This window comes from Apium graveolens, chromosome 6, assembly GCF_009905375.1.
Source record: "Apium graveolens cultivar Ventura chromosome 6, ASM990537v1, whole genome shotgun sequence".
Classification (NCBI taxonomy): domain Eukaryota; kingdom Viridiplantae; phylum Streptophyta; class Magnoliopsida; order Apiales; family Apiaceae; genus Apium; species Apium graveolens.
Window position 1 is genome coordinate 32,831,349 of NC_133652.1, and position 72,089 is coordinate 32,903,437.

The 72,089-nt window shown below is 34.9% G+C and overlaps 2 protein-coding genes across 2 annotated transcripts; one reads left to right on the forward strand and one right to left on the reverse strand.

The window, feature by feature from the left end:
* Positions 1–31,910: 31,910 nt before the first annotated feature.
* LOC141663800 (uncharacterized) lies at positions 31,911–36,660 on the forward strand. The gene is made up of 5 exons (XM_074469621.1): positions 31,911–32,722; positions 33,950–33,986; positions 34,167–34,403; positions 34,909–34,956; positions 35,919–36,660. Exons 1-5 carry the CDS (start codon positions 32,400–32,402, stop codon positions 36,486–36,488), a joined length of 1,215 nt encoding a protein of 404 aa, XP_074325722.1. The 5' UTR covers positions 31,911–32,399; the 3' UTR covers positions 36,489–36,660.
* Positions 36,661–37,469: 809 nt separating this feature from the next.
* On the reverse strand, positions 37,470–43,691 carry LOC141666850 (bZIP transcription factor 16-like). Its single transcript, XM_074473063.1, has 14 exons — positions 43,504–43,691; positions 43,324–43,388; positions 42,683–42,788; positions 42,477–42,548; positions 42,322–42,399; positions 41,663–41,749; positions 41,516–41,575; positions 41,267–41,436; positions 41,125–41,182; positions 39,438–39,480; positions 39,066–39,349; positions 38,366–38,443; positions 38,151–38,276; positions 37,470–37,956 (listed from the first exon to the last, which is right to left on the reverse strand). The coding sequence occupies exons 3-14, from the start codon at positions 42,755–42,757 to the stop codon at positions 37,840–37,842; spliced, it is 1,248 nt and encodes a 415-aa protein (XP_074329164.1). The 5' UTR covers positions 42,758–42,788; positions 43,324–43,388; positions 43,504–43,691; the 3' UTR covers positions 37,470–37,839.
* Between the last annotated feature and the right edge of the window lie 28,398 nt (positions 43,692–72,089).

A 72,089-nucleotide genomic window follows, 5' to 3' on the forward strand; every position in this document is an offset into this window, starting at 1 on the left:
AGAATTTTTTATTTTGATATTGAACACATTAAGGGAGATATGAACTGTGTCCCTGATTTCCTGACCCGTGAGTTTCTACAAAACAGATAAGTATCATGCCTCGAAAAAGCAGAGGTGGGGGGAAAACCCCAGCCTTTCCCGGACACCTCCCGGCCACTCAACAAAGAAAAGCGAGTACTTCTTCAGGAAAACCGATCACATCCTGGATCGATAAGGTAATTGCAGATGAAGAAGACAATAACTTATTTCTAGCTCTTCAAACCATCAAAGCCCATGGCCTCAACATCCAAAATCCCTCAACAATCTCCCAAAGCTCTTCAGAAAAATCAACTAAAGTTACCCAACAAAACACTTCTTCCAGCCAACCTACAAATACTCCTTTTCAAACTACACAAACAGTCAGTTTTCAAAACCCAACCCTCTTAGTTCCTCAGAGATCCATGTCAAAACTAGATATAGTTACCCCAAAAATGCAAAACCAGGAGGTAGTAGTCAACCAGTCAAACTTTTTAAAATCTAATTCTGATTACTATACCAAAAGAAACCACCAAAAAATAGTGTCAGTCGAAAGAGGATTTAACAATGCCGATGCCTCCTTAGCAATTTCAAATGTTTTCCCTAAAGGATGGCTGTTCAAACCCTGGGATCTATAAAAAAATAATGACTATTATCAAGCCATTCTCTTGTCTACTGAATCAGTCACGTTCAAACATTTTTACAATGCCCAGGATAGAGAACACTCAACGCCTTCATACACAACATGTCAAATACAAAAGGTCATTCACCCAAGTCAATGGGGCCAAGAACTCCACAGTCCAAAATGTTTTCCTTCAAACTTCAAAACAACTAAACCACTGCTCCTCATATTCTTACTGGGATTACCAGCAAGCATGGCATAATTCATTCTTCATCCAAAATCAGAAAAATAGTCATTCCTGGTTATTTTATTTCAATACCAAAATTCAAGTCCAGGAACTCCCTATTTGGTTCCTTCAATGGTGGGATTTCTTCGGAGCAATTGAAGACATTCTTACTCCAAATGCATCCGAATGTCTAAAACTGTTCAAAACACACTTCAAACCCACAGAATACGAAAGACATTTTCCTCCTCTCTTAATGTTATGTTCAAAATTCTTCCTTCCATGGGTCTGTTCTTGGGAGTTTAAAATTCATTTCAACCAAATACAGTCCTGTATTGTTTGGTCCTTTAAAGTCAAATGGTGGAGCAATTTCAAAGAAGACCAAAGCATTTCAAAAGAGATCATTCAAAAATGGTTATCAAGTCAAAATTTTATTACCAACAAAGAAGTTACCACTTTCTTTGCCCAAAAGTCAAATGCCCAGGCATTATTAGCCTAAGCAAAAACCAGAAGCCAATACAAAGAATCCTTACTTCAACTCGCAAATTCAATTTATGATTCCGATGACGACAGCAATCCGGTTCATTTAGGAAATGACAACGAAGATGACTGTCACGGGATATTTTCCCCTGTAGTTTCCACTGATTAGAAAAAAAAAGATATTGTACATCATTTAAATTTTGTATCTAGTTTTTATTATATCAGCATTATTCAAAAGAAGACAAAGAAGACACAAAAGAAGATTCCCACTGAGACCAACTCAGCAATATTCTCCAAACAAAGCAACTTTCGGTGGAAGAGGAATCTTACTCAAAATCATGTGAAGAAAGCAGCCTCCCACTCAGGAAAGCAGCCCCAACACTAAGAAAAAGAGGACCTCCCACTCAAGTCAAGCTGTCCACTCAGGAAAGCAGAACTCCACTACAAGAAAAAGAATGATGCTGTTTCAAGAAATTAGACTCCTCATCCTTCTATAAATAGGAAGAAGAGAGTAATAAACACACTTGAAATTAGAGAACACATAATATACACATCTTGTACCAATGATAGCAGTTCATATTTCTGAAGTTTATTCTCAAGTTTTCTCAAATTGTAACACAAAGACTAGCAGATTGCTTTCAGTTATATAATCAAAAGCGTTTCCAAGTAATTTCAAATCCTATTCTTGTTCATATCATGTTTTAATATTTTGTGTTAATTCTTATGTTTTGCCATGATATAGTTATATATAGTTATATATAATATGCATACCATGTCTTAGTCTTACTATATTACTCTCCCTACTGTTTCTATTAATATTTGTTGGTCCTATAAAGTCCTTTTTGAATATATATATATCAATTTGAGAACTCTGTGAAGCTCAAATTGGCTCACAGCTGCTTTACAAGTGAACAAACAAATTACAGAGAAATTTTTAACAGTTACAGCTTTTTCTATTTCTCTTCTAAAAGTGTTTGCTTAGTTAAGTTTGTTCTACTAGCTACACTTGGTTTATATATCACCAAGTTTACATGGTAATAAGATTAGATAATAAAACAAAACCTATCAAGTCTAACTCCATGCTGCTTCATTACTCTATTCCAGCATCTTTGAATATCTTCATAATAGCATGGAAATGATAATGCTTCTTTGTTCTCAATTTCCTGTTAAACAGGCTGCCACATTCCTTTTGCAAACACCCAACGCATGTGACTGTGTTGTCACTCTCAACAGATATTTGAATTGATCATCCGTCGGGTACATGCTTGTCATCCGTCGGGTAGCTTTGTTGATCATCCGTCGGGTAACTTTGTTGATCATCCGTCGGGTAGCTATTTGACACTTGACTTCTTTTCACTTATGCAGAATTACAAGACATCTCATATTTATAATTAATCAACCTATTTTGCATATCTAACAGTACTCAACATGACTCATATGCTACTACAGAATCTATACAAAGTTATTTGCAGAAATGTGCTACACTACTTATTATTACATAAGCTACTCACTCGATGGATGTCAAATCATCATCCGTCGGAACTATATTGAATCATCCGTCGAGTGCTACAATTTTCACTAAGTTAAATCTACTAAGATGTTTTATTAAACTAATCATCAAGTTCACAACATATTCCAACAATATCCCCCAATTTATGTCTACTAGAATTGTAGCCATAAATTAAGAGAAACTTGATGATAACAAAACATACTAAAAATACAGATTAAAAAGTAGTAGATAAAACTGATAAGTGCTGCAATATTTACTAGTGAACAAGGTAAAGTGTACAAAGATTTGCTCACAATCATTTTCAAGGTGCTCCTCTAGTCTGAGCAGATAATTCTATTTCCTTGATTGTCTAGATTTCTTCCCCAGCTTCCTGTTGTTTTCTTCTATCTGATTTTGGAGTTGTCTGTGGAATTCAAGTTCATCAGATTCTGAGAGATCTAACATTCCTTGCATTTCCATAAGAGTTTCATTGCTAGACATGCTCAGCTGGTCCTCTAATCTAAAGAATCTCCTTACTCCCTTATCATCCATGAATTCCATCAGCCAATAGGGCCTTAGATGCACTCTACTTCCCGTGTAAGGAATAGTTAGAGTTTTTGGAAGTGTATCTTTAGCTCTGACACTCCTCAGTTCTTCAATCTTCTTAAGAACTATTCTTCCTGCAGTCACATTGTATCCAAAGTTCTTTTTGAAGGATGAGTAGACTTTAATAAGAACATATTGGCTTTCTTGGAGAATTCTGTGAAGAGGCCATGTTATCTCTTTCCCTCCCCTGTATTTAAATACCAGTCTTTCAGGAAGGTGTCTGTAAGCATCAATTCCTCTTATTTCTTTCAGTTCATCCAGATAGAGGTTTAAGTCAGAGAATTCCTTGATGTCACAGATGTACATTATATCTTCCTTGTTGAATTTGGGTTGAGCTTTGGTTAGGGGCTTGGATCTGAGAGTTGAGGGCTTCACTTTCTTGATTGCTCTTATCTTTGTTTTCTTTGGCTTCTTGAATAGAGGAATATTTAGCTCAGGAATTGGTAGACTATCTATCCTAGTCTATTGGCTTATCCTTTGGAATGATAGGCTCACCATGAAAGTTCTTGAATGGATCCACGTTGTATTCCTCATGTACCACAGAGGGCATGGATGTCTGAGTTACAGTAGTAGACTTAATAGGAAAGTAGTCTTCCATCTCCTCATCACTGAAGTCCAATTTCTTCCTAATTCTTCTTTTGTACCTTGGTTTCTTTGTCTGTTGAGGTGCATCTTGCATTTTTTGATCTTTAGATTCAGCATTTTCAGATGGTTATTCAGGAATCTCTTTTGTGGTTTTCACAGCTTGAAGCTTGGCCAAGATAGGAGCTTACTCCTTCTTTTGTTTGAACCTTTTAGCCTCTAGAGCAACTTGTTTCTTTTCTTGCTTTAATCTTCCTTTCTATTCCCTTTTTGCTTCAACAAACTGAGGGTGTCCAGCCACCACACAGAGTTATATACCATTTCTGAAAATTTTGGTAATTATTCTTTTCAATGCTGAATCAGCTGGATCTTTGTAAAATGCTATAGATCTTGACAACAGCTTCTTCTCATCTGGCTTTGGTGTCTCATACACTTTATCCAAAGGGTTCTTGTTTGAAAACTTTGAGTAGTTCACCTTTAGCTTCATGATTAGAATTGCCTTTGGAGATTTGATGCATGATGTTTGGCTTCTTTCCAGATAGTTCATGCTCATATCATTCACAGAAATCTGCCTGACTTGAGAATGATGAATGACTGTTTTGTCTGGATTTTGTGTTTGACCAAATATCTTCTGGATGTTCTCATCAATTTTCTTCTAGTTGATTGGACTTAATTGTTTCTTCTCAGCTGCTCTCAAATTGGCTGCTGCTTCTTTAATTAGATCTATGCTATCTTTAGCATGTGGCTTTGTGAAAGCAATTGTTGGCACAATTGCTTTACTTACTTGAATATTGAGCACTTTTTGCTCCCCTTCACTCCTTGAACTCTCTTGACTGACTGAGACAATGGAGCTTTCTTTCTCCCCCTTTTTGTTATCAGCAAGTTGAGTAGAGGAAGAAGTCTGTGCAACCACTAACTTCTGAAGCAAGTCTGTTTATTGTGCTTGGTGTAGATGAATTGCTGTAAGAGAAGCTTCCATAGCAATCATCCTTTTGTCCAGGGAATCCCCCTTGGTAGCAAGATCAGAGTTTTTCCTCAGATGTCTTTTAATGTCTATCAGTGTAGTTTCTGAAAGTCTAGCTTCCAATCTTTCAGAAATGTCCTTCTTGAGTTGACCAACCTCGTTTTTGATGGAAGTGACATTTTGACTTTGTTGATAGCCTTGAATTTGCTGTAGTTGGAGAGAAGCAAGATGTGCTTGTAGAAGCTTCTTAGTGCTAGCATTTTTGGATGATTGAAGAGCAGAATGTGTTTGACTGATAAGTTGGATGAGTGTGGTTTTGAAATGATGTTCATCACATTTCTTGGAGAAGGCCCATGATGGCATGCCTAATCTGGAACTAGGGCCTACTTCTCCCCCTTTGTCCAATGGCTCTTCTTCACTTTCTTCATCCTCACCACCAAAGAAATCTTTTGAACCACCAGTCTCATAGTCAATATCACCAGATGTAGAGGGAAAAGCTGTGATTGCATCCTTTGCTCTTTGCATAGACTGTGTGGTGTGCACCAAATTTAGCATTCTTTCTGTATTGTCATTGCCCTGTCCAGCTAGAAGTTGATATGCTGGAACAGGGTGAGTAAATGTCTCAGCATCCAAAGAGGTAGAATCTATAACAGCTTGACTTTGCTGAGATAGTCCCTCCCTGTCTACATCCTGGATATTCATTAACTCACTTGCAATGACATCCACCCTTATTTCTCCTGTACCTGCATTTCTCTCATTATCTCTCTTTTTTTGTATCAAGGTCTCACATTGGCTTCCCACCCTCATACCCTCACCTTCACCATCTAAGGTGGGACTCCTCTCACTCACTTTTTCCAGTCCTGAAGAAATGGACTGCATTGGATCACTCTTTTCCTCTCCTTTTTCCTGGGAGCAACCCAGACTCTCACTCAAATCACTACCTTACCTCAATCCTAAAAGTGATTGTACAATTAATAAGTCATCTGTACTTGTAACTATAGTTGAACTTTGAAGTCGTGCAGAGACTCCCAACGAATGAGAAATATCCATCGGGGTAGTAATTTGACTATCCGACGGATGACTGCTGTTACGCACATCCGTCGGGATACAATCACTACCTGACGGATGAACAATATCCATCGAGTGAGTAGAAATCAATGAGTGTGGAATGGAGACTATTGTAGACTCTAGGCAGATTAATGAAAAGTTTGGCACATATGTCTCAACAGTCTCAGAAAGAAATGACAAGTGAGCCAACAAATCATCTAGAAGATGATGCTACTTGCATGGATTTTTGGCTTCTCCAACAGAGTTAAAGATGGGGAATTTGGTTGAGATGTATGAATCATATCAACATCCAATGAGAGTGTGGGAGAATTTGGTGTTTCAGGTGCTTCAATGATGAGAGATTTTGGCTGTGACTCACATTTACTGGAGCCACATCAACCTAACTTTGAGAAGGTGCAGTAACTGTGTCTTTAGCACCAGTTTGCACAGTATGTGAGCCCTGTGCATCCCCAAGGGTTTTTGATCTTATCTTTCTAGCATAAGTTTGTGGTGAGGTAGTGTCCCTACCCCTCTTGGCCTGTGCTCCTGGTTGGGAGCTTGTTTCAATTGTAACATCCTTTTGGGAGGATGAAACCAGTGATGAGCTAATTTCCTTATTAACAACCATAGTTTATTGGGAAATTGTGGTGTGGCTAGGTTTTGGTACACTCTTCTTACCAGCCCTATCCTTAGGGCTTCTTTGATTTTCACCATGTCCCTCACCTTTCTTACCCTCCTTCACACTCCCCTCTTTGGATTTAGTAGATTTTACAATTGATTTCTTTTGAAAGAAATCAGAGGGGGCTTTCTTAGCTTTGGATTTAGGAACTTTTGTTGGTTTGGTAGCTTGGGTAGGCAACTTTTGGGTCATTGACACAGTTGCCATAGCTACACTAGAAAGCAAAGAAATTTGTGAGGTTGGAAGAGTGGAGACAGAAGAAATTACCTCACTTACCTGAGGTCCCTCCATTACTGGAAAGTAGTATAAGGGAACCTCCTTGTGATGGTTTTCTCTATTTAAATATGCGATGATCCTTCTTTCTTGAACCCAACAATTTAACTTGTTGGTTGGGTTCTCAATCACAATATCTTCAATAAGATGGTTAGCAAGCGTCATAAAGAATCTAGCATGATAGACACTCTCTTATTGATCTCTCCTAACTTAAAGCCTAACTCAAACAAAACTAAAGCACTGAAATTAAAGTACTTATCAGTAACTAGCATGTAAAGCATGTTAAGCATAGAAATGTTTATAGAGTCAAAGTTACTAATTTTACCAGAAAACACCTTAGTTACTACATCACACAGATAACTCCATTCTTTCCTAAGACCCAACCTCCTAATTTCACTTAATTTAGAGGTAGTGAGTGCATAACCAATAGAATTAAGCATATTAACAATGTCAGTGTCTGTGTGTGGAGCAGTTACAGTATTATCAGGAATCTTGAAGCATGCTTTAACAATATCACTATTTATGCAAAAATGATTACCTTTCAGAGTGAATGTGATGGTCTTGTATGTCAAGTTATACACTGCAGTTGTCCATATCTCTTCAACAACCTCACAGTAAATGGTGGGTGATCCCAGCATGGCATAGTTGAGTTTGCAGTTCTTCACAAAATCCATCATTTTGTGATAGTCACCAGACTGTTGAATCTCCTTGTTCACCAAAGCTGAGAAGTTATTTTTCTCATAGATATAACCGGTTTGAGACATGATTTTCACTACAGGTGCCATTGTTAGAGATTTGAAATTTGCAGAGAGAGAGTTTGCTTTTGAGAAGAAAGAAATTAGAGCAATTGAATCTTGAGAATGATAAAAGAAATGAATAAAAAGTGATTTTGCTTTTATACTATCTCAGAAATTAACTGACAAAATAATAAAGTAAAATAAAGTAATCAATAAAAATTGCCCAAAATAGCCATTTAAAAATAAATAAACTACAAAAATTCTGTCACTTATCCGTCGTGTCATGCTTACAAGCTGTAAGTATACTCGATGGATAATGTTCAGGGAATTAACGGCTCGGATTGAGACAATTCGACGGATGAGGATAAATCAGTTATCCGTCGAGTTAAAAAATATTCCAGAAAATAATTGATTTTTATAGACAAATTGTATTATGGCGGATGAGCAAACTCGATGGATAATGATCATCCATCGGGATGTAAGTTTTGACTTAGCCAAAATTTCATCCAAAAAAAGAAAAATCAATTAAATTTCTGGCTGCATAACAACTTGCAAAATATTTGAAATGATTCAAGAAAAATTTAGCATACCTAATTCACTTACCAACCTTGAAAAGGTGGATTCATCCAGTGGCTTGGTAAATATATCTGCAAGTTGTTTTTCACTTGGAACAAAATGAAGTTCCACAGTAACATTCATCACATGTTCCCTTATGAAGTGGTACTTGATGTCTATGTGCTTTGTTCTTGAATGCTGTACTGGATTTTCAGTGATGGCAATTGCACTTGTGTTATCACAGAAAATAGGAATCCTATCCACTTGTAGATGATAAGTGGCATTTTATACCACTTAAAACGTCTTATAATGGCTTTAATTGATGTCTTAAAATCAAGTATTTTGTGTATTTAATACGTTTTTCTAGTGTTTGATGCATTTCAGGGTATTACTTGTATTTGTGGGGAGATTCCATCAAGAATAAACCTTAGTATGTGTTTGGCAGTGCGAGTGGGAAGATAGGAGCAGAATGCAGCAAGAACGGGAGCAAAACAAAAAAATTTCCAGAAAGGTGCTGGGCGCCCGCTCAGCCTGGCTGGGCGGCCGCTCAGGAAGCTGGGCGGCCGCCCAGCAATGGACGCGAATTAAAAGTCTATTTTTTAGAGTTATCATTCTGCTGGACTTCTGACTTCTTAGATGGCTGGGTTTTGTGGGGCTTCTATATAAGTAGTTTTCAGAGACGTTTCACGTGTGTTGAATCATGGTATTGATCGAGGAGCAAGGAGATAAGGAAGAAGATCGTTTTAGCACATCGCAACGAAGAGGAAGCATAGTTTCTTGTTATTCTTTTATTCGTTGTATCAGTGGATGCTAGTTTTCTTTACTTTGAACCTTATTACTCTTGTGACGTACTCTGGTTTAATATAAGTAGTTTTATTAATTATTCTCGTGTGTTATTATCATGTTTTCATATGAACCCATGGTGACGATAAGTTCAAGCATGGGTTAATCGTGATCATGGGGTCGTAACGGATTTACTATGGAATTCTTTAGTTAGTTGTTTAATACCTTAGTGTGTGATGATTGTATGATATCTAGTATTGTTTGTGCTTATTCGTCTTATGTGCGTCGCGAACATATAAGATAGGGTGTTAATCTCTTGTGAAGCGACGGTGGATCTTGAGATTTAGAACTTGCCATGCTATCATAGGTTCATGTATGTGTATGCATGATTAGTGGGTAACTCTAACCATTTTACTTGCCCTGTGTAATCATAAGGAATAACTTGTGCTTAAACCGTTATGTTGTCAAATTCTGTAGACATATAGGGTCTCAACATAATTGATGCCTAATCAACTTCTATCTCAATTGTGGATGTTTGGTAGAATGGTATTAGTACAACGAAAGTTGACTTTTATCAGTTTAGTATTTTTCGATTAATATCATCACCGTTACATGCTAAGGGTAATAACACAAACTATTGAAGGAACTAGTAATGAAGTTATGATCTCATGTATGTTTAATATTGTTAATTCAAGTGTCTGTTGAGTGTTTAATCCTCGTAGTTAATTATAGTTAATAATTAATTAATTAATCTAAGTGTTATTGTCTAGACATTGAGAAGTAATCATACATTGGTGAGTAAGTGTTAAGTGAACATAATTAATCCGAGTCTCTGTGGGAACGAATTAGAAAGTATTCTATATTACTTTCGAACCCTATACTTGCGTGTATTATTAGTGCATGTTACCGCCCTAACAGTAGACCATAGTCCAACAATTGTTTTTTCATCCACAATATCTGTGCGCAGCAGCTACCATCATCAATATATTCAGCTTCAGCTGTAGAAGTAGAAACTGAATTTTGCTTTTTACTGAACCAGGACACAAGCTTGTTTCCTACAAATTGACAGGTTCCTGTTGTACTTTTTCTGTCTATTTTACAACCTACATAATCTGCATCTGAGTAACAAGTTAGATCAAAATCAGAATCTCTAGGGTACCAAATGCCAAGTTTTGGTGTTCCCTTGATATATCTGAAAATTCTCTTAATAGCTACTAAATGAGATTCTCTAGGATCAGCCTGAAATATAGCACAGAAACAAGTAGCAAACATTATATCTGGCCTACTAGCTGTTAAGTACTGAAGTGAACCAACCATGACCCTATAACTTAAAATATCCACAGACTTTTCAGTAGTGTTTAATTCAAGCTTAGTTGGAGTGGCCATGGGAGTTTTTGCAGATGTGCACAATCCATTAGTTCAAACTTCTTTAAAAGATCATGATTTTATTTAGTTTGACTAATGAATATTCCATCACTAACTTGCTTAACTTGTAAACCAAGAAAGTAAGTTAGTTCTCCCATCATGCTCATTTCATACTTACTTTGCATCAATTTGGCAAACTTTTTGCAAAGTTTTTCATTTGTAGAGCCAAATATAATATCATCTACATAAATTTGAACAAGTATACTAGAGCCATTAATATTTTTAAAGAATAAAGTTTTATCAACAGTACCTCTTGTGAAGTGATTTTCCAAAAGAATCTTTAATAAAGTGTCATACCAGGCTCTAGGTGCTTGCTCAGTCCATAAAGTGCTTTCAAAAGATAGTAGACATGATTTGGGAAATTTGGATCTTCAAAACCAGGAGGATGACAAACATAGACTTCCTCCTCCAAATCTCCATTCGGAAATGCACTTTTGACATCCATTTGATAGACCTTGAAATTGGCATGAGCTGCATAGGCTAAAAAAATTCTGATGGCTTCAAGTCTTGCAACAGGAGCAAAAGTTTCATCAAAATCTATTCCTTTTTGTTGACAATAGCCCTTAGCAACCAATCTATCTTTGTTCCTGATTACTATGCCATTTTCATCTATCTTGTTTCTGAATACCCATTTGGTGTCAATTGGATTCTTTCCTTTAGGCTTGGGTACCAGCTTCCATACTTTATTCCTTTCAAATTGGTTTAGCTCCTCCTGCATAGCTAAAATCCAATCAGGATCCAACAAAGCTTCTTTTACCTTCTTTGGTTCTTCCTTAGATAGGAAGCTGCTATATAGACATTCTTCTTGAGTTTCTCTATTTATCAAAACTCTAGAAGACACATCACCAATGATGAGCTCAAAGGGGTGATCTTTTGTCCATTTCCTTTGTTGAGGTATATTAGCTATGGCACCCTCCAAACCCGGGTCAGAAATTTGGGGTCCACACACACACACACCTTATTTATAACCTGCTTATAACAATGATAAAGATAATAATAATATGCAGTGACCCTACTTGCCAACTACCACGGATCGCAACAGGTTAAAGTGTGTACACAAGCCACACACACACTTATATTACAAACGCCCAAATCCCAACTATTCAAACTTACAACTGAATATTAAACATCATTACAAACTTTACAAACTTAAACTATCCCAAAAGTTGTCAGCTAGCTTAACTCGATCAAACTGGACCCCTAGCTCTCGCACTGGATTGGGGATCCTCGCTACCAACATGTTCCTTCTTAACTGGAAAAGAACATAAACAACATCGCACAAATGAGCTAACTAGCTCAGCAAGTCATATTGACAAGACTGAGAATAATGATCATTAAGTGAAAAGAATTAAGGTATCAAGTGAACAATGATTAATGATTTAGAATTGGATATTATATTTTTATTTTAAAAAAAACAAGGTTAGGCTGCTGATCAGTCACACACTAACCCCGAGCAAGGCATATAGCTCTGCTCTAATTACTGGATCCAAGGCACACATTGGCTTAACTTGACCACCAATCTGGCCTGACCATGAATCTGGTCCACAATTTTATAAAATAATTCAATTCTATCACAATAACAGAATAAATAATGTAAAGCAATAAACAGAATCATAAACAATCCTGAATTTCCAATAATGAGATGGTTTCAATCTTCACAAAGGAACAATATGGCAATTTCAAAGAATGGCTGTCAGGTAATGAAAGAATTGGATAACAAAGGAATCAAAGTTTAAAAGTTACAAGGATTTGGTCTTTCAAAGCATAAGGTACAATGGTTTGAATATGTAAGCAATCTGGATTCAGTGTTCGGTATTTAGTTTGTATGTATTTGTGGAGTAGTATCATATATATGTGGTTCGTATTTGGGTAATCAACAATCAATGGTTCGGAAATAATAAGGTTTACGGCTCAAAGATCAATAGTTGGAATCAAGGTTTAGGGTTCAGTGCTTCAAATTACTTGCAATATAAAACAGTATTATCAATTATCTACAATATATCTCGAGAAAGTTCAAAACACTTGCCTGGTATTAGCTTGTTATACTTCACTAACTTCCAATTACAATCTCCTATTCCTCGACTACTTGCTTCCCTTTCCTACGCCTTGCCTCTTCTACTCAAATATCATAAGTATCTATCAATACTCAACTCATATGATTCTATTCGGTATACACTTCTATCTACCCTTCGTTTTACTCAAATCCGACTAACGGATTGAAAGTTATATTAAAAACAAGTAAACACTGATCACGTAGTTCGACAGTCAAACAAACAAGTCACATATAACACATAACACGTCAAACAATCAATGAAATTTCATTTTTAAGGAAGTCTCATGTCATAAACAGTCTTTCGGATATTTAATATGATTTTAAAATATTTTTCGGAGTCAAAACGGGTCGTTATATAAATTTTAAAGTAATAAACAGGGTTCGGTTAGCCAAATCTGGCTTCAAAATAATTTTATAATAATTATCGAGCCTTGAAAACAATTTAAAATAATATTTTAAAGCTCGAAACTATTTTTCGGAATTTTTAAATCAATAATAAATAATTAAATATAATTAAATAATTAATTAAATCAATTAATCAATTAATTTTCAAATTAATTGACCAATTAATTAATTAATTATTAACTAAAATTAATTAACTAATTAATTCAGATTTATTTTTGAATTAAAAATAATTTTTGGAATTAAAATAATAATTTTTGGAATTTTTAATAATTAAAAACGAATTTTTATAATTAAAATAAATAGGAAATATGATTTTTAAACATTTTTAAAATAGGAGTCCAAAATATGCAAACTCTGGAAACCTGGGGGACTAAACTGTTTCTTCCCCAAAAGTCCAGGGGCTTGTGTGCAATTTTGCTAGCCCCACCGTTGACTCGCCGGAGTGTGGCCGGAAAACACGATTCCAGCCACCTTAGGCCATCAAACTCTCCAGAATCGAAGTACAGATCACCAGGAACATGTACATACAGTCAAAACACATAACCCATTACAGGATTGGCCGGAAAATAGCCGGGAAATGAAGAACACCGACGGACTTTCAAAAGACAATTCTGTTCAAACCAGGAATCGTCTGATAACATACTATACATGAATCGATTTCAAATTTCAAGGGGAACAAAACCCACTATCTCTCAACATCTGATAATCCCTAAATAAGAAACCCCCAAATTCAATTAAGAACATTCAAACGAATTATAAACCCTAAGTTCTAATTTCGAAAGTCAAACTCAATTTTTAACATGTTATTGAACTCCAAATCAGTCATATGACATATCAAAATTATCAGGAAGACAAGCTCTACAATATACAATCATCAAATCATTCAAACAATCATCCGAACAAAAATTCATAAATTTAATCAAAATAATTCAAAAATAAATAAAAATATATAAAATCAACCTTTGATTCTGCAGTTCTGAAACTTGGATAATCTGATAGTACTCCTTAAATCCTTCGTTTTGATTACCAGAGCTTTCCAAACGGATATCAATAACACCTTGATTTTAGAGTTTGATTCTTGAAAGGTTTATATGAATATAAATATTTTCTCTGGAAAATTCTGTAAATACTGTTTGCAAATGATTTTTGGTAAGAAATAAAATACGGTAAAGGCTATTTATAATTACGGAAAATTAGTATCCCGTTGGATCATTCCAGATATAAAATAGTACGTTTATTTATTAAAACGGATCCAAACGGTACCGGTTTTCGGGATAATTATCCAACTGCGGTCTTGGTCTCAGTGCCTGGTTACACGTATTATGAGGTGATAATTGGAATAGTTTAATAAAAAGATCTCGTTTATTGAAAATACGAGTTTTATTGATTTACCGAAACGAATTTTGTATCGAAAATATTGCGTCAGGACCCGCACAGGATAAACCGTACGCCAGATCGAAAAAGTCGAAACATAGAAAATGCTCAAAATATTGCAATTAGGTTAGGAAGGAGTTCTCGGAAGAGTTTCGGGTTATAAAAACGTAAAAACGGGTGAATTCGGTTGGTTCCCGATTATATAAAATAGTTTATAATTACTCGGAAAAAGAATTTATAAAATCCATATATTTCCTATAAAATCATAAATCAACATAAAAATAAATAGAAAGATATGACAATTATCCATATTTTATTTTATTTTGCGTCCATAGAGAGCTTCATAAGGTGGCATCCCAATACTGGCATGATAACTGTTGTTGTAAGCAAATTTTACCAAGGGTAAATGCTCGTCCCAACTTCCTTTGAAATCAATAGCACAAACACGTAACATGTCTTCGATTGTCTGGATTGTTCTTTCACTCTGGCCGTCCGTCTGTAGATGGTAAGCCGTACTCATATTCAGTCTCGTTCCCTAACATTCTTGAAAACTTTTCCAAAACCTCGAATTAAATCTCGGATCTTGATCGGATACGATAGACACAGGAACTCCATGACGAACTACGATTTCTTTCAGGTACATTTGGACTAATTTGTCTAATGAAAATCTTTCATTTATAGGCAAAAAATGAGCTGACTTGGTAAGTCTATCCACTATAGCCCAAATGGCATCATGATTGGCTTTTGTTCTTGTTAATCCGACTATGAAATCCATGGCAATGTGTTCCCATTTCCACTCTGGAATCTCTAATGGCTGCAACAATCCACTTGGTCTCTGATGCTCTGCTTTAACTCTCTGACATGTATAACATCTGCTAACCTATTCTGCAATCTCCCTCTTCATATCTGGCCACCAATAATTTTCCTTTAAATCTCTGTACATCTTGGTACTCCCTGGATGGATTGAATACCTTGAATTATGAGCTTCCTGTAAAATTTCATTCTTCAACTCCGTTACTGGTGGAATCCAAATTCTAGAAGAAAACCTAAGAATATTTTGATCATCCTTTTGCGTGCACAATTCCTCTCTTACCAAATGATTAATGTCCCGATCCATTATCTCCTTTTGACACTTCCTTATCTTCTCTAACAACTCCGGCTGGAGAGTCATACCATACACTTTCGCTTCATCAGGCTTGCAAACTCTGATTTCCAATTCCAATTCTGAAATTCCTTGTATATTTCTTCAGGTACTGATAGCACATTCAACTTTTCTTTCCGACTTAACGCGTCCGCCACGATATTTGCTTTACAGGGATGACAGTTAATCGTGCAGTCGTAATCCTTAATCAACTCTAACCATCTCCTCTGTCTTATATTAAGCTCCTTTTGTGTGAATATGTATTTTAAGCTTTTGTGATCCGTATAAATCTCGCATTTTTCTCCATATAGATAATGTCTCCAAATCTTTAAAGCGAATACTATAGCCGCTAACTCCAAATCATGAGTAGGATACTTCTGTTCGTGTGGTTTTAATTGCCTTGACGAATACACAATAACTTTATTGTGTTGCATCAGAACACATCCTAGTCCTTTATGAGAAGCATCGCTATAGACTACGAAATTCCCCTGGTCATTTGGAAGTGACAAAACAGGTGCTGTAATTAATCTTCGCTTCAATTCCTGAAAACTTTCTTCACATTTGTCATTCCATATAAACTTTTCATTCTTCCGTGTAAGCTTCGTCAATGGTGTTGCAATCCTTGAGAAATTTTGAACAAATCGGCGATAATATCCCGCTAATCCCAAGAAACTTCTTACCTCTGTTGGTGTTCTCGGTCTTTCCCAATTTGTAATCGCTTCAATCTTTGCTGGGTCCACTTTGATCCCTTCATTACTGACTATATGTCCTAAGAACTGAACTTCCTGTAACCAAAACTCACACTTCGAGAATTTAGCATGTAACTTCTTCTTCCTTAAAATCTCCAAAGCTGTCCTCAAATGTTCTGCATGATCCTCTTCTGTCTATGAATAAATCAAAATATCATCTATAAACACAATAACAAACTTGTCCAAGTATTCCTTGAAAATTATGTTCATCAGGTCCATGAATGTTTCCGGTGCATTAGTTAATCCAAAAGACATCACTAAAAATTCATAATGTCCATACCTTGTTCTAAAAGCTGTCTTTGGTATATCCTCTGGCTTTAATCTTTAGTTGGTGATATCCCGATCTCAAATCGATCTTGGAGAAGTACTTGGCTCCTTTTAATTGGTCGAAAAAATCATCAATTCTAGGTAACGGATACTTGTTCTTGATAGTAAGCTTGTTGAGCTCTCGATAGTCGATGCACAGTCTCATGCTTCCATCCTTCTTTTTGACAAATAGCACTGGTGCACCCCACGGGGATACACTGGGACTGATTACTCCTTTCTCTAACAATTCTTGCAATTGCTTTACTAGTTCCTTCATCTCAACGGGCGCCATTCTGTACAGGGCCTTGGATACTAGTTCCGTTCCAAGTGCTAAGTCAATCGCAAACTCAATTTCTCTGTCTGGAGGAAGTCCTGGTAATTCATCGGGAAATACGTCTGGAAATTCAATGACTACTGGAATATCTTCAAGTTTTGTTGGCTCCTGGCTTCTATCAATCACATACGCAACGAAATGCTCACATCCTTCTCGTAGTAACTTTGTAGCTTGGATCAGCGTTAAGAACTTCTTTGCTTATTTTTTGCCCTTAAACGTTACTGTCCTTTCGTCTGGCGTCTTCACCATTACCTTCTTATTTCGACAATCTATCTGGGCATCGTGCTTAGATAACCAATCCATTCCTAAGATAACGTCAAACTGTTCTAGCTTAAATGGTATAAAGTCCACACAAAACTTACTACCAGAAATTTCAATTTCACAATTCCCACAAACTTGATTAACATATATACATTCTTGATTTGCTAATTCCACAGTCATTATTTCATTTAAATATTCAACTGAACAATTTAACTTACTAACAAACTTGAAAAATAAACGATCGAGTTGCTCCCAAATCTATTAACACTTTGGCACATAAAGAATTCACATTAAGCATACCTGCCACGACATCAGTATCCTGGATAGTGTCCTTCACAAACATATCAAAAACTCTAGCCCTTGGAGTCTCATTCACTGCTGGAGTAGATCCCATAATTCTTACTGCATTACTGATTGGGGCTGGTGTCTTGCTATCCCTGGCTATATGTCCTGGTTTCCCACATTTAAACCATGCAAATCCAATAGTTGGAACCTTAATTGCTGGATTCCGGGTGAACCGATCCTTGTTCACTGGCTCTCTGGTTGGCTGATTGCGGCACTCCCTCAAATAGTGCCCTTTCTGATTATACTTGAAACAAACCACGTTAAACTTATTACAAACTCCTCCGTGTTTCTTCCCACATACCTGACAATCTAGAAAAGTTAGCCTCAACTGATTCAGTTGATTCACATTGACTGGACGGTTGCCTTGACCTCCGTCGCCTGCATTCTGTTTCTTGACATTAAAATTTCTCCCTGGCTGAAACTTGCCCTTCTTAAAATTTGGAAACTTTCCTGGTTGTGACTGTCCTTCATTCCCTTCAAACTTTCTCTTCTTACTTTCTTTTTCTTTCTGTGACATCTCGCTCTCTGTTTCTGCAATCATAGCTTTCTGTACAACTCCTGCATAAGTATCCAATTCAAATATGGCTACATTCCCTCTGATCCATGGCTTCAGACCTTGCTGTAATCTCTTGGCCTTCTTCCTGTAAGTATCTACATATGATGGCACATACCTTAACAACTCTTCAAACTTACTCTCATAATCAGCTACTGGCATATTTCCTTGCTTTAACTCTAAAAACTTCAGCTCCATTTGATCCTGAACAAACTGGGGAAAATACTTTTCTAGAAACAATTTTTTAAACCTCTCCCAAGTAATAACATCTGTACCTTCCAAGGTCTTCACAGTTTCCCACCAATAGGTGGCCTCATTTTTCAAATAATAACTTGCAAACTCAACCTTTTGTTCTTCTTTCACTTTAACAAAAGCAAACGACTTCTCTATTTCCTTTAACTAAACATTCGCTTCGATCAGATCTAAGGAACCCTTGAATTCTTGTGGGTTTACCGCCTGAAAATTTTTGAAAGTTACCTGAGGATTGGTCTGTTTTTGTTGCTGTTGAGTCAGGTGAACTATTTGTTAAGCCAAGATTTGAAGAATATGGGCTACTGCTGGGTCTATGGGTCCTGGGTTTACATTCTGGTTGGTATTATCTTGGTTGTTGTTGTTGTTTCCTTCATTCTGGGTGTTGGTGCGGGTATTTCTTCTGGGAGGCATTTTCTGTAAAGAATCAAACAACTTATTTAGCTTTTAAATCAAATCCTCTGCATAAAAGAAAAGTTTTGTAAAACAGAAATATCTCTTTTTGAAAACAGTTGTAACAGTTGAACTAAATAAATTGCATGCTTCTTTACAGAATGTAAACAGTTAAGGGGATAGGGTACATGGTATCACATGAGGTATAACTGGTGCAATAAGTAAAGTAAAGTAAAACAGGTGCAGTAATGTAAATGACAATGCTGGAAAAGAAAAAGGTACTGATATATATAGATCAAGAGTTTTAGGTAGTACAAGCGTAAAGACGCTTCAAAAGTAAAAGAAAAATGGTACAACAAACCTACTCACTAGTCAGCATATCTAGTCTATAAATATAACACAAAAGTCTACCGATACACACTACACACTACTGTACATACTAAACAACCACAACAACACTACTCAGCATCTCCATCTCTGTGCCTCTGGCTTATGGCAAGTCTGGACCTCCAATCTCCTCAAGCTCCTCTAGAACCCATTTAGCCCACTCCACAAGAAAATCAGGGGTGATATCCTCATGAGTAGCCTCAGCAATCCTCACATCAGCTGCTCTCCGAAACACCTGAAGTCTCTCTCTGAGTCGCCTCTCGCCACTCCCAACCTCTCTAGTACGCATGATATGTAATAATTCATGAATCTGATCCAGTAGGAATCGCTGCTCCATAAGGCAAGCCTCGAACTGATGGTATGGGATAGGATAGGAAGAGAACTGAAAAGGTACACCTGTAACTGAGTGACCAGTAAGGCCTGAATCAACAGGTGGGGGGGGGTCCTCTGATAGGTGGCCTCATGCCTGAGGCTGGAATAGCCTGCAGTGGTACGGGCTGTAACACATGTGGAGGTAAAATATCCAATACTGGTAGAACAACATGACGTGGATCTGAAAATAGTCCTCCAACTGAGGGCTCTGAGTGATCAGCTGATACAGGGATGAAAGAGTCGGTCATCGCTGCTATCTGAAATCATATCGCAATAATAAGAATCTCGAACCACGACACGAATCAAACTAATACCTGTTATACCATCGCACTCAACCTCTCGATGTTATATCTTTCTATTTTCTTACTTCTAATCCTAGTCCTCTACCAATTCCCATCAACCTAGGCTTGTGTCAATGACTTATAACCTATAGCTCTGATACCAAACCTGTGGCGCCCTCCAAACCCGGATCAGAATTTTGGGGTCCACACACACACACACCCCTTATTTATAACCAGCTTATAACAATGATAAAGATAATAATAATATGCAGTGAACCTACTTACCAACTACCACGGATCGCAACAGGTTAAAGTATGTACACAAACCCCACACACACACTTATATTACAAACGCCCAAATCCCAACTATTCAAACTTACAACTGAATATTAAACATCATTACAAACTTAAACTATCCCAAAAGCTGCCAGCTAGCTTAACTCGATCAACCTGGACCCCTAGCTCTCGCACTGGATCGGGGATCCTCGCTACCAACAGGTTCCTTCTTAACTGGAAAAGAACATAAACAACATCACACAAATGAGCTAACTAGCTCAACAAATCATATTGACAAGATTGAGAATAATGACTATCAAGTGAAAAGAGTTAAGGTATCAAGTGAACAACGATTAATGATTTAGAATTGGATATTATATTTTCATTTAAAAAAACCAAGGTTAGGCTGCTGATTAGTCACGCACTAACCGCGAGCAAGGCACACATCTCTGCTCTAATTACTGGATCCAAGGCACATATTGGCCTAACTTAACCACCAATCTGGTCTGACCACGAATCTGGTCCACAATTTTATAAAACAATCCAATTCTATCACAATAACTGAATAAATAATGTAAAGCAATAAACATAATCATAAACAATGCTGGATTTCCAATAATGAGATGGTTTCAATCTTCATAAAGGAACAATATGGCAATTTCAAAGAATGGTTGTCAGGTAATGAAAGAATTGGATAACAAAGGAATCAAAGTTTCAAGGTTATAAGGATTTGGTCTTTCTAAGCATAAGGTACAATGGTTTGAATATATAAGCAATCTTGATTCAGTGTTCGGTATTTAGTTTGTATATATTTGTGGAGTAGTATCATATATCTGTGGTTCGTATTTGGGTAATCAATAATCAATGGTTCAGAAATAATAAGGTTTATGGCTCAAAGATCAATAGTTGGAATCAAGGTTTAGGGTTCAGTACTTCAAAGCACTTGTAATATAAAACAGGATTATCAATTATCTACAATATATCTCGAGAAAGTTCAGAACACTTGCCTGGTATTAGCTTGCTATACTTCACTAACTTCCAATCCTAATCTCCTATTCCTCGACTGCTTGCTTCCCTTTCCTACGCCTTGCCTCTTCTGCTCACATATCATAAGTATCTATTAATACTCAACTCATATGATTCTATTCGGTATACACTTCTATCTACCCTTCGTTTTACCCAAATCCGACTAACGGATTGAAAGTTATACTAAAAACAAGTAAACACCGATCACATAGTTCGACAGTCAAACAAACAAGTCACATATAACACATAACACGTCAAACAAAATTTCATTTATAAGGAAGTCTCGGGTCATAAACAGTCTTTCGGGTATTTAATATGATTTTTAAAACATTTTTCGGAGTCAAAACTGGATAAATTTTAAAGTAATAAACAGGGTTCGGTTGGCCAAATCTGGCTTCAAAATAATTTTATAATAATTATCGAGCCTTGAAAACAATTTAAAATAATATTTTAAATCTCGAAACTATTTTTCGGAATTTTTAAATCAATAATAAATAATTAAATTCAATTAAATAATTAAATAAAATTAATTAAATCAATTAATCAATTAATTTTTGAATTGATTGACCAATTAATTAATTAATTATTAACTAAAATTAATTAACTAATTAATTTAGATTTATTTTTTAATTAAAAATAATTTTTGGAATTAAAATAATAATTTTTGGAATTTTTAATAATTAAAAACAAATTTTTATAATTAAAATAAAATAGGAAATATGATTTTTAAACATTTTTAAAACAGGAATCCAAAATATGCAAACTCTGGAAACCTGGGGAATAAACTGTTTCTTCCCCAAAGTCCAGGGGCCTGTTTGCAATTTTGTCAGCCCCACCGTCGACTCGCTGGAGTGTGGCCGGAGAACACGATTCCGGCCACCTCAGGCCATCAAACTCTCCAGAATCGAAGTACAGATCACCAGGAACATGTACATACAATCACACATAACCCATTATAGGATTGGCCGGAAAATAGCAGGGAAATGAAGAACACCGACGAACTTTCAAAAGACAACTCCGTTCAAACCAGGAATCGTCTGATAACATACTATACATGAATCGATTTCAAATTTCAAGGGGAACAAAACCCACTATCTCTCTACATCAGATAATCCCTATATAAGAAACCCCCAAATTCAATCAAGAACATTCAAACAAATTATAAACCCTAATTTCTAATTCCGAAAATCAAACTCAATTTTGAACATGTTATTGAACTCCAAATCAGTCATATGACATATCAAAATCATCAGGAAGACAAGCTCTACAACATACAATCATCAAATCATTCAAACAATCATCCGAACAAAAATTCATAAATTTAATCAAAATAATTCGAAAATAAATAAAAATATATAAAATCAACCTTTGATTTTGCAGTTCTGAAACTTGGATAATCTGATAGTACTCCTTAAATCCTTCGTTTTGATTACCAGGGCTTTCCAAACGGATATCAATAACACCTTGATTTTACAGTTTGATATTGAAAGGTTTATATAAATATAAATATTTTCTCTGGAAAATTCTGTAAATATTGTTAGCAAATTATTTTCGGTACAAAATAAAATACGGTAAAGGCTATTTATAATTACGGAAAATTAGTATCCCGTTGGATTATTCCAGATATAAAATAGTACGTTTATTTATTAAAACGGATCTAAGCGGTACCGGTTTTCGGGATAATTATCCAAATCAGTACAATTTGTACTGCGGTCTTGGTCTCAGCGCCTGGTTATAGGTATTACGAGGTGATAATTGTAATAGTTTAATAAAAAGATCCCGTTTATTGAAAATACGAGTTTTATTGATTTACCGAAATAAATTTTGTATCGAAAATATTGCGTCGGGACCCGCACAGGACAAACCGTCCGCCAGATCGAAAAATTCAAAACATGGGAAATGCTCGGAATATTACAATTAGGTTAGGAAGGAGTTCTCGAAAGAGTTTCGGGGTATGAAAACGTAAAAACGGGTGAAGACGGCTGGTTCCCGATTATATAAAATAGTTTATAATTACTCGGAAAAAGAATTTATAAAATCCATATATTTCCTATAAAATCATAAATCAACATAAAAATAAATAGGAAGATACGACAATTATCCATATTTTATTTTGGACATATAAAAATTAAAATACTCAATTTATATTATTTTTAAACATCCAAACATATATACCACTTAACAAATAATTCACAGAATAAATACTGAACATGCATAATATTTATTTATTATCAAAAATAATTACACAATATATCCTTGATATTACATTAGCTCTAGATTAATTGGCCTCATTGTTGTCTTGATGTGTGAATGAGTTTTGATTATTAGAAACTCCCCCTGAGTTTGTGAATATTTGATTTGAGAAAGGAGAATTTTTCTGTAAGTGATCTATTCTGACTCTCAGCTTCTCTTAATGACCCGACGGATGGTGCACTTTGTGTTGGCTGATTGTCTCCCGACGGATAAAGCAGTTTGTCTCCCGACGGATGAAACATTTTGCAACTCGACAGATGTTGAATTTTGTGCTTCATTAGTAGTAGATTTTTCTGCATTATCCTTGGCCATTGTTTCCTGATCACTTTCATCATCACTATCATCACTAACCATCTCCACATTATCAAATTTGAGACTTTCATGAGAATCTTCATCTTGCAGTCTTTCAATATTTTTATCATCAAACACAACATGTATTGATTCCATAACAATGTTGGTTCTAAGATTGTAGACTCTATATGCTTTTCCCACAGCATATCCAACAAAAATGCCTTCATCTGCTTTAGCATCAAACTTCCCATGTTGATCAGTCTGATTTCTCAAGATAAAACATTTACAGCCAAAGACATGAAGAAAATTTAGAGTTGGCTTCCTGTTCTTGAACAATTGGTAGGGTGTCATACACTGTGCTTGATTAATCAAAGAAATATTCTGAGTGTAGCAGGCAGTATTCACAGCTTCAGCCAAAAAATATGTTGGTAACTTTGATTCTTCAAGCATTGTCCTTGCAGCTTCAATAAGAGATCTGTTCTTTCTTTCCACTACTCCATTTTGTTGTGGAGTTCTTATTGCAGAAAACTCATGCATAATCCCTTTCTCTTCACAAAATGATCTCATTATGGAATTCTTGAACTCAGTTCCATTGTCACTCCTGATTCTTCTTACTTTAAAATCAGGATGATTGTTGACCTGCCTTATGTGATCGACAATGATTTCACTAGCTTCATCTTTAGACTTTAGGAAATATGTCCAAGAGAACTTTGAGAAATCATCCATAATTACTAGGAAAAATCTTTTCCTTGAGATGGACAACACATTGACTGGTCCAAATAAATCCATGTGTAACAATTGCAAAGGTTCTTCAATTGTTGAATCAAGCTTCTTCCTGAATGATGCTTCAATTTGCTTTCCCTTTTGGCAAGCATCACACAGTCCATCTTTTGTAAACTCCACTTGAGGAATACCTCTAACCAGCTCTTTCTTGGCAAGCTCATTGATGGTTTTGAAGTTTAGATGGGATAACTTCTTGTGCCACAACCAACTTTCATTTTGACTTGTTTTACTGAGAAGACAAGTAACAGATTCTGCATTTGATGAGTTGAAGTCATCTAGATACACATTTCCTCTTCCCACACCAGTGAGAACCATTTTTTTGCTTCTTTTGTTAGTCACAACACAGGCTTCTGAATTGAAGGTTACTGAATTGCCCTTATCACAAAGCTGGCTGATACTCAGCAAATTATGCTTGAGACCATCCACTAGGGCAACCTCCTCAATGATGACATTGTCTTTAGAAATCAAGCCCTATCCCACAGTATAACCCTTGTTGTCATCTCCAAAAGTAATGTTTGGGCCAGCTCTCTCCTTGAACTCTGTGAGCAGGGTAGAATCTCCAGTCATGTGTCTTGAACAACCACTATCCAAGTACCACAGATTCTTTCTATTTCCCTGCACACATCAAAACCAAATCAAGTTGATTTTGGTACCCGAGTTTCCTTGGGTCCTGCCTTGTTAGCTTTCTTCTTTTGTTTCTTATGTTTGATCTCATTTGACTTGGGGATATCAGATTCATCCTTAGTCATCTGAGTTGGACCTTAGAAACCAGTCATTAAAACAAAACTATCATGCACATTTTGATTAACAGGAAAAGGCATGCTATTTGCAAACAAGTTATTCTAATAATGCATGCTAAATGGCATTTGAGGCATACTAAATGCAGCATAATAATGATTAGGTGCAAATGGCATATTAGAAAATTGTGCATTCATATTCAGTGCATATATAGCATTCGTGGGCATAGAAAGCGTGGCATTCATGTTGGGAAAAGAAGATGGTACAGATATAGGAGTAGGCATAGCAAGTTTGCAATTAACAAACAGATGATTAACACTACCACACTTAACACAGATTTTTCTTGGAGCATATTTATCAGGTGTGTAGTTGTTATGTTTGTTAATCCCTACTTTCCCAATTCTATTGTTTTTCTTTTTAGTTTCTGTTTTAACCTCAATCTTTTCTAATATGTCATTCAATTGCTTGATAGACAGATGACCAACATTCACTTTCTTCTCCTTCTTCACTTGACTTGATTCTCCTGGAACAAATTTTTTGGAAACTGATCCATACTTTTCATTTAACTTGGCAAGTTTGGCTTTGCTCACAGGTTTGCTCACAGCCGATGGATGAGGATTTGTGTCACTAGACGAATAATCATTTTGATTATCCGACGGATGACTCTCATTATCCGTCGAGTCCACATCTGTTAGCAATCCTTTAACCAGATTGGATTCCAGCTTCTCCTTACTCTTTTTCCCGGATGCATCACAAAAGGACTCAATACCTTAAACTTTGGTGATTTGAGCATGAACATCTCTAGATGATTTTCATGCCTTAATCACCTCCTGTTCTCGTTCAAGTTGCTTCTTAAAAATCTCTTATTTCTTCAAGGACTCAGTTAATTCCTCCTTAGAAATCTTACATTCTATTCTCAATTTCTCAAATTTAATAAACTGAGACTCTAGCACATTATTCCTCTCACTTAAAAACATATTGTTTTCCTTGATTTTAGCATTTTCCTTAGTAAGAGACTTAAGTGTAACACGCAAATGATATAATTCTGTAGACATGTCATTAATTGCATCATTACACTCAGCTTTAGATAAATGTGCTAGATTAGTGGTGATTACCTGATTACTTAAAGAACTTGTTTCTGTTTTATCAGACTTGGCCATTAGGGCTAGATTGACATAGCTAACATCTTCATCCTCATCCAGTCCATCTACTGCCCAGTCAATTTCTTGTGTAATGAAAGCTATTTCCTTTTGCTTGAGCAACTCAAAGTACTTTTGTTTATAATCCACAGGCTCAAACTTCTTTTTACTGGAATATGACTTTCTACACTCACTGGCAAAATGCCCTTCCCAGCCACATTTGAAACATTTGAATTTTGATTTATCCACCATGTTTCAACTTGGCTTAGCTGCTCCAAAGTTCTTCTTGAACTTGAGCTTGGCAAATCTTCTGGAAAGAAATGCAAGATGTTCATCAATATTATCCATATCATCTTGGCTCAAATAATCTTCAGTTTCAGCTACCAGCCCCTTACCCTTGTTTTCACAGACCCTTGAAGTAGACTCAACAACTTCTACCTTCACCTCTTTCTCTTTCTTCAACTCAACAACCAGTGTTATGGACCCTCCTTTCTTCCTTCCTTTCTCCATCCTCTCATATTGCTCTATTTCAAGATCATAAGTTTTCAGGATGCCATACAGTCTCTCCAAAGTAAACTCCTTGTAATCTTGAGAGTTTCTCAATGAGACTGTCATTGGTTTCCATTCCTTTGGAAAAGATCTAAGAAACTTGAGATTGGAGTCTTTTGTCTGATAGACTCTTCCATGCAACTTCAGAACGTTTAGTAGTTTTTGAAACCTACTACAAATGTCAGTGAGAAACTCACTATCTTCATAATGAAAGTGCTCATATTGCTGAATTAGCAGATGCATCTTATTCTCCCTTACTTGCTCAGTACCATCACGGATAATCTGAATTGTGTCCTAAACTTCCTTGAATGTTTTGCAGTTAATGATGTTATCAAACATATCACCATCAACTCCATTGAATAATATATTCATGGCCTTCTTGTCTTTCCTGACTTGCTCAATATTAGGATCTGACCATTCATTCCTAGGCTTGGGAACAGATGGTTCATTGCCTGTTGCAGCTCTCATTGGCACATGAGCATCTCTCTCTATGCAATCCACATAGGCCCCATCTTGAGATGTAGGTGCATCTTCACCTTCCAGTGGTGATAATTGTCTTTATCTAGAGATGGAATCTTCACTCCAACATCCTTCTTGTTCATCTTGCTGTTTGTTGTGATCTTTAAACTCTTTTTACTTCAAGAGCTTGCTCTGATACCAATTGCTATTCCCTAACAATATAACAAGAATTACAGCAGGGGGGTTGAATGTAATTCTAGTAACTTTTTCTGAATTACAAAATATGTTCTAACTCAATGTATATATGTAAGTGTTTTGATTTGTAAAGTGCGGAATGACAAGTTAAGTAAATCAAACACAAAGTAATAAAAACACAAGTCTTTAAAATTTTCTGATAGATTTGAAAGTATCCACCATATATATATATATATCAATTTGAGAACTATGTGAAGCTCAAATTGGCTCACAACTGCTTTACAAGTGAACAAACATACTATAGAGAAATTCTTAACAGTTACAACTTTTTCTATTTCTCTTCTAAAAGTGTTTGCTTAGTTAAGTTTGTTCTACTAGCTACACTTGGTTTATATATCACCAAGTTTACATGATAATAAGACAGGATAATAAAACAAAACCTATCAAGTCTAACTCCATGCTGTTTCATTACTCTATTCCAGCATCTTTGAATATCTTCATAATAGCATGGAAATGGTAATGCTTCTTTGTTCTCAATTTCCTGTTATACAGGCTGCTACATTCCTTTTGTAAACACCCAACGCATGTGACTGTGTTGTCACTGTCAACAGATATTTGAATTGATCATCCGCCGGTTACATGCTTGTCATCCGTCAGGTAGCTTTGTTGATCATCCGTCGGGTAGCTATTTGACACTTGACTTTTTTTCACTTATACAGAATTACGACATCTCATATTTACAATTAATCAACCTATTCTGCATATCTAACAGTAGTCAACATGACTCATATGCTACTACAGAATCTATACAAAGTTGTGTGTAGAAATGTGTTACACTACTTATTATGATTACATAAGCTACTCACTCGATGGATGTCAAATCATCATCCGTCGGGACTATATTGAATCATCCGCCGAGTGCTACAATTTTCACTAAGTTAAATCTACTAAAATATTTTGTTAAACTAATCATCAAGTTCACAACATATTCTAACAAAGACGATTAATAAGATAAGTAAAGTCCAGACTTATTCAAGCCGCCCGCCAGCACTGTTCCCGTACTCAGATCCTTCACACAAAAATAAGAAGGAAAAAATTCCATCGAGGTTTGGTTATCACAACAAAATTTAGATACTGAAAGTAAATTTTGTTTTATAGTAGGAGCACATAAAGTATTAGATAACAATAATTTAGCTTTAGCATCATTTAGTTCAACTGTACCAATCTGATAAATGGGAATCATATTACCATTACCCATTGTGATCTCTTTGGGGCCAGTGTAAGCTTGAACTTCCGAAAAGTTATTTGTATTGGAAGCGATATGATGTGATGCTCTAGAAGCAACAATCTAAGGTGCTCCTGATTGTTGAGCATGATTTGTAAAATGCGCCTTTGCTTCCATGTGGTTATGCGATTGTGATCGACATACTTTAGCAATATGGCCTGGTTTGTCACACAGTTGACAACGGGGACGATTATCAGCCTTGTACCCGTCCCCTTGAGAGATGAAAAACTGAGACGGTGAGGTTTGTGGCCTCCAATTGGTGTTCATATTGTGGTTCTGATTATCATGCCACCGACTACCTTGATGACCAGATTGTTGGTAGCGCCTCTGATTGTTCCTAAAGTTCCCAGAATATCCAATGCGTTGTGCCATAACAACAATGATTGGAGAGGCATATTTTTGGGACTTCTTATGTTTAATGGTAAGCTCTTGATCAAGAAGCAAACCAGACAACTCTTCCCAGGAAATTGGAGACTCCCGAGCTCGTACAGAAGAAGAAATCATGTTAAACTTAGGCCATAGGCCACTTAATACTTTTACTACAAGTTATGCAGTTGAAATAAGAGAACCAGCTATAGCCAATTCATCAGCGATAATGCGAATTTCTTGTAAATATTCTGCAACAGTTTTGGAATCTTTGATTAAACGAAGCAGATGATCGCGTAGAATAAAAATCCTTGTCTGAGACTTATTAGCATATGCAGTATGTAAGGAGTTCCATGCTGCACGTGAAGAGACCGCAGTTGCAACCATGGATGCGAGAGTTGGTTCAACGGAAGCAAGTAAATTCGTTTGAATAAGTTTGTCTTGCCTGAGCCAAAGGCGATGATCAGGATTAAGAATTTTATTGTCATTCTCCTTTATGTGGGTTGGCGATGGCGGCAAAGAACCATCAAGATGACCAAGTAGATCATGGCCAGAGAGTAACAATTCAAATTGAGCCTTCCATGTTGTGAAATTTAAACTTTCTGCGAGTCTAATGGGTAGTTGGGCGGTAGGATTAAATTGGATAAGAGTACCTGTTGGTGTGGTGAATGTGTTTGAGACACTTGATCCGGTCATTAATTTGGACCTGTAAAATGGGTTGAAGTGATATGTTAATGTGGCTGATATGTGTAACTGGATTGCAGGATCGTTTGTTTCATTAGAATAAGGTATGCTCTAATACCATAATAAAATTAATAAAATAATGTCGATTGAACCAATCACTTAACTATTATAAATAGGTACAAGATCTGAATCATCTCCTAAATAGTAGTGTAGTTATCCTTATCTCTTGACAAACTTATCAGTAATTCTAACAAACTAACAAACTACAACAGATAATTATACAACAAGATTATTATCCTAAATAGTCGTCAGGAGTGTCAAGATACGGTAGTCTTGTTACTCTGCACTCCTTTATTCTGTTTTTCTTCATATGTCAGATTAAGTTATTCCCCAACATGTTATGTATGTAGAGTATGAAAGATATGTATTCTTTTTAAATATTGCTTGGTTCATATAATTATTTTAATGTGTATTTTTGGTGTTGGTCCTTTTTTTCAATTTATCTTTGCATTAAGAAAGAAAAAGAGAAAAATGTGTTTGGCATCTATTTTTACAAAAATCATTTTCTAGCCTCCAAAAAATTATGCTTAAATTAATTATTGTAAATCATATTTATGGATAGAAAGTCCATTTTATTTATAAAAAAGAGTTAATAAATATTGATAACTCATTATTTGAAGGATTGTAAAAATACGAGAGTTGTAGAAAAGAAAATAAAGTAACATTTATATTCATATTTTCACTAGAATTTAAAGTCGTTTTGATTTTAGATTAAAAAATTGTGTAATAATTAATAAAAATAAATTCATCGACCAACTCCATCCTATTTTTTTTGTTAAGAGTCATTATATATATTTTATAATTATAAATATAATTTTATAATTTTAATTAAGGAGGAATGAATGAGAGATATCATACACATGCAACTTCAACTTTTTTGGGAGTTGTATTTAAATATTCTGATGTTAATTGTCCAAAATATCTAAAGACGAAATGTTTCATCCTAAATATCCACAAAATATATATTCAAAATTATATATTTAATTTCCAACAAAAAATACACATATTCAAGTTTCTCTTTTACTGCATATACAGTCTTAAATACATATTTTTTTCAAAAAAAAATCTTTTACCGCCTTAAATGCGCATTTCTTTCGAAAGTAGAAGGGATCATGCAAATTAAACATGTATGAAACATGCGTGTTTTATATAATATTTTAAAAAGTTAAATATGCATGTCTATCATGATATATAGTTCTTTCCGTTTAATATTTTGGATAATTAAATTTCATAAGTGAGTTATTTTAATTAATGTTTCTTTTTTTTTGGATATCTTTTTACTGTGAATATAATAAATTAAATATTTCAAAACCATTTTACATAATTACCGAGAAGAACAACATCCCATTACAAACTTAAAATTTAGCATAAGATATTCTAATTGCATCCGGTATTCTTAAATATGAGTTGGCATCGAATTTTATGAATGAATATGTGAGTTAAAAGCATTTGAATTTTATTTAGAATTTTTTATTAAAAAGAAGGACAAATTCCCATCACAAACTTAAAATTTAGTATCAAATATTCTAATTACATAGTATTATCTAGTTGACATTAATTTATTAAATGAACATGTGGGATGAAAACATTTAAATTTTGTTTTGAAATTCTGTATAAAAAGAAGAGCATAATCTCATTACAAACTTAAAATTTGGCATCCCGTATTCTAAATACATCCGATATTCTTAAATATGAGTTGGCATCCAATTTTTGAATGAACATGTGAGATAAAAATATTTAAATTTTATTTGAAAAAATTTATTAAAAAGAAGAATAAAATCTGATTACAAATTTAAAATTTATTAAAAAGAAGAACAAAACTCCATTACTAACTTAAAATTTAGCACAAGATATTCTCATGGCATCCAGTATTCTCAAAAATAAGTTTGACATCCAATTTTTTCAATAAACGCGAGATGAAACCATTTAAATTTTATATAGAATTTTTATTAGATGGGTAACAGTTTTCATTTAATATGAACAATATATGGAAAGAATGGCATTCTCTGACAAAATCCCTATTCAAACTCCTTCCTAATCTCCGATCTCGAAATACATTGAAATACAAAATCTATCCCCAAGTTGAGTTGTTTGTTGTTGCATTTGATGCCCAACCAACCAACACCAAAATTAACAATATTCAGATTGCAATTACACAAACCTCCTGGAATAAATAATAAAATATTTAACTCCAATTATACACACACTTGCTACAACCACAACTGCCACCTTCAACAGTAGAGTACACACAAACATTAACATACATCACAACAACACTACTACTACCACTACAATACACAACCTCCTCCCTCAACTCACTCAAAGCTCACTTCACTCCCTTTTTCAAATCCCTAATCTTATTACATTCAAATCTTTTGTCCTAAAAAAATCAACATTTTCTTACATCATATTCCAAACACTAGGTTCTAAAACCAACCTTGTTTTCCCAGTTTTCAAGAAAATCCCAGTTATAAAAATCCCATCTTTATTACTTTTCAAATCTCACCCCCTTCACAAATTCACTAAAACCCCAGTTATAAAATCCCATCTTCCTTTATATACTTACAAAACATATATGTATTGATGAGTTTGGTATCTTGGGGTGGTGTTAAATGGGGTGTTTTATATCTCAACTTGCATCAAATTTTGCCTTTTTTCCTCCTTCTCCACCCACTTATCAGGTCAAGAAACGTGATGATGGGAAGCTAGTCGCTGTCTCTACGACGTCGTCTTTGCCTTTACCTTATTCTGATGACGGGTCACTTGATGTTTTGTCACTTAAGACTAAAAGGGGTAACAAGATTGTAGCTTTTTATTTTAAAAACCCTTTTGCAAGACTCACTCTTCTATACTCTCATGGAAATGCTGCTGATCTGGGCCAACTTTATGACCTCTTTGTTCAACTCAAGGCTAATCTCAGAGTCAATCTTATTGGGTTTGTACAAAGATTTCATATTTTTTCATTAATTGCTCAAATTCTTGGTTTTAGATGTTGTAAATCTTTTGGGGTGTGTATACAGATTTGATCTTTTTGATTATTTGTTAAAAATATTGGTTCTGTATGTTGTCAATCTTTTTGGGTTTGTATAAAGATTTGATCTTTTTTAGTTTTTGTTAAAAATCTTGTTTTTGGATATAATGAACCTTGAATGTGTATATGCCTAGATGGGTTTGCATAAGATTGTAATCTTTTTTGTTGTTTCAATTAATTGTTAAATATCTTGGTTTGGATATGGTGAATCTTGTGTGTGTGTTTATATAGATTTGTGAAATGTCTCTCTCATGGAGTTTGGTAAAATGTCACTTTTGATAAAAGTTCTTAATTGGGCTTCTTTAGTTGATGGTATGGGTTTCTGTTTATGAGTTTACAGCTTTTATCATTAATTGGTTTGTGAAAAAAATACACCTTTTTGGGCCTAGTGTTGTCTGGTAACTTCTTAGATCTACACTTTTTGTGCTTGAAATGTAAAGATTATCTCTTTATCCAGGTACTTAATCTCAGAGGGTCTTCTTTGTTTTAACTTAATGGGCTGTTTAATGCCTCAAAGTTATGTTCTTGACCAATTCTTTTTTTTTTTGATAAATAAAGATAAAAATGAGTTCTTGACCAATTCTTGTTACTAGTCTTTGTCCACCCTTTTAGCTTATTTGTTTTGTGTTTGTTTACTTGGTTATGGTCATTTTAGACAGTTGCAAAAAGGATAGGGCGTGCATATGAGTATTCTACTGTATGCTTTTTATTGGGAGTTGTGCTTTGAGCCAAATGTATCTCCTAGATTTTTATTTTGTCAATTTTGTTTTTAAGTTTTCTTTTCAGCTACAGTTGTTCTTGAGCCTATTACTTAAGACTTGAGCAACCTCAGCCCTGTGTATTAATTTTTCTTTTGAAGATTGCAAGTCAACTGCATTTCTCAAAATTTACAAGTAATTATAGTATGTGCATTTTCAGAATTCATATTTTGGTCAGGTCCTTCAAATTGTATTAAAGATGCATAATTTATCATCTAACAGTAATATATCTGGAAAATTTGAGGTAGTACTGTAGTTGATCACTTATTTCCCTGATGTTTAAATATCCTTGTTCTTGTGTGGCGAGATTACTATTTTTATAAAGCATTATAATTTCTCTCTGATTACGTGTAGTCTCATTTTCCATTTGCAGATACGATTATTCTGGTTATGGAGCTTCTTCTGGCAAGGTAGATAGTTAGTTACTACATGAAAGTTAGAAATTCCTACCATGCTTTTTTTGTCAATTTAATTTTCTCATCAGGACTCTGGTTGCTTTAGCAAGATAACTGTTTATTAATTCTGTTGCTTCAGCAAGCATGTACTGTACTTTTGACTTGCCTATTAAGAATTTTTGTTTCATTGTTCAGCCAAGTGAACATAACACATATGCCGACATAGAGGCAGTGTATGAATGCCTTGAAACTCAATATGGAATTAGTCAAGAAGACATAATCTTATACGGGCAGTCTGTTGGTAGCGGACCGACACTGCATTTGGCATCAAGACTTCCAAGGTTGAGAGGTGTAGTTCTGCATAGTGCTATCCTTTCTGGTCTTCGCGTACTCTGCCATGTGAAATTCACACTCTGTTTCGACATTTATAGGGTGAGTATTGTTTTCCTGATCTTATTTTCTTCGTGCAAGCCAACTTAATATCTACTTGGGGCAAATTACATGGGGGATATCCTCATGGTCTTTAACTAATATAAAAAATCATTGAATAATTTCTATGTATGTGTTTATAAGTCTTCTGGCACTAGGATCTTGATATTTTGATTTTTCTTTAAGCTGCATGCACCTGTAAAGAAATTGATGAAATTTGCTATGGTGAAGTTAATACCAGTTTTTGGCTAGCTCCCATGAAGAAATGAAACTTGTGCTATTTTTTTTTTGTTACTCTGTTCCAAAGGAGTTGTATTTTTTGTGTCGTGTAAACTGTTGCTAAAATTCATTTGGAAACTTCAAGTAGCTTGCTTTGGTCCTGTCTTATTTGTTTTGTACATGACCTGAGAATGTTATACACCGCGCAAGAATATTTTTTTAAGGGGTATTATTTTAATAGATGAATAGTATTAGGTGAATATAATGACCAAATCATCTGGTTTTGCAGAACATAAACAAAATTCGGAAAGTGAAGTCGCCCGTGCTAGTTATTCATGTAAGTAATTCTCATTTTAAATGTTGGAGCTTTGCATTTATCAGCTACTCTGTTACCAACTTTATCTGTGATGCATCAATACTTGAGGCTGTACATCTATTTTTTGTGGTTACAACAACTATTGATGGAAGATAGTCAGACTTTAAACTGCACTAATGAACTTTAGGCAATGTCTATTGAGAAAACCAGAGATTCTTTAAATGTCAAGTAGGCACCGATAGTTAGCAGATTTAGTATGGATCATTTATATAAGAAGTGTTAATGTTTCAGTCTAACCAGGCGTGTTGATTTTTACATGTCTCCTTGATAACGTTTTGATCGAGAGGTTTCTTGAGGCAAACCTTTGATCGGATGACAGGCTGTTACAAACATCACCTTTTCCTGCTACACATGATTATTATTAATTTTATTGAATTTGTAATCCATTAGGCACATTTCATTAAATGGTTGCCAAAATATATTTATTTACCTATCCATTAAATGGTTAGTAATACATAATTTCATATGGTTTTTATTTTATTATTAGGTCGAGTTATTGTGGGTCTCTAGGTCTAGTATAGAGGCTGTTTGTGAAAAATATCAGTTGATGTTTTCTTCAGAATGTTATGACATGCCATCTTTAATATTTTGTCATAATTTAAAGAATGTGTTTGGTATATATATATGCATCTTATTATGTAGTAAGACTTCCCTGCCCTTAGTCATGTACAAACGGCATACAAGAGATTGTGTTCCTGTGTAGCTCATTGGTATTCATATTGTATCTGCGTATATAGTTTAATCATACTCATATGATTGGATATGATCAAAACCATTCCTATGTATGCTTTAAGGATTCCAAATGTCAAGATATCAAATTCATGTCAATTTAAACCTTGATGAAAATGCAAATCTTTATAATTGTGTCCTCGAGCTTTATTTTCTCTATATATGCCTGAATTTTCCTTTCTACCCTTTTTCAGGGTACTGAAGATGATGTAGTAAATTGGTTACACGGCGATGGACTATGGAAAATGGCCAGAGACCCATACGAGCCCTTGTGGATTAAAGGTGGCGGTCATTGCAACCTGGAGCTCTACCCAGATTACATTCACCATCTCTGCAAGTTTGTCCAAGAAATGGAAAACATGACCACTGAGGTCCGCCTGAAAAAGATCCGCCAAAATCTTCCTTTGCCAAAAGGACCAAATGCTACAGTTGCAAAATCTACCAAATGCTGCTGCTGTGGAATCAGATTAAGGTGGCCCAAGTGCCTTACATGTTCGATCCCTAGCTGTTTACATTGCTCAAAACCTAGCTGCCTAAAATGGTCATCTCATAGCTGCCTAAAATGTTCATCTCCCGGCTGCTGCTTCAAATGTCCGAGTTGTAGCTGCGTCAAATGTTTAAGTTGTAGCTGCTTTAACTGTTTCTCGGGATCTAAAAGCCAAGGATGTCAACCACGATGTCCAGAATGTTTTAAACCTGGCTTGACGAAATGTTCATGCGGTGTAAGGTGTTCATGTTGGTGCATAAGTTTGCCATGCTGCTGATAAATTAAGGTGGGTATACATATTGGTATAATTGAGCAGGAAGAGTATAAGATAAAATTAATCTGTTTGTATAGAGATTTTAAATTTTGTTGACAATTGTCTGAAGTTTGCACTTAGAGACCGTTAAAAAGGTTACACAATTTAATTTGATGTTTCCGTGGTAGTGGTGACATTCAACCAGATTTATTTTCTTTGATTAGTTTGTTACTCCTCAGTATGTTACAGAATGCTATTTTAGAAATATGTTCGTGATGGCATTCCATAGTATTTTATCGCAAACTAGGCAGCTGGCGTAAAGAATGATAGACATGCACTCTATATCAATGTAGTAATGTTGGTTTAGAGTTTAAACCAGAGTGACAGAATAGTGGCTACTACGTGTAAGATTTTAGACAAGTACTCATTGCACTAGGTTTGTGATGATAGATACTATAGGTCGAGTAACACTCAAATGGTATTAGAGCTCCTGAAGGTCACGACTCGTACGTTACTAGAAGAGCCTTGTAGGCTGAAGTGTATCCAATAGTCTCCCCCCACAGACATTGTCACTGCAACTTACCTTTCTTTTTATTACAGGAAACCAAAGGAATAAATGATTATCAAATCTAACGAACTGAGGTCAATGAGCCCTTCACAAAAGACAACTTTTAGTGTCATTGGAAGAAACCCTTTGACGGAAGTATGTGCTTAAAACCGAACAAAATTCGAGATTTAGCAACTCATAAGCCGAAGAAAAACTGAATGTCCATTTACACAGATAGGTAGATGGAGACAATTGCACATTAGACATTTTATTAAAACGTTATCCATTATAATTTAGTGTATAAAAAGTGTTCATTCACGTAAACACTTATGTTTGTTCATTCCTTTATCCCATGTGTGGCACGTCGTTTTTTAAAATGTGATTTTTAAGACAAATTTGGTGTTGCAACTTCGGCCAAAAGAAGTTGAAAAACAAGAGGCAAGTACAAAAGATTTGGAACAAGCAAGCACAAGGATGTATTCCCACTACAAATACTTGTGAGTCTACTCTTTAGTTATTCAACAATAACACAACAAATATTTGGTACAAAAAAGTTTAACAGTTAAATTACTAACCCCGCTTTTCTCCAACAGATTAAGGGCGTTAAACAGATTACACACTCTACATACCATTCTTGTTCTACGACTTAAAAAGAACAGTCGAGAAGAGAATGATGGATATCAAATATCTTCCACAGAGATCCTGGGACTACGAGATGGTCAGCTTTAATTAATTTCAAACCACATATGTAAATAACAACTTCTACTTGTTACTAAATGGTTAGGTAGGCCCGTCAATATCAATCTTCTCCAAGGGAAGGCTGGGACGTCAATGACCACTTTGTCCAGGCTCCGTATGACCAGTTTCTTGACCTTTGTTGCTGGTGTGTTGGTCATTCCTACCAGGCCACTGCTCTTCTTGCCCAGCATCATCCCCAACTTTTTCCTGCAAAAATCAAATTGAATGGGCAAAAACATTATGCATGCCTTGTGATGGAGACGTGATCGTAACACACTCTTTGTAGATAAGCTTTCCACTGAAAGATATAAAAAGCCTAGTGCAAAAATGAGCAAAAAAGGCATCACACAAGTAAAATCTTTGAATGAAACAGCAACCCTTTAGATTGGAAATCAATCTACCTTGAGAACTGCATTCTGTGCCAAAGCCTGTTCGTAGTCGCTCCTAGCACGACTCAGCTCAGCTCTAAGAGATGCATTTTCTTCTTTCAAAATTTCAGCTCGCTGCGCCAGCTCATCACATTCTGCCTGATTCCCACCAATAAGGCACAAACGATCTTAAGTACCAGATATAGAAACAGATGCATTGATAAATTTTGAAGTACCCCTACAACTACCTGCTTACGTAACCTGGATCGGCGAGCAGATTCCCTGTTGGACTGCTTTCTTCTTTGTCTCTTGAGCTCCCTTTCATCCTGAAAATGAGAAAACAAAATCATAACATGTGATGAGAATAGAGATGTTTCTTTGGTACTGATTAAAAGAACTTTCTTTAGTGTAAAAATAAATCAAAAGGAGCCCCAAGGTTCCGCAATATACCATCTTAATTAGTTGCTTTCTACCTTATTCAATCTTAAGTCAGGATTATATATACAGATTCATTAGAAATCACACATACGCACACACAGGGACTGCATCTGATTCTATAACAATGGAGACTGCGACACTCTTTAAAAAAAGGAAAAGAGGAAGCATAATATTTGAACAAATAATTTTTTTTTAATAAATGGGAAACTGTTAATATGATTAAGACAAATATAAATCAAGCTCTCTGCAAAACTGCAAGTATTTTTGGAGATAAGTTGAAGAATCCGGGAAGGAAAGAGGAGTGATAAAGATGATGAGGTAACATACGGACTACTATGATGCCATTTTAGGTTAGGCTCGCAAGAGCTCATCAAGGTTTTAAAGTGTTACAGTCACATTACATCTGTAGTTACTGCAGTAGCCACAATTCACTTTTTATCTACAAGCCAGCCAATGCTAAAACAAGCAGAATATAGATTCTGTGCAGTGAGATCTAGGGTGAGAAAGAACCTGTAGCCAAAGCTGTGACTGCACATTATCTCTAGCTCCCGCACTAACTATTCCGCCGGTGATGGGAGGAGAAGTTACCTTCCCACGCATAGCAGGAATAGCGGAGGAAGTTGCACCGCCCCAATAATCCATACCAATATTTAAGTTGGTCGTGGGACCAGGAATAACTCCTGCAGTACCAGCGGCTGTAATTGGTACAATGGACAACGGTTGGTTGACCATTGACTGATTTGCATTTTGCCCATTCTGCAAACCATGTGCATTTCCATTCTGAGATGCTTCACCTGTAGCAAAAGCAATATGATGCTTCTTTAGTATCCAATATCACTGCAAAAAAGTTACAAGGTTTCAACACATTAAGAAGGGGCACACCTTCAAGAGAATCATGCCTACTTCCAGACTTGATTTGTAAGTCCTGTACAAAATCATGTACACAAATAAGTGGTAAAGGAAACTATATAACAAATTAATATATAAATATATATACATATATGTATGTATATGGAAGCAGAAATGATATCATGCTGGATCTCCTAATAATAATAATAATATTTTCTATTCATTTTTATTTTTTAGGAAAATAGTATAATACTAGCAGCTTTGAGTTGATGAGTTGAACTGTTGACGCTCTAGGGAATAATGCTAATTGCTAAGATGTTACTCGTGTTTTGCATTATTTCAATATAACGTCTCCCTAATAGGAACCTTTATCTCTGAAACCATACAGAACATTTTAAGAAATCTCCAATATTTGCCAAAGATAGTAAAAAAGTTCAACTTCTAGTTTTTTAGTATATAGTGACTTCAGGGTCCTACCTTAGCTACATTAGCTAACCAAGTTAAAATTTATTCCTTTCCCACAAAACTTCTATTTAATTACTCTTTAACTTAAAGATCTCGAGTTATTTTCCTTGCTTCTTCAAAATCAGATCTCCATTTATTCCCTTCTTTCTTTACAATCAGAATTCTGTCGTCAGCTTAAATTTACATCTGCATGCAGCACCGGGGTATTTTTAGACACCAAGGAATCAGAGAAGTATCTGGTTGGGCCAAAAACGGTCTCAATGTTGCTATCAGGTGACTATGCATATTAAAAAAGGATATGTAGTGCTATAGACAGCATAAAAATAAATTATCATAAGAAAAGCTGATACAAAAAAGGAAACATTATTTGTACTAATTAACTATGAATCCAATTTAGTACTGCACACTAAATACGTTCGGGGTGTGCGGGGGTGCGGTTCGACACGTACGGAGTGCGCCACCCGGCATGTCCCCAATCCCCATATTTTACAAATCAGATTTTTTGGGGGGTGCGGGAAGGGCAGAAATTATAATATTTTTCCCACGACTTTCACTTACCAGTTTCAATTAGAGGAGCCCTAATTTGAAGTCTAAAAGGAGAGACAACTGAGGCTACCAAATCTTCGCCATCTCTCATTCCGCCGTCGTACCGTTCACCCTTGCAGTACTGTGGCGCCTAGTGCCGTTTATCTGTCTCCTTTCCGTCGTTAACAACCGGGTATGTTCTTTTCATCCCCATCTTCAATTTCTAGTCATCAATAGTGTGTTTTGTAGATGTGTATAGTCGATGTCAAATCAGTGATATAGTCAGTTCCGCTGTTCATATCATGTATGTATAGCATGTATGTATATGGGTATAACTTCTGTTTGACTGCTGACTATGTTTAGGTGCTTCAATTGAAACCACGAACTGTTCAATTAACTTTTTTATAATTAAGTTATTTGTTGTGCTTATTCTTTTAATATATATATATATACTATTTTTAATATTTTAAAAAATTTCCGTATTCCCCGAATCCCCAAATTTTTAATTTGCTGTATCCCCATACTGCGCACACGCAACCCCGCACCTACACCCATGCTTACTAGCTTACAATACAGACACAAGTCATCACAAGACTATAAGAGGCCAATCAGAAACTGGTGTTCTTAATTCTATATATGAAACCATGCTTCCAATTAATTATTTTACAATCTAATACACAAATAAAAGCATTTATCTGTAAACATGCTTACAAGCTTACACTATACATACATTTTGGGAATTTGCATCACTTCCATCCTCAGTTGATCCATCGCTTGCACTATCACCACTGCAAAGGCAAATAAATTAGTACATTACGTAACAATATAAGAAACGCTACTACTGAACTAAACAGCTAAAATATCAATTATACCTTTTAGAGTATCCTCCATTAGCAGCTGCTCCTAATGTTTTACTGGCTTCATTATTTTTTCCGGTTATCATATTTAAACTGCCCAAACTACCCTTTGACCTTTTAATCGGCAACTTTTCCTTCCCCTCAGACACCTTACCATCGGCTTCTGTGCTTCCAGGTGTACTACCCTGCACGTAAATCTCATTCTTCAGATAGTCTAGTTGAAGAATTTTTAGAAGTAAACCAAAACAAATCTATGTCACTCACGAAAGCCTCAGCAACACCATTAGGAGAAGGCATAGCAAAAGGACTGAATGGATAAGATCCCTGGTGGTTTGGTTTACAACACATTAGTATGTAGCAAAAGACAAGGGAACTAGCCAATCACAGTAACTACAATCAAACATCAGTTACCGGAGGCATAGATGGGTGTGCATATATTCCACCATGGGGATACATAACATATGGATGTGGTGGAGTGCCATATGGCGGCATCATATGCTGCACATAAACAATAATCAAATAGAAATCACTTACAAGTCAGTGTTATTCAAGGCACCAGACTTAGAACATCATTTTAAAGCTTTGACCATCCTCGTAATAACATTGAGGCATTATGAAATCCCACTAATATGCCCCAGATAGCCACGAAATCAACCCCTTGTATAGCTTATGATTAGAGCACAGTTTGTCAACATGCACTGTCAGGGATTTTATAAGGGTGGAAAAGAATACTATCCAATAATCCCTTTTCAAAAATCTGAACATTCCTGTGTGTTGTTCAATCCTAAATGTTCTTTTCAGATATATTTCTATCTTAATTACATCAGTGGTCCGATCAAGTTCTCCTAAGGGCCTATGTCTTAGAGTCATTTGCATATTGTATTTGAAGGCAAATCATACCGCCTGGTCCACACAATATTGCAAAAGAATAAGACTTAACGCACCTAAAGCCCAGTAACAGAATGCACATAATTATATACGGTATGGATCTATTGTGCAGCTAATGTGAAAGGTCAATTAGTTCTAACAAAGGAATCTACAAATTTCAAATCAAGTAACTAGAAGCATACCTGGACTCCCCACATGTAAGGATGAGGAGCTTGAGGACTTGATGCCATATACCCATGTGGAGGCATAGGAGAATATGCCTGAAGAAATTAAAACAAATAAATCTAGAAAATGTTTCTACATTTTCTATTGACGAGAAATGTTTAAGAAGCAAAACCTGAAACCCAGACCAGTCTGGAGTAACGGGGCCAGCAGCAGCAGCAGCAGCAGCAGCAGGTGATGGCTGCTCCTAAACATTACCAAGAAACACTCACATAATTTTATATTTGTAACAAGAGACATGGTATAACTAGAACTAGTCAAAAAACATATGAATAAACATGTAAAGAACTCGTAGGAGCTTCTTAAAAACCATTGGTAAACCTGAGAAGTAGGGATCTTTGGCTCCTTAGCCTCTTTTACATCCTTGGGTGTTTTATCCATCCCACTACTACCCATAATCTATACGGATTACTCCCTAGAAGCCATCCTGCAGAATACAAACCGCGTCATATAATGCAGTTTAACCAGATACAGTTCACCACTTAAAAAACCCAAGTGTGAAGCATTGTATACATTTCCTACGTACTTTACACTAACATATTCCAGCTAAATCAGTTATACAAGTAAATGCAAATTAAAACACTTTCGCAAATCTCCCATCTACTTAAAAAATATACTTGGTCCAAAACTTTATTAACCAGCAATGCAGAATCAATAAAAATGTAACTTTTAGACACACCAACTATCCTTATCTACGTTGGGAAATTATGTTACAGCAACAGTAGCTGTGATAAAATACGGAACAATCCCCCAATTTTAACTCCGAAACAAAAATCAAATATTAAACTAACAATCCAACCCTAGTTTCAGGTCTTACACATATCAGTAAATTCTACCAAACATAAAAACAAACGGAATTTAGCAATAAAATCATATACGAGCTCAAATTTAAGCTTAAACACTAATAAAAAAAATAAACAAAAAAATAAAATTAAAATTGAAAGCTGATAAATTGAATTTACCGTCAAGCAAAGCCAAATTAAAATCCAAAACTCCAGCTTCAGAGTCAACTCAATTGATACAAAAACTGCAAAAAGTAAAAATTAAAACTTATGTTAAAACAAACAAGCAAGTCAAGAAACCAAAAAAAACTAGATCAATGAATTAATCAACAAATTACGTATGATTTTGTAAATACATACAGGGAGTTATGAGGATAAAGAGATGAAATAAGAAAGAGTGTAAGTAATTTAGAAAAATAGGAGAAATTAGGGTTTGAAAATTGGAGGTGGAGATCGTTGAGTTTGGGAGGGAGAGAAGTGAAGTCGTAATGTCGTATTGTTTCTCGTCTCTCTCGCACACACTGATTGTTTTGTGTATGGTCGAATTTTTACCTTGTTTTTTTAACGAATCACTGAATCTTCAACCATTTTTAACGGCTGCTAAATTAACTTTTTTATTTTTTCACAGGTGTTAAATACCGGGTGGTGGCCCTAAATGTCACTTGTGGGTTAAAAATGACCCTAAATATCATTTCGAAATGGTATATTGTATAATGTTTATGTAAAAGACATAAAACGGTATTTCGTGTAACGTTTTGACATTTTAATAAAACGGTAGATAAAGTACCGTTTTGGTACAAAACGCTATATGATGTACCATTTTGAGCCAAAACGTTACTTCAACTAACGTTTTGCACATTATAAAAAAATTAGCTCTATAGCCCGTACAATGCACGGGCATGCTCTATATTGCGTTAATTCAATTTTATTTTATTATTGTGATTGGTAACAATATATTTATGTTATTTTCCGATGGATAAATGATATATTTATTTGTGTATGTGAGCATGAGTATTTGTGGTATGATTACAATGTTGTTAGATTATTTGTTTTAATTACAATTATTGACAGTATATGCATGTGGTTGCTAGGTGGATTGAGTACGTATTTGTTTGAATATATATGAGTTATGTTTTGGATGTGGTGATATTTGGGTTGAACGTATTCTTGAAAATTTGACTCCAACAATATAGGTTATAATTGGTATTTCTTGTTGTCGACTGCTAATGGCGATCCATGTGGGTTGTTTTAAAAATATTTGTGGTATTTCTTGTTGTCCACTGCTAAAGGTGATCCATGGGGGTTGCTGTAAAAGTGTTTGTGCTTATTTGAGAATACTGCAAGATATAGTAGTTTGTACATTTATAATTTTATTTTGATTGTTATTTGAATATTTATTCTTGACCTCAATAACTTTTCACATCTCTCATTCAATATTAACAAATACATAGTTCTGAACATGTTAGGCTTCTTCTGGTTTCATTTGATACAAAAGCATTACTAAGATTATCTGCTTCAGTCGCTGTCATTCTTTCAAGTTGTGACGTGTAAGGTCGCAACTAAACATCGATATAAACAAACACGATCATATGTTTAATGAAGGCTATAAGGCAAAAATTATATGTGTGTCTGTATTCATTTTCTACCATACATTTCAAAGAAAATAACACATGAGAAATAGAATGGTATATAATTCACTTTGGACGATTAAAGAAAATAATAACAAGATATCTCGGAGGTCGATTACTTATACATAATACAATCTTTAGCTAGTGTGATGCACGGACATTCTCTAAATATGTATAAAATATTGATTTGTTCATAATTAAGCTGAACCACACAAAGACCGCCGGCAACAAATATCTCTTGACCTGTGGACCTGTCTCACGTGCAAAGAAATCGGAATTCATGAATAAGTCAAAAACCACCTCGTATGTGAAATATCTCTTTTGTGTTCCTGGAGTACATATCATTCATCTGCAAAGAAACCAGATCCAGCCGTATGATGCGAAAGAGCTACAATTCAAACTCTTCCAACGGGTATACTATGTATGGCAGATCAAAGATCGTAGGCTTCCTATTCTTGCTTGCCTCAACGCGCCGCAGCCACTACTTTGACTCCTTAGGAAAGGAAAGAAAGGAAGCAGAGAATGAAGAGAGTTCTCTAATCGAAACTTGAAGTTGGTAGGGGGGTTGCTACAGTGATTCGGGCGGTTGGGGAGTTGGAAGAATCCGTTTTTATGAATAAGTTGTCCAAGTTGCCAAGAAAGAGTTCCTTTACGGCCAAATCTCAATTTGTGGAAAGTAATTTATTTGTATGTTAAAAATGTGATTAAAAATATTTTATGTATTTGATATGTTAAAAATGTGATTGATTAGTGATACAACACTTAGTGTCAATACAAGTTTGAATTGTACTTATATATATACATACACACACACATATTATATATATATATATATGAAAGTTCCTTAATCTTTGTCGAAATTCGAATTTATTTGTACCATAAAAATATAATAGTTAAAGTGACAATAGTATATATAATTTATCTAATTAGATGCATTAATAGTTCAATGCACATATGTATGCTCGATACGTAATTTTTTCAGTTGACATATAACTCATATGTTATTAATTGTCAAATTTATAATATGAATACGTGAATTATAAATGTTAATATTTAGAATTTTAAATTTCTCTGAAATATCAAAAAATACTTAATTTGAATTAGGTTTATGTTTGATATGTTTCTCGCGTATAAATATTGGATGATATATTATTATGAATAATATTATTGAAATATTTTATGTATATATGGACTTATTACTCAAACATAAATCTAAATCAAAATAAGTAGTTTTTGGTATATATTTCAGTGATATTTAAAAATATAAATATTAATGGTGCATTAATTGAAAGAATAAGTGTGAAATAAATATCACTAAATTATGAACGGACATGAAAATATATATAATTCGTTAATTTTTTTAGATTTTTTATGTGTTTATATTATAATTGCGGTTAGATTATTTTTTGTGTCAAAAATGTGATTGATGACTAAAAGTTAGTAGCTCGATCGAGTATTCAATTCGAGTATTCGCTTTTAAAATGCTAGTCTGGTTCGAATAAGTACATATACATGTATGTGTGTGTGTGTGTATGTGTATATCTATGTATATATGTATATATGAATATGTATATGTGTATACTAATTATGTAAATTTAATAAATTTTAACAAATGATTATATATTTAAATAAATTTTACATTTACGTTAATGTATATAGTACACAATGGTGAAGCATATTAATGATGCGTCAATTAATATATATATATATTAATTATGAGTAACAAATATTATATAAGTATTGATATTCAACTAATAAATATTAATTGTGAGAATAAATATAAAATAAATATTATATAGATGTTAAGTAAGGGCATAATAGTCATATAAATTAATTTACTCAACAAACTCGCTTGTTGTTGTATTATATATATATAGTAGTTAATAGATTAATTAGCTATTAAGTATGTTTTAATAAAAATTAGTTATTAATGCGTAGAGAATTAAATATCTTATAATAATGGAGGTATTAATACGAAATAAATAGGATGGGGTAAAAATGTCATTTTATACCTTGGGGGTATAACAGTCATTTTACTTGATTAAATTGTCTCATTGAAACCCCCACTTGCTCTATTATATATATAATAGATTAAAAAAAAATAAAGTACCAAAATAGAACACCATGTACCGTTTTGCATTAAAAAAACAAAACGTAAGACGAAGTACCGTTATGAAGTGACATTTTGGGTTATTATTTTCAAAAGTGACATTTTGGCCCATTTAACACTCAAAAATGATATTTTGGTCCATTGTTCTTAAATACTACACTCCCAATGTCCCCCGACAGGTATACACCCGACACATATTTTATCACTCCTTTATAACATATTTGTATGAATTATTTTAATTTTTTTATTCTCAATAAAAACTTGATATTTGAAGTTTAATAAGAAAACAAAAAATTTAAATGAATTATGAAATTGTGTTTTTTATTCACCTTAAAATGTGTGTCGAACATTGAAAAAAAACCTGTATATAATTGAATAGAACATATGTAGTACTTCATTTACACGTGTTGTCTAATCATATATGTAACGCCCCCAAATTTAGGGTCATAAGATTTGATCGTCACGATGAGACTTCAAAATAAAACAACTTATTTAGTTAATAAACAAATACCATCAACAATATGTAACATCTGCTACCCCAAATATACCAATATCGTTTCAGGTTACAATGCTAGAAACAAGAATTTCAAATTTCACAAATACATTTTTCCTTTCTTTTAAAACTCTTTTCAACAATTCCCGATTTCGAAAGTTAACCCGCTGGTATAACTTCGAAAAGAAGTATAATAGACTCAAATATGTAATAACATAACTAATAAACATAAACACAACTTTACATAACCGAATTTACTCTAGTTCTGCAAATCTTAGACTAACCATATTTATAATTGCATTTTTCTCTGCCTTTCTCGAATTACACGGCTAAACAGCCTTAGTTATTTCTCAGTGGAAGGTTAAATTTAAAAAATACAAGTTTAAGCGAAAGAAATGCTTAGCAATTTAACATATTTATGGTATTTAGATATAAAATCGCCATATGCAATGGAGTAGAATATTTATAAAAAATTGTTGAACTAGAAAATTAGTTAAGGACTCCAATAATTATTTCCTCAACCGTATTCAAAATCATTTATGATATTAATACTCATTTTGATGTCAATGTCAACTTAAATATCAATACTAATTTTGATGCTAACATCATCCCATGCTTAAGTCAACAACAACTTATATATTAATACCAAAATTTGATATTAGTGACAATTTAAATATCAATATCATTTTTTTATATAAACCACGCAACAACTTAAATCTCCACCAGAATCAGAACCAATAAAATTATATTTATAGTAAAATTGCAAGCAAACAATATGAGACAGTAATAAAAATCTGAATAAGTTTTATATCAACGCTTGTTAGGTAATGAATCACACACACAGAGGGGGGGGTGAATGTTTTTTCTGATTTTAGGCTTTTCTTGAAAGATAATGGTTGAACAAAGTAAATTAAATCTTGTATAGAAAAGTGTTCATGCAAAATTTAAACTTGCATACAATAAAGAACACAGATCTTCAAAACTCACTTAATTTTTGTATTAAAAATTAAGATGTTTTGCTACAAAATTTCTAAGTTCTTCTAAGTTAAAGAGCTCAGCTTCTTCTCGAGAGTGTTACAATAATTTTTGATCTAAATTGTTACATCTAACTAGAGGACCAGTGTTAACTTTATAGCTCAGTTGACTGCTGGTTTACACAGTGGATAATAAACATGCTATTAGATTTTCTAAACTGTCACTTATCATTTCTATTTATAGAAAAATAAATCTTCCATTTCTGGCTTAGCATATCTTTAGCATCCCGTGTTTACTTTAATCTTCCTCTGTCAGTTAATCTTTACCATTGATCTTGCACACTCTTCAAGCTGCTTTTTGTAGACTTGTCAATCTAGTTGTTGGATTATTTGTTGATTGTTTATCTTGGATATTAAACTGATATGCAATTTTGTACTTTGAGACTATACTTCGAGATCTCCAGTTTGATTCATTTGAACACTTGATATCTTGATAAGTATAAAGGCTTATTGAGATGTCTGATACTCCATAATGAGTTTGGCTTGTAGAGGTCTTCAGCTAATTGAGATCTCTAGTCTTCATAACTTCACTTGCCTTGTAGATATCTCTGAGTTCTCGAATGGATATAGACTTCTCGATAACTCTGAGTTCTCTAGTGAAAGAATGACTTGTCGATATCTTTTTGAGTTCTCGAGTAACTTTCCTGACTTCTCTACTCCCGGTGGATATTGCTTTATTCGTTGAGTAGATATTGCTCATCCGTCGAGTAGATGTATAGCTTATTCGTCGAGTAGATATTGCTCATCCGTCGAGTAGATGTTATTCATCCATCAAGTGGATATATATAGCTCATCCGTCGAGTAGATATTGCTTATCCGTCGGTACTCTCTGGAGTTTGAATGAATTCTCCATAAGTCATTCTGGAGTTCTCGAATGACTTCTCTATAACATTAAATTTGTGACTAGCAGAGATCTTGACTTAGAACATTTTTCTCCAAACAGATTTATTCAACTCCAAGCTTCTTCAAAATTCTTCCGAGGCATGATCTTCTTGATCTTCTTCCAGATAGAATCCTTAGGCTTGTACTATTTTAGGAAAAAGACTCCAGTCTGCTCTTTTGCATTTTTACAGACTTTAAGTGATACAAGTACAGAATACAAATTTTGATAACAATACAACTTACTTAGGATTGGCCCCAAGTTTAACTGATTGCTAATGACATTTTCAGCTTCAGTAATCTTTGACATCATCTATTATATGTTACAATCTCCCCCAACTTGTTCATTATGAAATTATGCACAAGTTCTGGTTGATGATGTCAAAACTTTATCTAAATGCAGAACCCAAGAACCCAATTTCCCCATCTGATCTTCTTTTGTGAGTTGCAGAGTTGCATTTAGATTTATTCTTCCTTCTCCCCTTATCAAGAAAAGATTCCTTCTCCCCCTATCAAGAAAATAATATTATTATCTAGAAACATCCATTAGCTGTTTTGGCATTTAGATATATTCTCCCCCTTTTTGACATTATCTTCAGGAAGAAAGATCCAGCTAGATGCACATTGTTCAAGCCTTTGTCAATGTTCATGTAGAACACTATCAGCAGCTTCAAGTTTTAGTGAAGTCTGTAGTGATGAGTTTACCAAGTAGATTTGAATAGGAAAATCCTAAGCTCTCCGTTCTTTTGAATAAGTAGTCTCACTACTTCTCACTGCACTAGTCTCATGACTTTTAAGAGTCAGAGTTACCTCACAAGGATTGCTAAATCCAGACACTCATTCTACCTCTCCTTTTACCAGGAAGGATCCTGCCTCTCTTATTTTCTATTTTTTTTCTCAATCTATTCTCTCATTCTCACATGAAAGACTCAATTGTTGTTTGTCCTACAAAAATAAGAGGTGGCTGAGATGAGTTAATCTGGGATCATATGATTAGGGGAAGACCATATAGGGTTAATCATACTCATTTCACCAGAAAAATGAGTGCAAAAACATCTATGACCGGGGTCACAGTTTGACTCACAGGTTTCCATGTGGTTATGATAGTGTGTTGTCCTCCAATTGTTGTAGTGGGAACCTCCAATTGAATTGGAGGGGATTTGACTGGGTTACTGCCATGTGCACCAGCCTCAAACCCTTGTGTGTCTTGCAACACACTAGCACTTGAATGTGCTAAGCTTGCCTTTCTTATGACTTTATTATATGCAATTGTTCTTCTAGCTTTGACTGCTAAGGCAGCCTCTACTAGAGTTATGAGGGGAGTTATTCCTTCTTGAGGAACCTCCAATTGAATTGGAGAGGATTTAGATAGCTCCCCCTCAGGATTACTACCCTCAAACCTATCAGTCTGCTAAGACTGTTTTGCACATGAAGGTGCATTAGTGATATTCATGAGAAGCTGATAAATTTCCATGTTTGCGATACCAATTCCTTTTTCTCAAACAACAAAATAACTGAAGAACATCTTAGGGATTTTGTCCTTTTGTAAAATAGGTTCCTTTTGAGAGTTACCTGAGTGGGATTGTGTTTGAGTTTGTGTTTGTGTTGATGTGCCTGGGTAAACTGCAGTTTGGTTTTGAATTATTTTAGCTGCAGTTTTAGCACCAATATCTGTGAATTGATTATTTGAATTCCCTGTTGATGTCTTGTATAAACCTGTAATGCATCGAACAAATATATCTTTTTGGAGTTTCATTAGACAAATACATTGCAAGATATTTTAGCTGCAAGCATTATTGCAGAGAAGGCAAAATTCAATATAGATATAAGCACATAGGAATCATTACACAAATAAAAGAATACTTAGAGAAGAATTTGGATTTTCATTAATAATAATAGAAACTGAGTACATCAAGATATAGATTTAACAAGTAAATCCTAATCATAACTACTCTAGTTTGGACTCCTTCTTCTCTGCCTCTAATCTCCTTGCCTTGTGCTCGTAAGCCCTGGACATGGAGTTTGCAAGAGAGATGATTCTCTCCTGCAGCTCCAGAGCAGCAAGTCGTTGCTGCTCAGCCACCCTGGCTCGTCTCTCCTGCTCGAGAGAGACTTCCATCTCGAAGAAAAGAATATCAAGTTGATCATCCCATGAGAGTTCATCAAAGATCTCTCGTGGAAGATCAAAAGGACTACATACGATCCCTTTGATGCAGATTTGAAGTCCAAAAGGATCATAATAGACCTTATCGTCAGTCAAGTTCCGAGCTGGAAGATAAACACCGTGGTTGAGTGTGTGAAAAACGGGGGCAACCATTGGAGCGAAAAGAACAATAAGTGAGTTTTGAGGCTAAAAAGTTTATTAGAAAGAGAGTGTTGATGAATGATAAAGAGGGATGAGTTTTTAATTTATAGAGGGAGTAAAGATAGAAACCAATAGACTCTTGAGTTACCCGGATAATACGAATAATAAACACATGCATATTAGACAGTTAGAAATGACTAGTTACTATTCCCCATGCAAGTACTCAAGAATATTAATTACTTTAGAGAGTGACTATTCCCCATGTAAATAAGCACGTACTCCCTACACAAAAAGTAACTCCTCCTATCAGCATTCAGTCAAATAAATTAACCACTATCAGCATACTCAAAACAACACAAATGATGTATTAGTCTACTAACATTGGACTAACCTATTTCCACGTAAACAAGAAATCTTATAATCATGCAAATATGTCAATAAGTCAGAGAAACTAGAGACAAGTATGTCAAAAGTATTTTTCTGAACATAATTTATGAATTAAATTTGTTCAGTTTTTCATACTTTTTGCTTCTTTTGATCTGTTATTTATTAAGTTCATATACTGAGGATATGAAGTAATAAATATTCAGTTTACTTAGAATTTTGAAAAATTCCAAGTTCAAATTAATCGATAAGTCTGGGTATTTATAGTGAAAGTAGATGACTTGTCGAGAACTCAAAAATAGACATTTGGAGTTGTCTATCGAGAAGTCATTTAAAGAAATGAGGTACATGTTGAGAAGTCATTTTAAATTACTCTTATAGAGAACTCAAACTTGACTTATCGAAATGTCAAATAAATACTCAGTTTGTCCAAAAAGCGGACTGAATCAATTCTAACTTTTATTTGAATAAATTTGAAATAAAATTATAATAAATTTTCCAAAATTAATTTACCAAAATAATTTATCAGTTTAAATTATTTCAGTTCTAAGTTATTGATAAGTCAAGAATTGTACTTGTAGAGAACTCTGTGAATGAACATTATTAGAGAACTCTACAAGGACTTGTCGATTAGTCATTTTAAACCTATCGAGAAGTCACTCGAGAAGTCAGTAAGTTGACTTATCGAGGACTTCCTCAATTTATACTTATCGAGAACTCAGTTTGCTAGATACTTTTGGTTATTGTAATTCTGCCTTTAGTTAATTTTACATATTAAGGATGTAAATTAACACCTAAGCAGTTTACTCAGAAATTGAAAAATTCCAAGTTAAATGAATTTGAAAGACCAATATGCAGAGATTTTTGAAATATTTATAATTCATATTTCAGTTAATTTCCAATTTAATTAAATTAATTTTGATATACTGGAGATTAATCTGCTGCACAACATTAGCTGAGTTGTGACGACTGAGAATTTTGTGACGTAATTAAATCAATAAAGTATGCTTTATGTGATGTGATTATAATTATGTGATTAAGTGTTGATTAATTGTCTTTTCTGTATATTAGAATATAGGAGCGTAAATAAAAGCGTTCCAATTTAAAGAGTCAGCTTAGGAGTTAAGCTGTGTTGTCGGGCCGTCAGGTAGAACGGAACGCGTCCTAATAAGGAGTTAAAAAAATATAAAATGTGAATTATGTGTGATTGAATAAAATGAATGTGTAAATAAAGTATTTCATCCTCAGTGACGTGTCGGTCGATAATGATAATGAGAAGCGTAATCGAAACGCTGAGCGTCGGGCCGTCAGGCTGAACGTGACCCGGTACGCGTAGAAAATGATAAAGATTAAAAAAGGGACAAATTCTCTGATCAGACCTGAGTTGTTATATGTTCGTATATGTGTGATTACTGGTCTGTGTGCATGACTATGTGCTCTATGACATTTTTATGAATTTAAAGGAATTATTTGATTTAAATAAAGGTTTATTTAACCTTCATGCATTTTTATAAAATTATCCGAGTAAGATAAAAATATGTGATTTGTTTTGTTATCTTCATAGTAGTCCTAGAGACTTTTTAAAAATGATGAATGGATTTATTTGGTGGTCATTGCATTTTAATTGATTTTTATGTGGAAAAATGTTATTATTAAGGCGGCTTGCGTAATTCATATAAAATCAACCGTTCGCTCAAAAGTTTATTATGAGTAATGGTTGGAAAGCTAATTTCGAGATCTACGAATTAAAATTGTCACTTGTAATAACTTTTGAATTTCTGAGAGAGATATATTTTATAATTGATTTTTATTACATTTGAGTAAAAAGAAATGATCAAATAAGCATAAAAAGGAATTAGTAATGTACTAATTTGCCCTTGTCTTTGATGGTGTATAAATTCATTCTTGCCCCCCCCTTTTTCTTTTCTTTCCCGTGCACCCCATTCTCCCCTTCTCTCTTTCTTTTTTTACTCCCTCTCGGCTACTCTCTCTCTCTCTCTCTCTCTCTCTCTCGGCTCCCTCCATCTCTCTTCTCTCTCTCTTGCATGCAACACCTAATCTTCACTCAAACTCAAAGATATTGCTTTCTATAGTTTCTATTTTCGGTATACTTCTCAAATTCCATTTGCATGTAAGTTTTTGTGTAAGTGTTTTGGTGATGATCTCTATGGTTGTGTTCAAGGAAATTGATTTCTTGATACAAAACTATAAGAGTAAATTCAAGAGGATTATGTGGTTTAAAACTCAAGAGGAGACCCGTTGCGGGCTCTCTTAAGTTCGACCACCACCGGCTATGATCCAAGGAGAGCCGGTTGAGTTTAAATGATATGTTAATTTTTAAGCCTTGCATGTTTTGGTTTCTTGAAGGCTTGAAAAGGGTTTTGTATTTTTTAGAAACTCAAGTATGTGATTGATAAATGGATTACATTGATTGTTTTAAAAATAATTTGGATGTGAGTAAATGATTTGATGCTTAGAAAATTAAATTTGAGGGTTGCATATTGGGGATTTTGGTTCGGCTTTGTACTAATAAAAAGGGAGAATTGGATTTGATGACTTGATCTTAGTAAAAGCTAAGCCTAATTAGTGAAAAATGTGATTTCATGTTAGTTTAAAGAAGAACAAGTAATGCATGTCAATGTTTAGTCCTTGAGTTGTGAATCTTGATTTTAGCCGAATAGAAAATGGGTCTAGAAGAGATTTACTTGATGATTCAGTGAATGCATGCTTGTCGATTGAATAATTTGATTTAAGCCCGAGTCATTATTGATGTTTTGTTTGTGATTCGAAAATTTTGATGAAAATAAGTCAAAAGTCTAAGTTAATGTTTAAAACAAGTTGGGAATGTAATCTAAAACTTTGCATGTCAAAAATTGATCCTTGCATGTGTGATTTATTGAAAAACCCGAATGGGTCTTATGCTTAAAAAGAGAATTAAGTTGATTTTTTGCTAAATATCTTAGTGGCTAGTGAGAACTTGATTGCATGACAATGATTGGATGGTGTTTATGTTCGAATTTTGATAATTAAAAGAAGGTGTTGATTTTTGATTCTAATGTGATTATGATTCGGATTTTTTTATTAAAAAGGATGAAGTTTAATTACGTAAATGACACTTGTGATTTGCATTATTTGTGTTTGATTATATGAGATTGAAATTGAGTATATGTGGTTGTGTTTTACGTGTATGGCCGAATGGTATATAAGTAGAAAAGCGACTGATTTGGTTCCAATACCTTGCTAAGTGATTGCATGTGAAATCCTGGGAGATATGTGATTCATTTGTGTGATTGGTTGTTGTTATGGTTCGAATTAAGGAATAAAAGAAAAAGGGAATTAAATGGTTTGTTATTAAAGAACTATAAGTGACAGTAATGGTCGCAAAAGGTTTAGTTGTGAATAAATCACGTACTCGTAAGAGTTATATTGGTGTGATTTGAGAAATAGTTAAGGTTAAGCAAGTACGCGTCGATCGATAAGTATATAAAGATATAAAGGTTACGAGAAAGGAATGTGTTATGTGCTATGTGTTTATGTGTATAAGCTATACTCGTATATTTGAGTCAAGAGTATAATCGAGCTATTGTAATTGAGTGATCGTTCCGGGAACGAGAGTTGAGAAACTGATTAAGATTTTTTTGGTTTTATTGTAGATCCGGAGCGTGAGGGCATTCAGGCTAGGAAAGGAAAGGGTATACTAGGTGGCAGTAGTTCAACCTTCAAGAAAGCAAATTCAGGCAAGTAACTCTCATTACTTGTGAAAATGATTATAGAGAGGTTGTTGTTCATACCATGTAGAGTATGGAATTGATTAATGAACCCCTGTTAATGACTTGAGATATCCTATTTTGATCTTGATATATTGTTATTGATAAGCTTACTGATTCAACCCATTTGGTAACATGTCCTTTTTGTTCAAGTTATTTATTAAGCCATGAATTGTATAGAACCCTATATTTATCCTTGCGAACCCTATTTAATGATACCTCGTTTCTTGATCACACTATTGATCCCTAAACAGATGTTGATCCTTCTAATTTAAGTACCTTGTTATCCTTGACACAGAATTCTTAGAGTTGTTCCTTGCTTGTCTTGAATCACTTCCTAAACTTTATTTTCCTGGAATTTGACTTAAGAATGAGTTTCGACTCGAAAGAGTCCGAATGATTTCGTATTCTTGGTAATGATAAAATGAATTTAGAAAACCTATCTTTTTCCAAACTCAAGGTTTTCCAAACGAATTCCTGATGGATTGGATTGGGACGTAAGAGGCTAGTGGGACTAGTCCAGTCATGGTAAGAGGCTAGCAGGGCTAGTCCAACTTAAGGCTGAAATTATGCCGATTGGTACCTTAAAGACCGGATGGAGGTCGGTACGGGCTGATCACCCATATTATAATGAAATGGAAAGATAAAGTGATCCAATCAAGGGTTCTAATTGGTTATTTAAAAGGGAACTAAAACTTTCTATTCAGTAAATTGATTCTTGAAAATGAAAATGGTTTATATTGTTTTAAAAATAGTTGATTATGTTAATGTGAAGCTTAAAGCTCGAGAACCCTGATTTTTAATCTGTTGATCATATGATTGATTCCATATAATGAAATACTGTTGTTTTCCTCTTTCTGAAAGATCTATTATGATCCTTTAATGATTTGTGGTGAATGTCGGCTTTCGTCCTACGTTGAGCCTTGTTCCTTAAAAGCTCCATATTGTTCCTTCAAAACCTTTCCTTAACCCAAAGCTGGAAATCTGCCACCTAGATAAATAAAAATAGAATGCCCTGAATTTGGTAAAGCATATTATGGATTTGATATCGTAGAACTGCTTTATAGTTACTTGCTGAGTTTTATACTCATATGTTTTGTTTTAATCTAACCATGGTAGTTAAGCAAGAAGATGGCCAGGCTTAGGCGCACTGCTCGTAAGAGCGTACCTGGTGGTCCCTATCGTGTTGAGGGCTTCCGGTTGCCAGAGCAGGTAGTGGTATTTCTGAGTGAGCAAACGCTTAGAATGAAAGTTGTAAAGATACAATGGGTTATCTGTCGGTTCCCAGCCGTAATCGATTATGTTTACTTAATAATATTTTGGGGTTGTAAGTTATATTTTATGATTGGTAGTTGTAATCTTGTCTCATACTTTATCCTGTTGATCCTGTTAGTAGTTAATCGGGGTTTATGCTTATTTAATTATTAGATTAAAGGTGTGTGAGTCCTCATTTTCTAACCCCGAGATTGAGGGCGTCACATGAGTTCTTGCCTTAGGATGAAGAATTGAGCATTCCAATTTCACTTACAAGTCTAGTGAAAGTTGCTTCATCCAAAGGTTTAATAAAGATATCAGCTAGTTGTTTTTCTGTTGGTACAAAAATGAGCTCAATGGTACCATTAGTAGCATGTTCTCTAATGAAATGATACCTCACATCAATGTGCTTTGTCCTAGAATGATTTACTGGATTAGCTACTATAGATATAGCACTAGTATTGTCACACATGATAGGAATTTTGTGTAACACTAGGCCATAATCTATTAGCTGATTTCTAATCCAAAGCACTTGAGCACAACCCTCCAACTATGTATTCAGTTTCAGCTGTAGAAGTTGATACAGATTGTTGTTTCTTGTTGTACCAAGATACAAGTCTTTGTCCAAGAAATTGACAGTTTCCACTGGTACTCTTTCTGTCAACCCTACATCCAGCAAAATCTGCATCTGTGTATCCAACAGCTTCAAAACCAGTTCTCTTAGGATACCATAATCCCAAGTTTGGAGTTCCCTTCAAATATCTGAAAATCCTCTTTATAGCCATCAAATGTGATTCTTTTGGATTGGCTCGAAATCTTGCACATAGACATGTTGCAAACATGATGTCTGGTCTACTTGCTGTTAAGTAAAGCAATGATCCAATCATCCCTCTATAGCTTGAGATATCTACACTCTTGCCCTTTTTATCCTCATCCAACTTTGTTGCAGTAGACATAGGTGTAGATGCAGGTGAACAATTAACCATTCCAAACTTTTTCAAAAGATCCTTGACATATTTAGTTTGGTTGATAAAGATTCTATTACTTCTTTGGCTGACTTGAAGTCCAAGGAAGTAACTTAGTTCCCCCATCATACTCATTTCATATTCACTCTGCATAAGCTTGGAGAATCTTTGGCACAACTTCTCATTAGTAGAACCTAAGATGATATCATCCACATAAAACTGAACTAGGATCATATCTTCACCATATTTCTTGTATAAGAGAGTCTTGTCTATGGTTCCTCTAGTAAAACCATGTTTTAGTAAGAAATCTAACAGTGTGTCATACCAATATCTAGGTGCCTGCTTTAGTCCATATAGAGCCTTGAGTAACTTATACATAAAGTTAGGAAATTTTGGATCCTCAAAGCCAGGAGGTTGTTGCACATAAACTTCTTCTTCTAACTTACCATTCAGAAAGGCACTTTTGACATCCATTTGATACACTTTGAAATTTGAGTGTGCATCAAATACTAGAAAATTCTTATAGCTTCAAGTCTTGTAACAGGAGCAAAAGTTTCATCATAATAAATTCCTTCTTCTTGTGAGTAGCCTTTAGCAACCAACCTTGCTTTGTTTCTGGTGACTATACCATTTTTATCCATTTTGTTCCTGAACACCCATTTTGTTCCAATAATGCTTCTGTTCTTTGGTGCAGGAACTAACTTCCAGACTTTGCTTCTTTCAAACTGATTTAGCTCTCCCTGCATGGAAGATATCCAATCAGGATCCAGTAGAGCTTCATCAATTTTCTTAGGCTCCACTTGAGACAGAAAACATGCATGTAGGCACTCATTATCTGTTGCACTTCTAGTCCTCACACAAGCAGTAGGATCACCAATAATTGCTTCTCTAGAGTGACTTATATCCCACTTTCTTGTGTGTATTTGTTGACTAGTGCCTTCATCATTTTCTTCATTATTGATATGACTGGTAGATCCTTCTTCTCTTTCTCCCCCTGAGTTTGTGCCATCAAATTCAGGTGTTTGAGATGAGCTTCCATTCCCATGATTTTCTTGCTCAGCAGACTCTTCATACATCATTTGTTGTGCATTAACTTCATCTTCTCCATCTGAATCACTATCAATGTCAAGGTTATCAAATGCAAGGGCTTCAGCTTCCTTGTCATCAAGGCATTCCAAGCCTGGACACTTGTCTTCATCAAAGGTCACATATGTGCTTTCCATGATCTTCTTTTGATCAATCACATAGACTTTGTAGGCTGTTCTTTCCAGTGAATATCCCAGAAAAATTGCCACTTTTGAGTCAAACTTTCCCACATATTCAGAGTTGTCTTTCAAAATGTAACACTTGCTTCCAAACACATAAAGATGCTTTACAATAGGCTTTCTCTTGGACATGATTGAGTAGGGTGACTTTCCATGTGCCTTGTTAATGAGATATCTGTTCAGTGTATAACATGCAGTGTTGACAGCCTCTTCCCAGAAACTTGTTGGCAACTTGGCATCTTGCAGCATTGTTCAAGCAGCTTCAACCAATGTTTCGTTCTTTCTCTCAACTACTCGATTTTGTTGAGGTGTCCTGGCAGCTGAGAATTCTTGAACAATGCATTTGCCTTTACAGAATTCACTTAATGTAGCATTTCTGAATTCTGTTCCATTGTCACTTCTCACTCTTTTCACACAATTGAAATCTCCAGTCTGCTTTTCTATCTTCTTGATGTGCTCAATTATGATATGTGGAGTTTCATCTTTAGAGTACATAAACTCTACCCAAGTGTATCTTGAGAAATCATCCACCATCACAAGTGCATATATGTTCCTTGAAATAGATAAGACATTTACAGGGCCAAACAAGTCCATGTGAATTAGTTGCAAGGGTGCACTAATAGGATTCACAGTTTTTGACTTGTGACTAGATCTTTTCATCTTTCCTTTCTGACAAGCTTCACAGACTTCAACTTGAGCAAACTCCAACTTGGGCATGTCTCTCACTAACTCCTTTTTGACTAAGTTGTTAATTACCTTAAAATTCAAGTGGGACAACTTCTTATGCCATATCTTGCTTTGTTCTTCTGATGCCTTGCTGTAGAAGCAGCAAATACCATCCTTATTTGTTGAGTCCAAGTATGCAACAAACAAGCTTCCTTTCCTTGCTCCTTTCAGAGCAATTTCACCAGTTTTCTTGATGATAAAGGTGCATTCTTCTTTGTTGAATAAAACTTCAAAGCCTTTGTCTGTAAAATGGCTAACACTGAGAAGATTCACCTCAAGACCAGCTACTAGTGCTACATCATTAATGACAACATTTTCAGAAACAATCTTCCCATATCCCATTGTGAATCATTTGTTGTTGTCTCCAAAGGTCACCAATGGGCCAGCTTTCTCTTCAAACTGTGATAGCAGGGCCTTATCACCTGTCATATGTCTGCAACATCCACTGTTAATGATCCATATGACTTTCTTCACTTTGCCCTGCACATAATGAGATTCCAGTATGTTTAGTAACCCAAGCAGTGTTGGGTACTTTCTTCTTGTTAACTGATTTAACAGAAGTAGAGTGATTAGTTTTATATAAAATAGAGTTCAATGATTGTTGTGCATTTTCCCTTTCTGATGTAGACTCAATTTGTGTTTCTCTTAAGTCTACTCTCAATTTATGACAACTCTTCATCACTTTCAAGTTGCAAGGAATGCAATCAAACTTATCACATAATGAGTAGGGATCATCTAAATCTGCTTCATTATATTTGCAGGTTCCTTCAGTTGGCTTACTAACACCCTTTTTACAAGGATGAGTTGGATGTTTGTAGAACTACATATTCCACACTTCTTGCCAGAAATGTCTGCAACATAGTTCAGATTGTTGCTTTTGTTTTTCCCAATTCTCCCACTTCTATTTTTTTTCTTCTTACTTGCATCTTCAATCTGGATTTCTTTAACAGGAGTCTTGACACTTTGGTTGTCCATAAGATTTTCTTCAGCCTTGGAAGATTGAATTGAATCTGCATACTTCTTTTCATTATCCTCATCTGCAATTTCTTGCTTGATAATCAATTCTTCTTCACTGAAGTTTACCTCACAAGTCTTAAATACTGGTGACCCAACATTTTTCAGCATTGCTGGAACATTTTTAATCTTTGTTCCTTTTCCTCTGTCACCGGTGTTTTTTTTTCTTGCTGTTTAAGGTATTATAATCAAGACCAATGGCAATGTTTGCACATGGTTTGTTTTTCTCAAGGTACTGACCAACCAATTCAGATGCATTCTTGAAGGACTTCAATTTTACTTCACTTTTCTCCAGTTTTTCTCTTAGCACAGCTTCAATCTCATTTGCACACTTGAGCTTGTTTTTCAGATAGCCATTTTCTTGTTTCAAGGCTTCAAGCTCCACTATCAACAATTCAGCTTCTTATTTTTCACTTTCAAGCTTCTCATTTAACTTTGTTAATCTGCTAACTTCTTCATTAGTAGCAACCATGCTTGTATGAATGTGAAACATTTCTGTGCTCATCTTTTCAATAGTTTCCTTATATTGATTCACATTTAAATCAGTGAAGGTAGGAGTTGGTACCTGTGATTTATATGAGGATGATTCTCCTTGCTCCAAGGCTATAAGTGTATAGTTTCCAAGTTCCTCATCTTCATCATTTTCAGAATCATCCCAACTTTTACCTTCTACAATATAAGCTTTACTTTGCTGTTTCTTCAGAAGAGCTTCATACTTTGCTTCCAGTTCAAGATAAGCCTTATCTTTCTTTGCCTTCTTGGGTTTCCTGCATTCTGTAGCAAAGTGGCCTAGTTTATCACAGCTGAAGCACCTTATATTAGATCTGTCAACATATCCAATTTTGTAACCACTCTTGCCATCAGAATTATACTTCCCTTTCTCTTTCCAGCTGCTATATAGACATTCTTCTTGAGTTGCTCTCCTTGTTTGAACTCTAGAAGATACATCACCAATGATGAGCTCAAAGGGGTGATCCTTTATCCATTTTCTTTGTTGAGGTAGATTAGCTCTAGATGAAGAGGCCTCATTGTTATTGTAATAACCCCAATTTTTGGAAATTTTTGAGACCCTGATGAATAGTAACTTTTGTTGATATTGCTGATTAATAAAAATTGTCAGATCACCCTATGTAGGGGTTCTTTAATGTATATTCTGAGATCATATTAGCACTCCATAATATATATGAGGGTATGTAAAGATCGTCAAAATTTGAATTCGGATACTTTAATTTTTCCCGAAAATCCACCAGATACCGACAAAATTAAGTATAAGGTAACATGATGAAAAAGATTTCAATTCAAGGATTATAAGAGAGAATCATTTAAGGAATATAAAATATTAAGAAAGATTTAGGGAAGCCCAAGTAATAAGATCCCGGATATGATCCCTCAAACGATTAACGAGAACGGGAGATAAGCGAACCGTAAAACAAATAAACATCCAAGGGGAAAGCACATTCAAGTAGCATGAGAAGGAAGCTTCTAATATAAGCTAAAACATGTGGTTAGAAGTAAGGTGACATCATCACACCACAAGAATGAGACATGTGGCAAAGTAGTGATGCAAGCAATGACATAAGCAAGTGAAAACAAGATATTTAGCCAATAATTAACCACAACCATGCATTCTTTGCACAAATATCAAGGCAAGACAAGCAAGTCTTTCTTCTTCCATTCGGCCTTTTCAAGAAATGAAGAAATAGATTTTCAAAACTCAAGCTCTAGGCCATGGAAAATTACAAGGTTTGTTTCCTTGGATCCTATATTTCATAACTTAGTTATACCATGAGTTTGAGATCAAGATTCCATGGTTTTATTAGCTAATCCACTCATCAAAGATGATGATGAATAGTAGTGAATAGTAACTTACTTTGATTTTCTTGATTTTCATGAAAGCTTAAGGTTGATTAAGCATAGATCAAGGTTCCTAGAGGCTTGTTAGTGACTACCCACTCTCCAAGGAAGGTATAAACTCTTGAACCCTTAGTTTTAAGTTTGATTTGTTTGGATGATAATGGTGCTTAGATGAATGGCTTTATTTTGATGTTTGATTGTTGTTGAATTGGTGATGATTTGGTGTAGTTTAAACTTTGGAAATCGTTAGGTTATAGCCGTCGTAATGCCCGATTTTCTTTAAACTGTTTTGTGATTAACTGTTGGACCCGAACACCTACTGCTATGAACTAACCACTTCAATGTTTAGATAGGTTATGTTTCAAGCTTCATTTTGATATGTCGTTCGCTTAGATCCGATTTACGGTTTAGGAGAAATTACCGTTTTAAGTTACGGTGTTTCGCGAATGAACCTTTACCCCTCGCCTAACTTTAAAACCTTGTTTAAGGCTCTTAAAAGACCAATTGGATTACAAAACAATTATGTAAGGTGGATTAGGCAGTTGGTAAAGTACTCGCGAAAGAGTCGCCTTAAAATGTTTAATGGTTAATTTTATAAAAATGGTGGAGCCGAGGGTACTCGAGCAACTTATGTAAATCGTTAAGCGCAAAAGCGAACGTTAGGGTCTAAGTGGATAAAGTCTAGTTTCTTAAGCGACCGTGGTTTAATTCCGGCTTATGTTGTTTTTCGTAGGTTACCGGACCCACTCTAAGCTTAAGTCTACCCCGGAACACTCAGGCAAGTTTTCTACCCGTTATACTTGTGTTGTGATGTAATACATTGATGCATTATCTTGAGATAAGTGCATGGTTATTATTAGTAAAGTCTTGCGATATATTGGAGCATGTTGATATGATATATATATATGCATGCCTATTTCGGAATCTTAATATTTCATTGTCAATTCAATTATTATAAACTGCATAATACCTATGATAGAGATATGTATTATTTGCGTATACCCTTAGTATAGGGGACCCGAAGTTGGACATTTTCCTAAAACCGAGAGGCAAGGTTCCCGAGTATATATTATATAGTTTTCTATAAGTATTAATGAATAAGGTATATTCGATGGTTTGAATAATAATCAAACTTATTTTCGATTATTCAAATAAAGATAGTACTTTCGTATAAGTATATCTTTTGTTAATTATTATTCGTTTCAATTATGAGTTTTAAAACTTCTACTTCAATTATTTTATAAAGATTATCTTTTATGGAAATATTATTTAAATAATAATATTCAGATATTTTCTAACATATCAGGACTGATTTATTTTATTAAATCATCATTACTCTAAATATTCTTTAAAATGTTTTCGAGTCTTCAAAATGATTTTAAAAGTTAGAGCGGATCCCAGAACTCATTTTCAAATTTAAGATCTTCCTTTCTAAGGGGATTTAAATACTCGCTCAAAACTTAAGGGATCCGACTCTGGGGTGTATTTTATATTCGCAACGAGGTTGCGAATTTGATAAAGAGCTTTTGATTACTTTCCCAACATTCGGGAAGTAAGTCCTTGTAAATGAGTCAGCATAAGCGATAGGACGGGGTATGGTCTATCAAAGTGTAAGTGGCTGGGTCGCAGTCCATCAACGCGTAAGAGGCCGGGTGGCGGTCCAGCACAAGGCCCTAATGCGGCCAGGGTGATAACCGGTGGGGGATTCATCCATCTACTTGTAGAAAAGGTTACTTAATGGGTATCTTTGCCTGATCAGCAAGATATCGGGTTTATGCCAAAGTTTTTCTTCTTCCCAAATTCATTGGGTATTATAACTCTGTTTATACTTTTTATAACAGAGGTTTTCAAGGAAAGTATGAGATATATATATATATATAGGTGTATATATATATCGGGACTTAATAAAGTATCTCGTAACTTCATTTCTTTTGAATGATATTTCAAAGATTGAATCTATTCAAGTCTTATCTTGTAGTCTCATCTATGTGATGAACTTTTGAAACTGATTATAGCTTGAACGGTGGTAGTTCGAGTAGTATTCGGAAAAGATATAAGTATATTGGGGTATCTTGTAACTTCATCTTTTCAACTTATATCTAGTTAATGATTATCTTATGCATGACAAAGATTTTCAGAAAAACGTTGAGACAAGGTTAGATATATGAGATCACCTTGCAACGATATTTTTATACAGTTATAAACTGGAACTATGTGTATATTATACATGTCAGAGGATTTCAAAGATTTTGAAAAGTATATATGTATATATATACTAAATATTTTGTGACTTCGTCGCATTAAGATATCAAACTTGGTTCATTTCTTCTTGACCAAGAATTTCATGAGTATTATGAGAATGCTCATATATTGTTAATTAATATACATGTTATTTTGGTGGGCTTGTTGCTCACCCTTGCTTTATTCTTTCATCACACAACAACAGCTAGACAAGATGAACAGGACCAAGCTCCCAATTCGCGAGCGGATAGGAAATATTCAGTAGTTTCCTTTAGGTGTTTGTAACACCCCCAAATCCGGGGTCGGGGATCCGGGTTGTCACGAGTTCCATTTCCCTTAATAACACCCAATCTTAATAATTACTCAACTACTCTGTACTATGACCCCACAATAAACACACACACCACACGTTATAGTCTCAAAGATGAACATCCAAAAATAACCACAAGTCATTTTATTCCACAATTATCTGCCAATACACCTTAAAAGGTTTTCTGAATAAATTTACATTTCTTTGCCATTATTACAATTCATAAATATACATAAATCTGGTATATTAGAAGTTGAAAGCCTAGTCTATTGGTAGCTCCTACCTCAGCTACGGCGGCATCAATGCTTCTAGAAAACTGCGGAACGTCTCCTAATCGCTTGCGAATCGGGAGCTTGGTCCTGTTCATCCTTTCTATCTGTTGTTGTGTGATGAAAGAAGAAAGCAAGGGTGAGCAGCAAGCCCACCAAAATAATATGTATAATGATTAATAGTATATGAGCCTTCTCTTAGTACTCATGAAAGTCTTGGTCAAAAGAAATGAACCAAGTTTGATATCTTAATGCGATGAAGTCGCAAAATATTCAGTATATATACATATATACTTTTCAAAATCTTGGAAGTCCTCTTCCATGCATAATATACACAGAGTTCCAGTGTATAACTGTATAAAAATATCGTTGCAAGGTGATCTCATATATCTAACCTTGTCTCAACATTTTTCTGAAAATCTTTGTCATGCATAAGATAATAATTTACTAGATATAAGTTTAAAAGATGAAGTTACAAGATACCCCAATATACTTATATCTTTCCCAAATACTACTTGAACTACCACCGTTCAAGTTATAATTAGCTTCAAAAGTTCATCACATAGATGAGACTATAAGATAAGATTTGAATAGATTAAATCTTTAAAATATTATCAAAATAAAATGAAGTTACGAGATACTTCATTTGATGTAAACATCATTCTGAAAACTTGACCCTGCCAACACTCAACAATCGCCCAACCGTAGCCTTTCTAACGAAGTGCTCTGGGTAGTGTTGCAGAAATTATCCAATTGGATGATGAACTCATTACGGGAGTTTGCCGCGCCAGGAAGACCACTTACGATGATCAGTCGTAGTAGTACAACCCCACCATTTTCTACATGTAGAGGAGAACCTGTCGGATTTACTTGTCAACCGAACACTGAACTCCTAAGGAATGGACCGCCTTAGCGGAACTTCCAGGCCATTTGGGCCAATATAATAAGGCTGGGCCGGCGCTACTCGGCCACTTACGCCACTCCTAGTTCAGATGAAATCCATGACTGTGAAACGTAAAGCTCGTCCCCACTTTCCCCAAGTAGAAACTTGTTGATACGGCTCCACTAAGAAGTCGTATCTATTTGGAAAGGAGAACTCACCGATATTTCCCAGGCGATGCCTGTTAATGGATTAACTTGTTCCAAGAATTTTACTTCCCGAGTGTTGGGTAAGTAATCAATTCATTTATCAAAACAGCAACCTTGTTGCGAATATAAAACACACCACAGAGCCGGATCCCTCAGGTTTTGAGCGAGTATTTAAATCCCCTTCGGAAGGAGGATCTTAAATATAAAAAAAATGAGTTTTGGGATCCGCTCTAACTTTTAAAAATCATTTTGAAGACTCGCAAAACATTTTTAAGAATGTTTGGAGTGAAGCTGATTTAATGAAGTAAATCAGTCCCCAGAATATTTAGAAAATGTCTGAATATTATTATTTAAATAATATTCCCATAAAGAATAATCTTTATAAAATAATTGAAGTAGAAGTATTAAAACTTATACTTGAAATGAGTATTAAATAACCAAAGATATACTTATATGAAAGTACTATCTTTATTTGAATAATCGAAAATAAGTTTGATTATTGACACCTTATTCTTTAATAAAATAAAGAATATATCTCAGCAAATAATCGGAGTCATAGATCCTCAAATGAATATTCAAAAATATTCATTAAATAATATAAACTGAGTCATAATCCCTCGAATGAATATTCAAATAATATTCAGATAATAAAATAAAAGGAGTCATAAGTCCTCGAATGAATATTCAAAATAATATTCATTTAATATAAAGGAGTCATAAGCCTTCGAATAATATTCGAAATAATATTCAATAATAAAATAAAGTTAAAGTTATCGAATAAACCTTATTCGATTAATAGTTTTGAAAACTATGACCATATATATATATATAAGTATATATATATATATATATATGTTTATATCCATATATACAAAATCTACTCGGGATCCTCGACTCCCGGTTTTAGAAAATATTTTCACCTTTGGGTCCCTATACTAAGGGTATATGCAAATTACCGCTATCCTCTAGCATAGGTATTATCAACTGAATCAACAATTATATATGGAAAGAATACGAAACAGGCATGCATATATATATACCATAGCAGCATGCTTCAATATATTGCAACATTTGCTAATTAACCAACATGCATCTATCGCAAGATAATGCAAATACCTATATACATCACCACAACAGTTATAACTGGTAGAAAACTTGCCTGAGCGACTGGGGGTTACGAATGGCTCGGGACGAGTCTGGTAACCTATAAACAACGATTAAGTTGGAATTAAACCAAAGTCACTTGTAAATCTATACTTTAACTAACTTAGACTCTAACGCTTGTTTTGCGCTTACTGATTTTCTTAAGTCACTCGAGTACCCTCGGCTCCACCATTTTTTGTAATTTAACCTTTACGAGTTCTAAGGCGATTCCTTCGCGAGTGTCTTACCAATTGCCTAACACACATACCATAAATGTTTCATGCATTAGTTAACCCTTTTTGGTCTTTAACCTATGTTTCAAAGTAAGGCGAGGGGAAAAGTTTCGTTCGCGAAACGCCGTTACTTGAAACGGTCATTTCTCCTAAACCGTGCATCGGAATCGAACGAACTACATATCAAAACGAAGCTCGTAACATGAGCTATCTAAACATGGCAGTGGTCATAATCTAGCAGGGGGTTCTCGGGTCCTAATGTTATGCACAAAAACAGTCTAAAGAAAATCGGACGTTACGACAGCTATGTTTACGTGATTTCCAAATTTTAAACCATTCAACACCATCCCAATTCAACCTCAAATCCAACATACAACCAACATCCATCCTTATCACATCATAACAACCCCAGCCAATTCAATTTTAACATTCATACTTATGCCTAAGCTTAACTTTAACCATACTTAAGTTCTTTTAATCAAAACAACAACATTTACCATTCCATTTCACTACCATTTCAAATCCCAAACTCTAATCACAACAACAAGCTACAATATCACCCTACTAATCAAAATCATCTTATAATACATAGGAATCTAGGGTTTGGAGATGGTATACCTTCCTTGAAGTGGTGGGAGGAGCTAGGAAGCCTTAAGAAGCTTTGAGAAGTCTTAGGAATGCTTGGATCTTCAAGGAAAACAAGAAAAACTTCAAGTTAAAAACTTGAAAACACTATTCATAGTCTTCTTCTTTGATTAAATGAAGAAGATGGAGAAGGAATTGATGGCTTAAACTCATGATATAGCCCTAACTAAGCATGAAGATGATTAGGGAATTAACTCACCAATTTAGGAAGCTTGGATCTTTGATTTTTTGAATTTCCTTGCCTTTTGAATAGTAAAAAGCCGAGAGCTCTTCAAGAACAAGCCTTGGTTCTTCTTGATTTTTGATGAAGAATGAATTTACTTGGCTTGGTTGCTTGGTTTTTGTGTTTGATTTAGTCTATTACCTTGTTGCCCTTGAATTTGTGTGGTTCTCATTCAACCACACCTCCTTCCTTCCCATGTCATGCTTGTGTCATCCTCATGATGTCATCCTCCCCTCCTTGTCCTCTTTCTATTGGTTGGATGACATCATCCCCACTAATCCCTTTGATTAACTTCCTAATTGTTTGCCTAATGACCGCTGATCTGTTATACGGTTCGCTTAACTTTCGTTTTCGTTTATCGTTTGAAGGATCATACCCGGGATCTCATTACTTAGGTTCCCTTAACCTTTCTCAATACATTATATTCCTTTTTATGATCCTCTATTATAATCCTTTAATTTAAATCCTTTTATCCTGTTACCTTATACTCAATTCTTTCCGTATCTATTGGATTTCCGGGAAAAATCAAAGTGTTCGGATTTGGATTCTGACGATCTTTACATACACTTATATCCCATATAAAGTACTAATAAAATCTCAGAATATCCATATCAGAATCCATACATAGTGTGGCATGAAAAGTTTTCTCATTCAGCTAAAACACTATTCACAAGGGTTACAAAAAGTTCAAAATTTTGGGGGTTATTACAGTCTCCCCTCCTTAAAAGGATTCCGTCCCGGAATCAAATTAAAAATACATAGGGATACTCTCTTAGCATTGCACTCTCTAACTCTCGAGTAAATTTTCCCACATTGTGGTCCTACCACCAAACTCCGCCTAGTTTGATAACCCTTCTCCTAAGTACTTGTTCCTTTTCACTCTATAACCCTTCCTGGTTGCTCCATATAGGTTACGTCTGGTTGCATGTCTATGCGCTCATATGCCCCTATTTATCTGGCATCCAAATTATACTTCCTTAACATTGATACGTGAAACACGCTATGAACTTGCTACATGTTCGGGGTTAGGTCTAACTCATATGCTAACTTCCCAATACGTCTTAGTATATCCCAGGGTCCAACAATTCGTGGACTTAGCTTTCCTTTCTTTCCGAACCTCATCAATCTTTTTTTTTTCCCAAGGGATACCTATAACATTACTAGGTCCCCTATTTCCCATTCCTTGTCCTTTCGTGTTAAATCAACATACTTCGTGTTCCCATCTTGGGCTACTACCAGCCATCCTCTGATTAGATTTATCATATCCTTGGTCCTTTGGACTACTGCGGGTCCGAGCATCTTGCGCTCTACAACTTCATCCTAACATAAGGGAGATCGACATTGTCTTCCCTCTAGGATCTCATAAGGTGATATCTCAATACTGACATGTGATCTATTGTCGTGATATAACTTAATCCGCGTTAAGTGATCATTCCAAATTCTTTCAAGTCTATTGCACATAACTCTCATTATAGCTTTTAGCATTAGAGCTTTTGCTTCTCAATACCCATTCTTTTCCAGTTCGTAATCGCTATCACCTTCCGTTCCTAATATTATACTGGTTATACTTTTGCTCGTTAGCATTTTATAACCTTTTAATAACCATGCCAACCTTAGTATCACGAATGTGTTTCCATTCCGAATACTACCACAACTTTATTACTCCTTTTTCAGCTGTTTCTATTTTTGAAAGCTTAATCCTTCATATAGAAGTAAAAGAATTTATTGAGAGATCACTATGATCATGAACACTTGTTATATCGCATAGTTAGTACAGAAGGTGGCCAGCCTTTAGTACTTGACAAGCAATTAAACAATAGATGGTATCCTACTAGGCTTCTATCACACGGATAGATAGTCATTCGGCAATACCTCCCCTTTCTGGAAGGGTTGTTCTTCTCAGCTTACATGAAATGAAAAGAAGAGAAAAGAACGAATTGAAGAGAATTGTATATATGAAAAAAATATACTGCCACAAAATATCTGGCTTGGAACCTACCTCTGAACTATAGAGGTTTGTCATAGGAGAACAAAAAATATACGTATTTATATCAGCATCAAGTATTATAGCATCACATTTCACATGCTTAAATATTTTTGCTAATCCGTCCATCATTCTATGGACCCATGCTCTTCCTCGAGCTTATACACAATCACCTTTGAAACTCCCTCGACATTGAAAATCGAATCTGGGATCTCATTCTAGACATCATCGTTACTAGAATTATATGCTTGTATCGCAACTTTCCTCGTATAGTCATACGACCCTCTATTGATAAGGAGGAATAAATATTCAATAGGTAAATACTCTACTTAATTAGTCTATCAATGATAACTTATACACTACCACGACCCGTTTAGTGGTACTCAATCTCAACATCCATTCCAATACAACTCTCACGGTTGTAACCAGCTCATTACTCGCAGAATCATTGCTGCATTACTATGGTCCACTACTGACCTACTATCGTCATTCATTTTCCATGAAGTCTTAATAGCTAACCATACGGAGTCCACACAAGTCGTATCAAATCCTTCTAGGGAGGTAACATAATCACCATTTCTGATTCATGAAGAACACTCCTGATCCTGACATACATACATGACATGAAGCAGATAAAATTGCAGAAGAGTTTCAATCAAAGCAACGATAGCAGGTTAATACCATTCTAAATCATAAGCCTTAAATAGAAGACTTACTCAAAGGTTCGTCTAGTCCTTTTTGAAACATGGTCCTGGCTTATCTCAAGATAGGACCTTCTAAGATAGATAGCCCGTTCATGGCGATTACACGAATTAAACCTTTACCAACTACTATTACGGGTGGGTATTGTACAGTCATCAGAAGGAATGTCAATCTTCCAAACCATAATACCACCTTCACAGTTTTAACCATCATCACTGTATTCTTTTGGCACAAGCGCCTATAATTATCCTCTTACCTTTAAAGTGTCGGCCACCTCTTTGGCCTTTCCTGATAGTAAAATTTCCTTACAGTCAATGTCACTTTAACCACCTCCAAATAAATTTTCTACCTTATTTCAATCACAGCTTATGTGAAAATGCTTTCCTTAAAATCTGATGAGTAAAAAAAATCACCATTTTTCCATAAGTT

Excerpts from the sequence above, each read along its gene's own strand:
- LOC141666850 (XM_074473063.1), bottom strand. The coding sequence starts at position 42,757 with ATGGGTAGTAGTGGGATGGATAAAACACCCAAGGATGTAAAAGAGGCT. Across the intron at positions 42,400-42,476 it reads CAGACTGGTCTGGGTTTCAG|GCATATTCTCCTATGCCTCC; the intron begins GTTTTGCTTCTT and ends TAATTTCTTCAG. Across the intron at positions 37,957-38,150 it reads CACAGAATGCAGTTCTCAAG|GAAAAAGTTGGGGATGATGC; the intron begins GTAGATTGATTT and ends TGATTTTTGCAG.
- LOC141663800 (XM_074469621.1), top strand. The coding sequence starts at position 32,400 with ATGGGGTGTTTTATATCTCAACTTGCATCAAATTTTGCCTTTTTTCCT. Across the intron at positions 32,723-33,949 it reads CTCAGAGTCAATCTTATTGG|ATACGATTATTCTGGTTATG; the intron begins GTTTGTACAAAG and ends TTCCATTTGCAG. Across the intron at positions 33,987-34,166 it reads ATGGAGCTTCTTCTGGCAAG|CCAAGTGAACATAACACATA; the intron begins GTAGATAGTTAG and ends TTCATTGTTCAG.